Source organism: Hippoglossus hippoglossus, chromosome 21 (genome assembly GCF_009819705.1).
Source record: "Hippoglossus hippoglossus isolate fHipHip1 chromosome 21, fHipHip1.pri, whole genome shotgun sequence".
Taxonomy (NCBI): Eukaryota; Metazoa; Chordata; class Actinopteri; order Pleuronectiformes; family Pleuronectidae; genus Hippoglossus; species Hippoglossus hippoglossus.
In genome coordinates this window covers 13,336,530-13,408,618 of record NC_047171.1, presented here as the reverse complement: position 1 = coordinate 13,408,618, position 72,089 = coordinate 13,336,530, and the positions used below count along the sequence as shown (strand labels likewise).

General features: G+C 40.8%; 2 protein-coding genes across 7 annotated transcripts; both read left to right on the top strand.

Moving 5' to 3' along the window:
* Positions 1–44,786: 44,786 nt before the first annotated feature.
* atf2 (activating transcription factor 2) lies at positions 44,787–67,961 on the top strand. Of its 4 annotated transcripts, none has more exons than XM_034573558.1 (12): positions 44,787–44,802; positions 51,422–51,546; positions 52,411–52,507; positions 52,587–52,705; positions 52,801–52,929; positions 53,638–53,816; positions 54,551–54,665; positions 56,064–56,174; positions 59,215–59,457; positions 59,672–59,878; positions 62,824–62,929; positions 66,106–67,961. In XM_034573558.1, the coding sequence occupies exons 2-12, from the start codon at positions 51,499–51,501 to the stop codon at positions 66,309–66,311; spliced, it is 1,560 nt and encodes a 519-aa protein (XP_034429449.1). In that variant the 5' UTR covers positions 44,787–44,802; positions 51,422–51,498; the 3' UTR covers positions 66,312–67,961. The 4 variants fall into 4 exon arrangements, with proteins under 4 accessions (XP_034429449.1, XP_034429451.1, XP_034429450.1 ...); XM_034573560.1 differs by lacking the exon at positions 44,787–44,802 and adding an exon at positions 50,821–50,876 and having other exon boundaries at positions 51,474–51,546; positions 56,064–56,165; positions 59,218–59,457; XM_034573559.1 differs by lacking the exon at positions 44,787–44,802 and adding an exon at positions 50,821–50,876 and having other exon boundaries at positions 51,474–51,546; positions 56,064–56,165.
* atp5mc3a (ATP synthase membrane subunit c locus 3a) lies at positions 46,558–49,576 on the top strand. 3 transcript variants are annotated; one of them, XM_034573562.1, is made up of 5 exons: positions 46,558–46,690; positions 46,899–47,005; positions 47,793–47,867; positions 48,707–48,897; positions 49,015–49,576. In XM_034573562.1, exons 2-5 carry the CDS (start codon positions 46,967–46,969, stop codon positions 49,127–49,129), a joined length of 420 nt encoding a protein of 139 aa, XP_034429453.1. In that variant the 5' UTR covers positions 46,558–46,690; positions 46,899–46,966; the 3' UTR covers positions 49,130–49,576. The 3 variants fall into 3 exon arrangements, with proteins under 3 accessions (XP_034429453.1, XP_034429454.1, XP_034429455.1); XM_034573563.1 differs by having other exon boundaries at positions 46,647–46,780; XM_034573564.1 differs by lacking the exon at positions 46,558–46,690 and having other exon boundaries at positions 46,879–47,005.
* Positions 67,962–72,089: the final 4,128 nt, after the last annotated feature.

The following is a 72,089-nucleotide window of genomic DNA, read 5'->3' as shown; positions in this document are numbered from 1 at the left end:
ATTATTACTAGTTATCACAATTACCTTCTCTTTGACTTTAGCATGTATGTAATAAGAATGTTCCTGAGTGCCTCGGAGAAATGTGAAAGGTCAGATGTCAGTTTTAATATGACTAGAGCACCTCTAATGAAACCCTGTTGCAATATGTGTTGAATATGAATGCATTAATTTCTTAAATGTCTTTCATATTTGCAGGCGCTTCAGCCTTTTTAACTGGGATAATTTGACAGCAGCCCCCTGCCTTCCTCTGACAGCTCTGAGGAGCTGGGGCTCAGCACCTGCGTCCACCCAAGCATTAAACCTCAGATCCTGAACTCTCCTCACAAATGAACTGTCAGATCATTACTGCGTGTGATGCAATATAATCTGTCTCAGAATTAGCATTTGGCCAAGTCCACACAGGGTTTTTTCCCCCCCTCCCATCTCTCTCTTTCGTACATCTAGCCCCTTCAGAAGGCGCTGGTTTGAATATGCATCTCTTCACATTTCCATGAGGGACCCACAGGGAGTACAGGCAGAGAGCAGCTTTCAGCATTAGCATGTCAGGAGGGAAGGGTCCTTTTCGTTCAGGGTCCCTCTGCAGATGCTCTGCCTCACTTGTTCATTACAATTGCATTTCATCAGCTTGATGATGTCCACATGTCAATTGAGTGTGAGGATTTTGCACACAAAGGAGCCTCTGGGAAAAGGACTTCGCTGGCTAATCAGCTGATTATCATACCTCAAATGGGGCTGGAGTGCTCTGTTACAACGAACGAAGTGCAGGAGACAGACATAGGACGGGTGAGTCCAAGAAAGGAAGGCAGCAAGCAAAGCTGATTAAACAAGCTCTCTAATGGACGCACATAGAGGAATGCAAAATAAGCAAACAAGCACAAGGCAGAAGGGGGCATTAGAATATTTATGGTTATCATATTTTTTACTCTTATAGCTTTAAATTTGGTTGTGATTTTGTTGACCTCCCATTTATTTTTATGCTCTGAAGGTTAAGAGTTAGGCAGATGGTGCTAAACTTGTTATTTCTTTGTTTATTTTTATGTGCCCTATTTTCTTGGGTTAAGAGAAATGCCCTATTGACCTCCAGCAGAAAGGAGGTGCAAAAAGTGAACACAATGATGAGGTCTGTTGTCACAGGCACCTTGAGAGGACACCACATAGGGACACATATCTCATCCAGGAGACTTCAATGGAGGACTTGGAGGAACAGCCTGCCTGAGTTGAAATCTAGCGGCCAACAGTATCATCCATATGATGGCTGTGCGTTCATGTCCTAACCCCCCCTATTTCACAAAACGTATTTAACAATATGTTGAATCCTTGACTCGAATCTTGTTTTGTTATCTGGCTTCCATGCTAGTGATGGATTCTTCATAATAAACAACATGTTTGTGTCTACCGGGTGCCAGAGCAACTTAGACCAAACAATGATAATTGACTTCGTTGTTGTGGCATCTGATCTGTTGAAGAAAGGAGTAGAGCTGTCAACTTCTTATGGCTGGTGGAGAGTTGGATTAGCTGAAGAAGTAGGAAGGTACCAAACAGACACACTAAACCCAAACTGGTAGTGAGAGAGAACTGGCAACATCTGGCTCAGGCCCCTATCTGAGAAGTGTTCATCTCCCACCTGCGGAGGAATTTCTTTCTGCAACCTTTATAGGGTTTAGAATTATGAAATTTTAATAGCCCTCATTGAAAGCCTTTATTGCATAGGCAGCAGCTTTGAGTTGTGGACAGAAGTCATCGTCAGTGTCATATCATTGTGGCATCCTGAGAACCAACAGCTCTCGAGCCGCAGAAAACATCATGGGTGGTCTTGGTAAGCAAAAACAAAAACAAGCAGAAGCTGTAAAAAGCACAATCAAGGAAAGAGTGTCAGGGCTATTTCCAGGCTCAACAAGAAATGCGGACTAAAACTGGACATATTTTTGGACAATACATAAAACACTTGGAGGAAGCCTGCAATTCAAACCACTTCAGAGTCTCATGGTTTTCTTTTAGATAAAGAGTGGAGTGGTAGCTGGGCCTAAGTCTGCAAATAACACTGTTCAACTTTTTGCAGATGATGTTTTTGGGCTTCACAGCAATGCATTGCAGCTTCTCGCATGCAAACCTCTGCTGCTAAATCTGAATCCATTGTATTCTCTTTGGATTGCCCCCATTTGAGTTGTGAGTCATTTCCCAAAGTAAAAGTACCATGTGGTTCTTTTAAATAAGATGGAGTTTGAAATTGACAGGCAGTGCAGTGTTGCAGTGATACAGGCGTTGTAACTGACAATCGTGTTGAAAGGGGGGCTAAACTTAAAGGCATAGACAGAAACCTCCAGCCTCTGACCCACATACAGACAATTAGACCGTTTTTTAGGCCCAAAATAATAACAAGACAGAAATGATTTAATTCTATGATAATAGAAGTTTGAACATAGAGAATATAGGCTTATAGAAATACCCTTTTGTCTGTTTGCCTTTCAGGTCAGGGTCAGGGTGAATGAAACACACGTAGTTTATACCCATCATTGCTGACAACCATGGTAACTGTCAATCAAAGTAGATGCAGAAACTCATGCTTTTCAAGACAAATGGACAAACAATTGCTTTTTCTGTTCATTCTCTTTGCCACTGAATTTACATTACAGTTATGAAACCTGAATAGCAGGGTTTAAAGTTATCCTCCTTTACGTTGTCTCCAGGTTTACTGGGAAACTTTGGTAAGCTGGTACAGAGCCAGAACACAACAGAGATTACAAAATCACACCTGGTCTACAAATGCTGATTCTTTTGGAGTTGTTGAACGACCAAACTTAGGAGAAGGAATAATAGGCTGTTAGTGGATTCATAGGTGGACTCTGTGGTAAAATAGCACATTCATTATATCAGGCATTATTATCTCGGTGTCCACTTGGAGCATGAGCAGAGCAAAACTTCTCATTTCATATACAGTTATTTCTGGGGTCTTTACATACTGGGTTTATTTTTGCCCAACCAGCTTCCATTTCTGAAGCATGCATGTCCAAATGTGAATGTATTTAAATGCTGTTTATTGACACTTTGCATGAAATCAATGAATATATATTGATACATTTAATTTGTTTCTGACCTTTACTTTATGTACATCAATTATTTTTTTCTTGCGTTTGCTTGTTTGATTAAATAGAGTCACTGTGCTTCTTTAAGAGTAGTGATCATTTATATTTTTGTAATTGACAGTAAAGTGTAAATACATCCCTCAGTAGTTTTGGACCTGCTGAAGACAACCATTTCCAGAGGTGGTACTAACACATTGTTTTGCAAGCCTAGTGTAAGTCTTTCCACACATCTACTCAACTTCGAACCCTAGTCATAATGTGCTCAATGTGCTCGTCAGCAAATATTATGCCCTTTTTCATTAGTCCTAATACGTTTATAGTAATAGTCAAAGTCTTATCCTACGTATGTCTAATAATTAAACTTGTATTGGTGGTAGTAGTAGTGGTAGTTGTGGTTATTACATGTGAAATGTATTGTTTTTGTTGGCTTCCAACAATAAAGATAATTATTTAAATAAATTCTAAGTTCAGTTATGCTAATTTAAGTAAAATAGCACAGCTGTTATTATTTCTTAATCAACATTTTTACCATATTTTTCTTAGAAGAGTTAAATAGTCTTAAAGTATTGGTTGCTCACATTATTTTGTATAATCCATAAACATCCTCTTCATTCCTTCAGCTCAGCGGGAATGCCTTTTTGTTATGGGCTTCTTTTGTTTGAATGGAGAACGCCTGCCACACACAGTGGAAGTGAAGTCGCAAGTGACCTGAAAGCCCAATTATAAAGTCTGCAATCTGCATTGTTCTTGGAGCGAAAAAGAATCAATGTGCTGAAGGCATATCCCCATCAGAAGACCTAATGATGTCTTTCTGGACCACAGCCTTGCACACTGCATAGTAATCTTCTGCTAATTAGGTTTATAATGCCTAGGCAGGCCTCTGCATCAGCACAATTCCAGGGAGGACAGTGAAGTTATTTATTTATCTCACTGTTGTTCATTGTTATGGTGGTTATAATTAAAGCAATATTATTTAGATAGGAAAAGGGTTTATTGGAATTAGTGCATTGCAAGTGTGTAAGCTTCAACTGTGTTTTCAATCATGAGGTCCCATTAATTCAAATGGTTTGTTCTGTTGGCATAGGGAATGAAAACAAAGACATTATCTGCTTGAATCTTTGGAAAACATGGTGTGCCATCAAAAAGTCGTCTGCAATTGGAGTGATTTACACATGACATGTTGAAGGCTCAGTAACACTCGTCATATTCCACGTGTGAGATGGCCAAACATTTCAGTGCGTCAGGTATATGGCTGTTGTCAATGGAAAAATAATGAATTGTTCAAAGTATGTATGTTAACAATTTAGTTCCATCATCCTTCTTTCTACTTTCTACTTATTTCTTCATTTTAGATTTTGTCTTAAAGTTGCAAAAGAATATGAGTAATTACAACAAGATAACAAAGCTGAGAGTGAAATCAGGATTTTTATTGGCTGAGTAACAAGTAGAGTGAATAACTCAGTAGAGTGCTTATCTCCATCAAGGGCCAACAGTCCCTATAGATTCAATAAAGCCTCACCAAATAGCACACACTAAATATGTCAAACTTTTCAGATTGTTGTTCCCTTGGGAATTGGTGAAAACTTTCTATTTCACAAAGTTTAAGAAAATTTGTCCTGGATCTGCACTTTTCCACACCAAATTTGACTTTAGATTTTTGGCCCATGTCCCATCCAAGTTTCGTAGAAATTCATTCAGTAGGTTTTGCGTTACCCTGCCCACAAACAAACAAATGGACATGGGTGAAAACATAACGTCCTTGCTGAAGGTAATTTAATAACAACATGTCAACAACTTGACACATTTTAGAGCTTAAAATCAGCTAATATTTGATGTTTTAACTCCATAAATCTCTTTAAAAACCAATGGTTGTGATAGTAGGTAGGGATCCTCGATGGACAAGTCATTTCACTACAACAAAAGAAAGCTGGGGAGAGAGTTGAATTTACGTCATAGAAGAATTAGTGATCATACTTTACATGTGATGTCAGCTTTGTGTTCTCATGGGGATTCTTCAGATGGAAGTTATAGATGCTGCAGTACCTACCTGTATGCTACAAATAAAAAGTGCTGTTTAGCACCTTTAAGGGTTGTTGAGCTCGTCCCAGGAGAAGTTGTTCTCTGCAGGTGCAAAACAGGAGTTTTTTCAGAGTCAGCAAATGGTTTTCCTTTCAACTATATGGATATTATGGAGAGGAAATTACACTGTCAATATTAATATGGCTTAAACCAGCCAGATTTGTAATATTTTCTCATTTCAACTGTTAGCTGATGACCCAAAGGCTCAATGTTTCCCTATCTAGTACACTCTTATTGCACATCATGTGTTGAGGGATTTATGATGGATTAATTGAGTTAGAAAGAAGCTCGGGCCATAATATTGGTTATTGACTCAGATTTGCAACCATTTCCTTGAGTAGAAAACTTATTTAGTTAATTAATATTAAATGATAAATGTGATAGTCCTAACTTATTTTAGTTGCACAAATGATCTCTGCTCGTTCTAACATTATAAGAAACAAAGCTTGTTTAGACTGGCACATAGAGGTAATGATGCAGTAGCCCATGAAATATTTCCAATGTCCTTCCATTGTATTGTTATACTGAATTTGTGCCTTCAACTGCAAGTATGTAACAGTATATCTCATTTTAATCTATTGTAGTAAGAGATTGGTGTACAATTAATATCTCCGTTAAAATAAACCTTTGAGTGCCGTGTAAATGACAAATGTGTTGAGCACAGGTTCAGCAACTGAACAGCAGTACTGTGGTGGGTGGTACTTTCGGTACCTACCTTACTGCACAAAACCCATTTTCAGAATACAATTTTGATATTGGTTCTCATTGTGTGGCCTTTAACAGATGTTTGACTTCCTTCACAAGCCTTTGAAACATATTATGTGCTTTTAGTAAAACGTAGTAAAACAGTTGGTGAACTGCCTCTGTTTCGCTTTGTGCAAATCACAGTTACAATCTGAGTTTGTGTTTAAAGCTGGCCTGAACTGCACACTGGGTGTTGTTGCTCAGTGTGTTCATTAGTATTAAAAACACTTTCTCCATGTAGTCATTTATTCAGTATTATGACCATATGAAATTGACATACATTAATACATGTAATTGTTTAGTACGGCTACACTTCTGCTGTAGTTTGACTGAGTTCTACATAAAGAATATGACTTCATGTTGCTTAATTGACCACAATTTTGATTGTCATTATCAGATTTCCAAGCAGGTGGAAGAACTGACAAGTCCCCAGAAATGTTGTAGGACTGTTGGCAGTGCAGAAGCTGTATTGAGACAGCAAGACAGATGGAAAGCCGGGAGAGAAAAGTAAAGACAGCAGTAACTACAATAATACTAATTATATTTTCTAAGCCATCAGTTTGGATCACTTTGTGCATAATATTCTTATACATGTGAATACATGAGTTGTACATACAGGATATTATAGTGATGACTGCCTCCCGATCATACAACTAAACTTCACATGTAGCGTGATTAAATACATTCTAATTGTCATCAGTTACATTGATCTTATGTCTATTTAAAACCACAAAACATAAAACAGACTCATTCCACCACGTTGGAACGGCTCTGTTGTGTCTCACAGGCAGCAACTGATTATGCACCCAGCTCACGATTTCTATCCATAAAATACATTAAAACACATTATATTTCAAAGTGGTTGAAGTTCACGAGTGTAACAACACTGGTAATTCCACTCAGGAAACTCTGAACTTTCTTTTTATGACTTGAAACTTACAGTTGGTCTTTGTCTTTTTCTCCAAGAGGTTAGTAGCTGTCCACCTTTTTGTGGCAGAGCGTTAACTGACAAGCTTAGAGCATTTGGCAAAATGTTATCCAGCAGCAGGGCTTATCTACTGCTCTGACAGCCCACAGCACCTGCCAAAGGATCTCCTTACCTTCACTATCGGCCGTGAGTGAGCAATGCTCAACGCTGAGGGAGCTGTTTCAGTCTCCCTCATGCTGGAATTTTTCAGCTTGTTCCTGTGTTTCCTTTCCCTTTGATTGGACAGAAGAAGCCGAGGAGATACTTTCATGGATAATGAGACACTGGACAGAGGTTTTATTTGTTTCCCGGGCTAAGGTCTCCATTGGTCTGTTGGCAGATGGGCTGAGTCTGGGATGGCAAACACACTGACCTTATATTGCTTTTTAATCATTAAATGCAGAATGCTCAGTAGATAAAATCATTGTCTTTGTGTTGTGGAGAATAATCAGAACATAAAGACTTACCTCTGCATTACAAGGTGCTAGTTTTATCCTCGAGAGTACAAGTTTTGTTTGAGTGATGCAATCTGGACACAGCTGAGGAGGTGGATGAGAAGAATTTAATTTGCTCTCCTTTCTACTTCAGTGCCTGCAAACTTAAGGTCTTATGTCTAATGCAGTCGTGACCATGATAGATAAGCCTGCATAAGTCGACAAAGCCAGCTTCAATGCATCTGAGATTAGCACATCTTCTCTATCTGGAACTCCGGTGGCAGCGGGGACGACCCCGGCCTTGGCGACAGGACAGCTGGCCATAAAAGTCTTTGAGAACCCAGGCAGTTCCTCACAAGACTATGTGCCATAATTAGAGCCATAATGGCATCTGAATGCAGTGCAGGTTAATGAAACTCTGTCTCTGCGAGGGAACCAGGGGCTTTTGGGTAAAGAAAACAGCAGGTTTCTGCCAGGAGCACGATGATAGCAATTTGCAGAGTGAGTTATGTCCTACAACCCCGAAGCAGCGAGTACTTTGAACATGTTTTGTTCTTAAATGGGGTATAGTTTTCCATTTCCCATCCATTAATATGCATAGAACAGCTAATGAGGCTGAACCAACTAAGATAATAAGATTCTGGGGCTGCAGCACCACTGACTGCATTAATGGTGTATGACTTTGTGCTGAGGCATTTGTCTCCAGATGCCTTTGGACACAAGAATAAAATGGAAACTGGGAAAAAAAAAACTGTGTTAAATGGCACAAGAATACATGTGAGGTTGTGATCTGCAGTTATTGTCCTGTTGAAATGCTTCAGAACAGAAGACTTTATCCATTAAAGGAATTAATTCAGTGTCACATTTTAATTTGTGCTTTGCTCATGATCTGTACGATTATCAATTAAAGATGTGTCCCCATACACTGTAAACTCTTATTTACCCCTTTAATTCAAATATATGATTATAAAATTACGTAGGTCTCACGTCAAACATTTGTATTTCGCTAATTACCATTTTGAAAAAGCATCTTTGCTTTCATATAATCCGTAATAACCAATGTCAATAAACACTTACTGTAGAAAGTGGAAATAAATAATTGATTTCTATGTCAGTTTAACACCTTGTCGTTGAGCCCGCACTGAGAGCCTCTGTGGAGGTTGTCTGGAGGTGTATTGGCATATTGTTGGATGGTATTAAGCATAACTATAAATATAATATAAGTGTGACGTCCTCTAGCAGGGAAAACCTATGATTTTTGCCCTCTTCCTGTCAGCAGTTTTCTGCAGCAGTGCATTAGTGTTGTCTCCTCTCAGTAAATAATGTGTCCTCATTCAGTCACGGTGAAGAGAAAGAGCATTTGACTACAATGGGGCTATTATTGGCTATAATAGGGATGAAGCAGACTCTCAGGAGAGACTGGGAGACTTGTGAACTGGAAATGTCTGCTGTTCATCACAGCATTTTACAGCCAACGTTTTCTCTGCAAGAGCAGCATCAATGCCCCGGGATAACTTACACTGATGCCTCACTTCATTTACACAGTGCACTTTTGCTTCTTCCTGAGCAGAAACGGCTGTTAGGTGTTGGAAACTCCAGACAACTAGACCACTGTACCAAGCCCCCCCCCCCCCCCAGTATTGATCCATATATACCACTAAACAGAAATGCCTCTCCACCCCCCCAAATTTCAAACATCCATCTTTCCGAGTAAAGATCCTCATCACTCTCTCACACTGACGCACCTTCCTCCTCTCGCTCTTTTTGTACAACTTAACCCAGAGACGGTCTCCCTCATCTCTCATCTCTTAAAAACCACCCAGTAAGTTGGTGTCACTCACTTTATCAACCACGTTTCTCTCCTTGCATCCTCCTTTCATCACTGAGGCATCTCGACATTGTCTTAACAGACTCTTTCTCACTTAGAGCTAACATAATACTCCCCACCGTCGTGCCCTCTTTAGCCGTCTCTCATCCCTCCCTGCATTTGAAGCCCCCCCCCCCCGCCTCCTTCCTTTCCACCCTCTCCTTTCTCTCCTCTCCCTCCCCCCATACTGATCCCCCCCCCCCCCCCCTGGCTGGACCCCTCTCTCTGGTGCGGGGCCTGGCTGTCAGGCCCTCTCCTGTGAATGCGGCTGCTGTGATTTCCTCTGGGCCATCAGGTGGGCTGCTGCTAACTAGCCAAGCCTGAGACAGGGTGACCTCAAGCCTCAACATGATGGGTCTGAATCAACAATGTGTTCGCCTAAACAGGGAGGGAGAGACCAAACAACTTAGAGGGCTGCCTGCCAGCAACTAAACCAACAACGCTGCATCTCAAAGTTATCTACCTGTGGAAATCTTATAGTGCAAGTAAGCATTTAATTCCTTTCCCTAAAAGTGCCTATTGGGTCTAATTTATGGCTTTTTAATCTATACTAAGCTGTTAGAGCTCGAGTGTGTTTGCTGCAGTGTTTGTCGCAGTGGTGCCTCACAGTAGGTGTATTGTAAATCAACTGGGTGCTGCGTGAACTGTCATTACAGTGATCATTAACACTCGTGATATCATCAGCGCATGGCAGATACTTAATTATCGGATCCCTTCTTCTGTTTCAGAGGCCCTGATGTATTTTTCTTTTTCAGAACAATTTCTGATGTCTGCTAAAATCCATATAAGCCTGTCTGATTAGAACAAGCTCAGTTTAATGAGTTTTTCCTGTGCCACCGTTTCAGATGGATCTCATTAAGGGTAATCATACTGTAGTCTGAGTTGTAAGGATGACTTTATACACAAGACAAGGCTATGTAAATTGATTTTCCCTCTCAGTATTGAGTATTTAAGAGGTGAGATTATGTTGGTCAGAAGAAAAATGTCATTCTACTAATCAGATATAAATAGTGATCAAGTAAATGTTTCTGGCAAACTCCACTGTGCTGTGACTGAGGCGAGCATTTGCCAGCATTTAGGTAATAATCAAATTTAATGATGGTATTACTGAGTAGCTGAGGCTTGCCGCAAACACCACTGTTTTCTCTCCCGGGTCTTCACTGCTCCTCAAAATGTTTCAAACTTTTTCTCTTCCACAATTCCCTTGAGCTAGCCTCCCATCATATCTGAAATGTGCTTACAGCAGTGGCCGTCTTTTGCTTGAGAGCTCTTTGCCTTATGCTTCCATCAGAGGAGACTGAGTCTCACAGATGCACTGCTTAACAATGCCATCCCCTGCTCCCATCAGAGGGGGGAAGGTTGCAGAGCTGCGCCCCGCAGAATAAGGGGGGCAGGTCCCCTGTGATTGGCGAGAGCTGAACATCGATGCCAGCTTCCATCTGTCATGATAGCCTATCTCTGAACCTTCAATCTGTCAAAAGCTTGCTGCCTAGCTGAAGGCTCCAGGAGATTTGGCGTGCTAAACAGATTTGACAACAGGCATTATCACTGTGAGGGGCCCAGCGAAAATCGCCATCAACGTGTTAATTGTGGCTGGAGATGTAAACTGTCACTTCTCATCTCATTTAACACTTGCTTTGCCAATTTTGTCTCACCTCGTTTTCCTCGCTGTAGAAAACATATGGAAATGTTTAGGCTGACACTCTAATCCTTGAATAGCAATATCTGCTTCATGACTTTCACTTGTAGTTCATTCTGAGAGATGATGAGGCCTCAGAGAAGAGACGTTCTAGTTGAAAAGTCAAGTAAAGAGACATGCAGTCTGAAAACAACTGTGATGAGTAATTGAAGTGAATTGTGAGAAAGGTTTCCTCAGTATTGCTACTTGTGTCGTAGTTGAGCTAAAGTTGTAACTAAAATTTTTTAGTTAGATTGAATTATCAAAGAAAGTGTTGTTCATAACATTGTGTGGAAACACTTTCAAATATTTACATTTTTATGATTTATTATACGTCTTTGTCACAATCTATGTTAATTTCAAAATGTTATATTTTCATTGTTTTCATGGTGTCCCTCTAAAATAAGTTTTAATCTGTTAATCAAAGTCTAAATCCCCATTTCCCTCAAGTTCTTTGTTGTTGCCTTTGCTATTTTCCCCCCTTTCAGAATGTCAAGCCTCATCCTATTATCACTAATTGATTATCCTCTATCAAAGCACCTTATTATTTGTGAGTTGTAGCAATCAGCCCTATTATTTGTGGGCTTTCCCCTGACAGGTCTTTAATGGTGATGGTTGGTTTAACCCCCAGGCCTCTGCTAATAGGATTTAGCAGCAGGTGACTGGTAACACAGACACACACACCACTCTAACCCCTTCACCCCCAGGAATTGTAGACCCTCCCACTGCCTGTTCGCGGAAAAAAGGCACACAAACACGGCACTAATTCAACCTCCTCATTCCCTCTGAGCGGAATGTATGTGGATGTACTCTGGTGAGGCGGGACTGTGGTGTCACTCCTTCCTCTCTCCAGTCTCCCCCCCCCCCCTTTGTTTTGATTCTGTGGAGTAAGGATGAATGCAACATCGCAGACATATGCAAAAGCCAATGCAAATAGAGCCCAGGCAGAGACGGTGCCATCTTGAAGATGACAGACGATGACCAGACGAAAAGGCCACGGCCCCCATAGTCTGGTGTCTCATGTCAGCGGTGTCATTACAAGACACAAGGTTTGCAATGTTTTATGGTGTAGATTTTAATGTTGATTTAACATAATTTCGGGGAACTGGAGGTAATTTTTAAAGAGAATATTGGATAAAATAATTGATAACTATTCAATATATTTGACCAGTGTCATTAGCTGTGTAACATGAGTGGTATAGGGTTCGTCTAAAGTCTCTCCCCTGTGGCTAACAGGGCTGTCAGAACCGCTAGTTTATCCAGGTGAGGCCTCTGTGTCATTATAGTGCCCCTGTCCATCAAGATCAGAGCTGCTAACCGAGGCAGGGCCATTCTCTCGGCTTTTATCACTTTATTTGGTGTCCATCCGTCCACTGTCTGCAGACACCAACAGAGGCAATCCATTTCTACCCCGACACTGATGGGGAGGAGGAGCGCAGGAAGCATGGGTGGCGGCGGCGATGTTGGCTGAGGGGGGGGGAAGAGTAACCGTGAGGAGAACAGGACCGCGAGGAGAAGGGAGGGGAAGGGTTTGTTATCCTGGTAATTAAGGACAGAGTGGCTTCCATGCCGGCTGTGCGGACAGGATGTGGCAAATTACTGGAGTCTTTGTGAGGAAAAGCTGCTCCCTCTCTGCTCTGTCCGTTCTCAGGGGACCTCATCATCTTCTCTAACAGTCAGGATGGGATTTTGTACCCTCTATTCCCTCACCTTCTCCTTCCCTCTTTCTGTCTCTCTGTTCATTTCCTTTCACTTCCCTCTGTCACCTTCCTCCTGAAATGCATCTCAAAGTCTCAAGCACATTGCAGCTTTAGAATTGTAGATGAGTATGCTTGCTGTGGACTTTGTTTTTGCCTGGAATAGAAAACTTTCAGCGGCTATTTGTGTTGGTCTCTCCATGCAAGCATGATTAAATATGCTTTTATGTTTACATAGTGAGAAAGATTTCAATTAGCCAATTTTTCGAACATCATTAGACTGATTTTGATAATTAACTGTGTGTGCGTTTCACAAGGTAATTCCCCTGACGTGCAGAGAAGGATAGAGAAACAGACAGACCATAAATGGTAATCTATGCGCACATTTCACTTCTATGAGATGTTTCAAGCGACAGCCCACCAAACACCACAGAGACCAGAGGAAAAAGTGTGTTGCATCGCTGCATAATTTCTGGAAAAGAGGACATCACGACTTGTTTTCTGTTGCTCGGACATTTTTCCCCGGGATCCTTAAGCCGTGGTACTCAGGTGGGGCTAGAGGAAACGTCGGCCCTCACAACGACAAGCGGTAGCAGTAGCAGCAGCAGCAGCAGCAGCGGCGGCGGAATGGCAAGACAGCGAGAGAACACTCTGGGGTTTAAAAGTACCCAAAGCATCCTGGGTAATTAGCCATTACGGCGCTGTCACAGAGGGTTCTGCAGTCAATACAGAGATAATTTGGGCAATGGTGAATGACAGTGCTGTCCAGGCTTTTGGGATGATCAAGGACAGATCCAGCTGCACCAGGCATCTGTCAGGCCCATGAATCACTCCTCCAGCCAGCAGCTGGGTGACTGGAGCAGAGAGAATCGCTGGAGAGGCATGTGCAGACACACAAATAAACATGTTCCCCCTCTCTCCCCTTGCCACACCGGGAAATGGCTATTAAAGGTCTGCCGTTACAGAGCACCGAGTGGAAAAGGCTTGTTACCTTCAGTGGCAAATGAATGACATTGGGAATAAGGTGAGGAATAAAAGTCAGACCAAGGGGACATTTCTCACAGTTATTTCAGCTGCGTAGCTTAAACAGAAGAACGCGCCTGGCGTGCAAAATTGCATTATCCCTTTTTTAAAGCAAAGTATTATGAGTTTTACAAAACATATCAACAGACCTTTCTCCCTTGATGCAAAATCTGCTCCTCACTTTGACTACACTGACATGAAAACAGTTGTTATATTTAGATTCTAGTAGATTTTAAGATTTTGGCAGACATGTCCAGCAAGTAACACATGTCAGATTATATAAAAAAGGGAGCTACAAAGCAAGGGGGAGAAAACGTCACAGACATTAAACCCTCCCCTTTGAGTTACATAAAGTGGTCTCATCCAATATGAGGCCTGATGCAATAATGTTTAGACACAACATGTCAAAGTGTAAGAGGATCATAATTGAAATTTAGATTTTTGTACCTGGAAGTGTGGTATTGTCTCTTAAAGCATCTGTGGTGATGCTACAAACTCTGTTTTTGCAAATATACATCAAATTTATTTAAACCCTAGACAAACCTCGACTGATGTTTCACTGCACAAAATGATTTGTAGATTTTTCAGACCACCGTGACATTTTTTATCAAATTTTTATTTTTGTGGGATTAAAATATAAATATAATATTGTTCGGCACATGAGGGCCTAATCAATTGGAAATGGGAAAAATACAATTAGACTGTATCAGATGATTAAACCACTTGTATGGGATCACCATGACAACTAACTTTCCCTTAACAGCTGTTCCTGTTAATATTGTGTTAAAATTTTGATTTTTTTACAACAATAAACTTTTGCCTCCACTAATATTTAGATAATAAACTCAGTTTTATTATCCATAAATTAAAAAATTATCCATAAATTGCTATAATATATTACTGGTTCATTTTACGTCTCATAATTTGGGTGTTATTTCCAGAATAAAAACAAAGTAATATTCACTGTTACTAGAACTTATTGCTTATAATTGTCTCATTATATCAATCTCATTATATTCTTTATTTTATTTTATATGTACTATATTCTTAGATATACTTCTTGTCTGTTGTGAGATTCCTTTCAGGTTTTGTTTTGCATCATCTTGCACCTTTGACATGTTTTGGCCACATGATAAAAAAACCATGACAGTAGCAGTGATGTGATCAGAAACCTGATTACGTTTCAAATATATGGGACAAAAAAGTTCAGTTCTACGTTCAGTTCTATCTTTAATAACTGTGATTATGTTTTTATAGCTCTTGCACTCTTTGATTCTATATTAGTGGCAAAGACAATTGGTGTATATAGATGCACCCGGTTTGCTTCTCACTGAGATATAGGTCCTAACTTGGTGCAGTGTATTTAATCATCGCTGTAGAGGCTCTGCTCTGGGACTGGAGCTTCTTCTTATCATACTTTAATCAATATCTCTCTCACTATGTTAACACAAAGCAGTCCTCTCAACACTGTGGAGGCGTAGCGTCCTGTGCTATGGTTGATGAGCTCTGGAAATACTTGTGGAAGCTAAATATGGTTTTGTGACCCGTGCTAATGCTGTATTATTTCATTCTATGTATATATTTTTATCAGATTTAGATGAGCTAGTTTTCAGCTCAAACCTTTTTTATATTCATCTTGTTGATGCACACAAGATCTTTAACCTCACCTCTGATGATTCCCTCACTATAAAGTGTGATTGCATTAAAAAGGCAGCATCCTATTACAGGAAAAAGGAGGCAGATTTCGAGTAAGTCACCTTCCTTTCTACATAATCACCACCATTCATCTAAGAATGGAATTAACTTCATGATAGACAGTGAAAAGTACCTATTCATCTCTGATACAGTGAATTCAAAGATGCTCTGACAGTCAATTAAAAATGAAAGATAATCTGCTCCTTGCTTTTAGTGGAATCCTCATATTCAGTTTCCACATATGCACCATATAAATACCTGCCATGATTTTACATCAGTTTTGCAATTTATCTGTCTTGTTTTATTATTTTCTAAAGTGGAACCATAACATCTGAATATTTACCTGCGTTTAGCAGGGCTGCTAGCTTCTTGGTGACTGTTGTATGACCACGTTTTAGTATTCCTCTGGGATCCATTCCCGTATATGTGTCTATAAAGGGAATTTGCTGAGAGCAAAGTGAACATGTTATGTCGGTCATTTGCTGTGCAAGGATATTTTCTCCAAACTGCATTTTAAATGCTGTGTTTCTTCCCCATTACTCTGCACTGAGAAACATTTAAATGCCCTTTAATTAGTGTGTCCTTCCTCTCTATCGATAGGCCACTGGTAATCACTCAGAGGACTAATGACTCCTAATTGAATTGCTTTAAAGTGAAACACAATAGGTCCTATCATCAGTACCCAAACAGCAGCGTTTGGGAGCGAGTCCAAAACGCAGGTCATTTTGTTCAGTATTTCACTAATCGAAGTTGCATATTTTCACTGTAGCAGAGAGAAGCCTGATGTTACTGCGGTGATGTCAGATCATGCTCTCTCAATAGAGCCTGGGGAAGGGTAACTGGATGGGGGTGGCTTGTGGATCATCAAAATCTCAGTAGATATTGATTTGATCTTTTCATATTGTCAAGGAGAAATCTAATCATAATAGAGCAACATAGCATGATATCTCCCTCAAATGCCTTTTAATAGCTATTGCAGCTCATTATCCAGTTTGCCTGCACCAGACCCTCTGGTACAGTGTGAAATACTCCTGAGTCCTACAGATCTGTCAGGCTGTCCTTTTCACTCACATCTTGTCCTAACAATTAAAAATAAAACAACACAACTTTGATCTGAGCTACCTGCATTAGACACAACAAAACTGTGTGATTTGCAGATAAAATCAAAGTGGGCTGTAGTGAGTAATTATGCTAAATATATTAACAGGTAGTTAGAGAGTTAAAACCCCCTTTTTTTTAAAGATATCCTGCTATATTGCCGTTTAGAAGCTTGTTTACGCCATCTTTAAAGATTGACAACGCATCTCCACTTCTTCCCTCTATGAAGCCAATTTATCCTGGATATGAAGGCGGCCACCTTGCGCCAATGATGTCATTTGGAGCCAAAGTCTGGGCATTAGCGATTGAGGGATGAAGCTGTGGAATCGAGGTACCGCAGAAACACATGTTCGACCAATGGGGAGTCAGCCTCAGCTGCCAATCATGATGTTTCACCCCAAAAATGAATGCACTTGAACATACATCTGTGTGATAATAACTACCTGAAATGACTGACACTAATTATTTGGCGAGTATTTTGACATTTTAGTTAGGTCCATGTCCCATTCGCTAACACGGAGGAGGCGGGGTCTATGAGCTATACTGTGGAATAAAACTGTTGCCACAGATACCTTAAGCAGGCTGTAAAACGGGCTACATTTAAAGTGGCTAGTTTCTGTCACGTCTCAAAACAGAAGTAAGGGCTGCACCTTAAATTTAACAGAGCTCAAATGTACTGAAATGAAAAGTTGTAATGAAAAGGATGAGCAATGTTATATAGATACACTGTACATAGAGAGATTTTATATAGAACTTAATGATCCTATTTCCTGTAGAGTGTCATTGGCATCGCAGAAACTTTCTGTCCTAATTATCCATTTCAGCCTGTCTGTTTCACATCTCTGCAGTCCCTCATTATCCCCACAGCCACCTCACAGTCTGCTCAGTGTTACATTAGTAAAATAGAGCCTTTGATTTGTCCTCAACAGCACAGACGTTTGAAAAACAGAGGAGGGAATGAGAGAGAAAAAGTGAAACAAAGAAAGGGAAGAGAGGGAGAAAAATCTTGTATATTAGCCTGGACGTAGCCTCGTGTGTTGAATATATCGACTGTGTCACCCTGCAGTTTTTGGGGGAGAAACTAAATTCAAGGCCACACCAGGGATTTGATGCATCACAGACATAATAGGGGATATTTTGGTTTGCTCTCTGAAGTATGAGAAACATTTTTTTCTCCCCCCTGATGTAGGGAGTGTGAGCTGCCGGAGGGCATTTGTAAAACAAAATACTTGACTGTGGAAACAATGAGTGCCCACACCCCCTGTGGTTGTAATGATGCAGTGAAAAAACCCCAATTGAACTGATCTTAAAACAAAACTGGCCTCATCCAAAGAGCCTCACTCTCGCCTTATTGGAAACAATTCGCTACAAGTTAACCGCTGCTCCTGAAACCAAGACACGCTGCACAATAACATATCTGGGCTGCATCTACACTGCATTAGCAGCCTCGCACTCACTTGCTGTGACATTACGTCGGTCTTATTAAAACCCTGCCTGTTCCTTATCGGCCATATTTCAGAACAGAAGTGACAGCAATAAGAACCTGATCATGTTGGGTCACTCTGTTTGAAAGCAGCTCCTGCCTCAGCTTTCCTTAATTAAACCCACGCAGCACTCTTTCATCTTTGCATATTCCACGGTTGGGACATTGATACTCATTATTTCTTAAGTCTAAACACCAAGACTGTGTCAAGAATGCATCCATCACGGGCGGGCGGCTCAGAGTCAGCAGAATTTTTTTTCCCTCTCTGTCAGCAAATTTGGCAATTTGCAATTTTCTTACCGGGGCTCTGACACGTATTTATCGCAGAAGATGACTTTCAAATGCAGAGATCATGAGGACGGCGGCTTGTTAGTCTTCTCTCCCAGCCCCTACTCTAATGACAGTAATTAACAGGGCCACATTAGAGAGCCACCTCAGGAAGCGTCTGACTGTTCATTTGCATGGCGTTAATACAGGAGGATGCCGTGCTGTGAAAGGCTTGGCACGAGCGCAGCAGTGCAGCTCCTCCTGTTTGCCTGTCCTGTTCTTAACAGCACCGTAGCCTATTCTCCCATTCATTATGTGCCTAAAGCTTGAGTTATCCTCTCCTTGGTGCGGGGATGAATGTTATTAAAGGCATAGCTGTCTGACACAGCTCTAATGAAAAATAGGATGTTTCTGAAGGTTACGTTGCCAGCCAGCTCAGAAATGCCTGCTTCATTTTTCCCACCCTTGCACAGGGCAACGTAATTCCCACCTCTTGATAGATCTTTTTTTTTCTTAAGTTTTTTGTGCCTCTGTGTGCAGGAGCCTCATCATAAAGAGACCTTTATTATCCTTGTTTCTTCCTCTGTAGATGCTCAACAAAGGGCGAGACTGGACTTTTTGGCAGATCATACAATTGTGAAAAACTACATCCATGTGTTGTGAAGTGGTGGCTGCTGCTGTGTGGGTTTAATTGAGAGGCATCGCTGTGTTTCTCATGCAGACGGGGGAAGGGTTTCTCTCATTTTAGAATTATATTTATGCCGAAAATTTCTCCTCTTTGCATCTTTTGGTCAACTTTAATCACATATGAACTCATAGATATTTATGAGAATATAATGTAGAGATTGCACAAATATAAATTACACTACAGTAAGTGGTCTCTATTCAGACGACACAGGCTTGTGACAGTGAGGGACGACTGTTTCGGCATTAGGGTCAGACTGCTCTTCTCAGAGCTCCATCAGAGGTGGCAGGTCACGCTGAAGACGACCTGACCCACCCACACTGACGGATCCCAGCTCTGGCCTTAAGAGTAAATCCTCCCCTCCCCCTCCATCGCTGCCCCGGTTTGGCCTCGCCAGTCCCTAACAGCCCCATCAGAGCCACATGGGAAGCCTGCGACGGACATACGAGATACCAGGTTACTCCAATTTAGCCCTTCATTTAAATAAAAGATTTCTCTCTACAAAGTCCACATGTCAGCGACTTTTGTAAGTCCATGACTGTTGCCATTGTCATGAGCAAACATAACATGAAAGGTGTTGCAAAACTTAAAATGCACCCAAAGACATGTGTTGTCCTGCTGATAATTGATTCCTTATTAAAAGCCAATATAGAGGATCAATCAGTACAACATATGCTCATGTTATTTTTTAATAGACTAGAAATCTAAAGCATAAATAACACTCATCTTTATTAAAAAGAAGAATTACCTTAAAGTAGATATCATGTACATTTGTTTTTCATATGATCTTGTTCTGGTTTGAACATTAACAAATTTCACCACCAAGTTAAAACCATGAAAAACAATAAATACAAAGCTGCTTTGCAGGTTAATAAGTATATTCAAACATCAAATCAATCAGTTAAATCAGTTTGAAAAGAGTTAGGTTTACACTCATTAATCATTTGTTTTATTAACGTATTGGTTGACTTATCTTTTTCTTCTGGCAAAAAAAGAAAATCAAACTTTGTCATAGAAATAATGAAATAATATAAAAGATGAAATATAATATTTTAGACATCAAAATAAAGGAATATGTTTTGGAAATTTAAGTGCTAAATGGGGAAATTGTAAAATCGTTAAATTATTTAAGTTAAATCTAGAGAATTATTTCATGATAAAATTTGGCTTCTAAAATTAAATTCTGTATTAACGTCAGTTTTCCCCAACTCCGATATTGCTGCCTGATCAATTTACATCAGTATTAGAAATAATGTTAATGTGACAGAAGTTCACCTTCAGGGATAAAATTTATCCGGGATTATTAGAATTAGAAAATATATTTTAGCTGAAGACAACATAGAATCAGCACGACACAACAAACACTAGAATGTAATTCCCTTTTTTTACTTTTATAATAAAAACTGTTATATAATAGAGCCTTAGAAATCTGTGCGTGCTTTCCTAAACATTACAGTAAAAATCCAATTTATTGTAGCTGTCATTCAGTATTTTCCCGGCTGCTCTAATGCTCGGGTTGTATCTTCCTCTTAGCTGCCTTGTCTGCTGTGTAATCAGCAACAGACCCTAAACACAGATGTTTCGGGGTCAGCCAGCAAGACCTCTGACAATTGGTCACCACCTCTTACTGCGTGTAAATCACAGCCAACGTCAGCAGCTCCAAAAAACCATGGGTATGTGGGTGTTCCCCTTGCCAAAAAAAACATGAGCTGCAAGCTGAAAATGGTGCCATGTCACTTTAATGCTTAATCTTTGGAACCTGAAATTTCGGGGTTGTGACCCATGCCAGCTTTTTATTTTTTTATTTTTTTGGGAAATACTACATCCACTGAAGTGTGAGGTGAAAGCTGGCGGTCATGAAATAAACAGTATTTGCTGTAATCCTGTTCACTTGTCTGAAAGATAAACAACAGGACTGAATTCTCTGTGTATACCTGGTTAATTTCAAATGTTGACTCTGCAGCCGTTTGATATCAAAGCTCCATCACCTGTGGAGCGTTAAAAACATGCAACTATTGTCGTTGTTGTCGGTGCATCGTGGTTTGTTAGGGATGTTTTTGAAGCGGCGACTCGCCGTGTCAGATTATGCCACACATCCATTTGACTTTCATAAGCTGTTTACGCTTCAGAAATTGTGGCAATGGCTTCTCTCTTGTGCAAAGGCTTTTACATATGTTGTGTCTCGGAAATTCTGCCCCAGTTATAGCTATCATCCTTAAAAAAACAAAAACACCACCATTACAAGGTAACATGAGGCTTGTCCTTTTCAGTTTTCTGTTATTTGCATCTTGTTTGGTCTTTGAATAAAGCATGCAGGGATAATTTCATTGATAAAACAAGACAAAGATAAAAATAACCCCGAATTCTTGCATCTATCGAGCCATAAAACAATCTAATTGCACCGGCACCTTTGATTTATTTTAACTTTATCACCATTAACCTAATAGCAGCTCCCTTATTTCTCCATTCGTATGGGAAAATCATGGTCCTCCAATTTGGTGAACGTATTTATGGCTTATGTGTTACACAAAGCCTGGTAATAATGTGTTTAATGTGGACAATATTGCTTACACATGGGCTCTTATTAGTGAGTGGTAGTCTGGTCTCAGGATCAGTGGCAGTATCCTTCAGGGATGGCCTTTCTTAGGGAGGGATGAAGCAAGTACATGTGAAAAAAACCCAGCGTGAGTCCTGTTCAAAGGCACAGACGAGTTCTGACTGGATTAACATTTATTGACCGTTCAAGCTTCCCCTCTTTTTTGTTTTTTTTTCCTTTTTTGTATTTTCCTTTTTTTGCTCCAGGACAAAGATTCACACTTAATTGCAGTGGCTGTTCCACCAACTGATCACCAATGTGCCAACAAAAGCCTCCCTAATAGGTGCTTCATTAAGGATTAGAAACTCTCTATTACAAAACAAATTAAGCATGCTCTGATCTTAACCTATAGGTCGAACGGCATTACAGCAAAGTTTAAGCTGTTAGATGGCTGAAAAACTTATTACGGGTTAGCGCTGAGATAGCAGTTTGGTATTGATTTTACGATAGCTAGGTATGATGATTTATGGAGTGCTTGTGTCAGTATAACAAGCTGAAGGACACACAATATCATCTCCAACATCATTAAAATTCAGAGGTCTCCAGAGCTAGCTCATCAAGTACTGTTCACCACCTTGGAATCTCACACACACACACACACACACACACACACACACATACACTCACAACCCGCACACACACGCACAAATACATATAGTCAGAAATATCAGGATCGGGAAAAGGTGTGTGTTCACTCAGGCTTTTCAGCTTTTTACTTTGAGTTGGTGCGGTGCTACATTGTGAGTACGTTTCTGTTTTATTTCAACTGTCTTTTACCCTGTTTTGCATTTAATTAGCTCCTTTACTCTATGCTCACAGTCTGATTTGCGTATAAGCTTGGTTAATGTTTATATCAATTGCACAGCACAGCAGTTCAAAAGGTCTACCCTCACCACAATCAGCACCCTGGTCTCCTAAGCAGCGGCTAACACACAGTCAGGGTGCTAAAATCTGTGGTACACTAGAGCCCCCTGTGGGCACTGGAGAGTAATGCTGGCTGCTGGTAATGAGCCCCTCTGTAGTTATTTATAATTGGATGAGGGTTTGCTGTTGAGAATTTGTCCCAATGATGATGATGAACATTATCTGATTTCTGTTTTTTTTCTCTTATTGTTTCTAAGTAGTTGTCAAGAATAATTTGCTGCGGTTCAGCATCACCCTGAATTTGAACACAGGAGTAATTGCCACATTTAAAGGATGGATATAAATGTAATCTTGTTTTCTTTTTTGTGCTGAAAGTCTCTTATTCTGGCAATGTTGAAAATACACTTACTCTAAACAGATGTCAAGCACAGGGTGGTTCTTCTGCAATCAGACTGTCAGTGGGTTTTTTTTCTCCTTAAGGTCCAAATCATTGGCTGGTTAACTAAAGACTTAACATTAATGACTCTTGTAAAGTCAGTTGTACAGTCACATGTAAGTTATTCAGTGGTATTTTTTTAACAGTGATGAATTGAAATTTCCTTGTCAACATGAAAATCAAGCTACTGTGCTAAGAAAGATGCCTGTGTAAAAGTAAACAAACAATACAAAATCATTTAGCTGTCTTTTCTCAGAAACACCCCCTCCTGCTGCCTCTCCCCCAAAGAACCCCAACAAGGAGACTTCAGACTACCATATCAGGTCGGGGCTGTCCGAGGATCGGCCTGTGGGACGGAGGTAAGCTTCTGGGCTTCTGTCTGTCTCTCTCTGTCTCTCAGATTCCTCTGGATCCACCCCCCTCCTGGATCCCAGATTCTCTCCATCATCTCCTCCAACCGTGAGGTCTAACCGGCAGGGCAGGGGCGTGTGGGCGGACATGCTGGGCGCTGGCAGCGTGCTCCGTCTGCTAGTGAGTAATGCGAGTACAGAGGCGACCCCCTCCGCCCCCACCACCCAAACACACACACACTCACACGCACACACATCTCACACTCCTAGAAAGAGATGGGCTGTAGATGGAGAGGCAGGCACTCCTGCTGTGACTTGGCGCACCCCACTGGACAGCTGGAGACTTAGGGAAAGGAGACGCTGCCAAACATGTCTGACAGAGCAGGGGAGCGCTGGAGGTGCAGGGCAGGGTGAGGCCTGAGGTGGCTCCCATACCTGCAGCTGATCACCGGCCCATCATCTGTAATTATCTACACTTATATACCAGTGAGATAAACGCTGGGATGGTGGACGCGCACGCGCACGCACGCACGCACGCACGCACGCACGCACGCGCACACACACACACACACACACACACACACACACACACACACACACACACACAGATTTAGACGAGTGATCAACAACTAAAAAACCTTTTCCAGGGGGTTAAGAATGAATACGTCTACTCATGTTACCCTGATGAGGAAGTGGTATCTGCTATTATTACTTTGATTGGTTACCTTGTTAGCAGTAAGAGCACTAATGAGCCAATGCTAATTATATTTTATAACAACAACAATTAGCTCAAACTCAGTTATTTCTGAACCAGTAATAAAATCTATTACTGTCTCATGTGAGTCATTTTAAAGAATTGTTGTTTTATGGCTCCAACCAATGATTATTTTCATTATCAGTTAATCTGACAATGATTTGCTTGATTTTTTTTTTTTATTGTAGATTTGTCTAAAGAAATGATAGAAAAAACTGAAAACATTGTCATGTTATGCAGAGCCTAATGTGACATTTTCAAATCGCTTGTTTTTATGACAAACAGACTAAAATAGAAAACTAAATATAAATAATTTTACCCTCAGATATCAGACAGAAATTCCTCGCACTGGAGAAGCTGAATGAAGATAATTTTCAGAAGCATGACCTGCAGTTTCCGATAATTAAAAGCTCCTAAGATTTCTTACAGCAAATAACTGAAGAGGAGCTGCAATATGTTCCACTAAACCAGCAATTCACAAACTCTCCCTCTCCAGGTCAAACAGCTGCGGCGTATGCACATTAGAGAAAAGTGTTGTAATCTACAGCGAGTCTCTTCATCATCGTGCTGTCGTGCTGGACCTGTTTTACAACCACAGCTTCTAATGCAGCTCCCTGTAAAGGAATAATACCACTTTACTGTCATGAATATCGAGCTAAGCCCCCTGCAATGTGGCTGTGGCCCATTTTCTGCTCCTTCATTCTCAATCTATCTGCTTAATCTTGATTCATCAGTTACTGCGGCTTATTATGGAGAGCTGACAGCATGCTGGGGTTCTTGATAGATGACACTGCTCAGGCCAGATTCGAAACGTGAGGCTCAAGTGCCAATTATCTATGCAGACCTGGTTAATAAGGGGATCTCTTGTTAACTATCTGATCTCAGCATGAGCATCATTTGTCATGAAGGCCCCTTGTTTACCTCAGAGACAGGAGTTCCCAAGACCTCCCTGCCTAACATATGTAAAACCTGGATCTTTGTTCCTTTAATAACCTTTTATTAACAGCCTGACATCATGATTAAGTTTGGCCCAAACACGCGCACAATGAAGTACACAATTACCCTCACCCCCCTCGCAGAACCGCGTCAGATCAGAGTCAGAGGCAATAATGAATATTGAGCTGGCGTTTGATCCATTCCACATCGAAAGCCCAATTTGCTTGAGCACCTGGAGCTGTGCCGCTGCGTGCAGTTTTTTGAGGTGATGATAGATACTCATGGGAGCTTATTTCCATGAGCACATCTTCTCCTGATTTGTAAAGATGATAAGTGCTTTGACCTTAACTCATCATTACAGCTCATTAAAGCTTTTGTTTGTTCCACCTTGGAAGAAGAAGCTGCCTTTTAAATCGGCTCATTGCAAACTATTATGGCTCGTGACTGTTAAGAAGTTGGAGAGGCTCTGTATGCCTGTGTTTTCATTTAGCAACTTCTCAGAGGTCTCAAGGTCTCAGATTAATAAACACTCGCTGTGGTCAGGAGTGTGGCGCAGCCGAGGGAGGTGAGATGCCCCCTATCTTCTCTGAAACCCCAACATCGCCATCCTGTCATCTTGATGTCTGGCTCACGGGCTCGCTGCTCGGTCTTGGCGTGTTTTGTCTTCCTGGGAAAGTAGCAAATAAAATATTTTGCAGGTCTGCCGTAGCCAGGGGACTTTGTGTTCCATCAAGAAACACCTCTAGCTCGTAAGTGTAGAAGTTGTAAAATACTTCCAGACAGCACTTGGAACATTCCTTTTAACCTTACTTGTCCAGCATGGGATATAGAAAAAAAAAATGATATTCTTTGAAATAAATAATTAATCAGTGTGTTTTCTATTATTGCTTGGATATGGAGTCGGTAGGAAGCCAGGTGGAGCGATCAGATCTTCGCAGCATCCCCACTTCCTGTCCCCCACAGAACGCTACACTGTCTAGGCAGCATCTGCTGAGGAAAATAAAGCCCCTTTTCCTTCTCATGTAGAGAGGATCATTTGCATAATATCCCCCTCTGTAAGGTGAAAACAGAATAATAATTGGTTTGCCCTTTTCTCTCTGTGTGTTGTAAAACAGTTAGGAATTAATTTGAGGATAACTGTGCAATTAATTCTAAATGCTAAAGATGGTGTGTGTGTGTGTGTGTGTGTGTGTGGGGGGGGGGATTCAAAGGAGGGGAAAGGATATACAGACTGAGGTCATGGAACAAAGACTTTGTGTTTCTACTGCTGATAAAACTTAGCCTGCTGCATTTAGATGGTTTTGGGGTATTTTGCTGACAAACAGGGGCGTCGTGTTGTCTCGTTTAACCCTCTACATTTATTATTTCTCCATCAGTTATGTCTCAGGTAACTGCACATACTCAGCTGTGCTGTTTGAATATTCTTGTCTTAATGATGAATAATAGTGCTGCAGGAAAAAGGGCTGCACGAATACTCGAATCATGAGCCTGTTTTTAACCTTGTTACACATCACAGTAAATTCCACATGCATCCCCATTAAAGCTAATGAGCAGTACTGTAATCAATGTCTGACTGTGTGTTTTTGTTTGCTTTCTGCATAACAGAGCTCAACAACGTGGTTCCAGAAGCAAAAATTCCCATAGAGATTTTTTATTTTCAGCCATAATATTGTAACCATCCATGGTAGACATCACACAAGCTACGAGATTATAAAACGTTTTTTTATGCTCCCGTAGAAGCCACAAATCTGTATTATTTCTACTGTGTTTTAAGAAAAACGTTTTTTATTCGCTTCCCACATTCCTCAGGTGTAATGACAATGTTTCTGATTGGTGGAGCTTGCTGTTTATTGTTTTCCACAACTGTGAAAATTATGTCTGCTGCTACCAGATCGTTCAACGTTACATCGCGTTTACCACGTAAAAAACAACTCTTTCTTTTTCTAACATCCTGGAGGAAAAATCACTACAAGAGGAAGCACGCTGGAAGTCATTGGAAATGGCTTATAGGATACGTAGTTCATTTCCTCTTAAAATAATTATCTACACAGTTTTGTACTTTGCCTTTTGTTTTATTTCCAATAATTTTCCTTGTCCCAGATCAAATGTTTTAGGGTCACGATTCATAGCTGGTCGGCCTGGTTCCAGGCTTACAACTCTTTTGATAAGGATTCACACAAACGTCAGTTGAGAAAATGAATGGGAAATTTACTCCAGAAACCAGAGCTGTTCTAATGGTTGGCGGCCACTCTAATCTGTTCAAAATAAAGAATCATGCTTTCATCCAGCTTTCTTAGACAGAGGAAATAGTTGGTCAGACACTTAGGTTCAGGAGATTTGACACATGCACATACAGTATCTGTTGAGCTTCCATTTAGGCCAGCAGTGTGATATTAGGACATAGATGACTGCTGTAGCAGTGGCCTGGACATGTCTCCCTTCTGTCGCTTGTCCTATTACAAGTACAGCAGCTTCATTCCCTGATACCTCCACAGCGGAAGAAGAACACGCCTCGCCATGAGTCCCAATTACACCTAATGATGGCGAAAGGATGGAGCACATGCAGATTGTGCCGCAGTTCCTTTGTCACGCCACGGCACGATCATTTATCACACCAGTCATATCCTGCACTCCTCCCCGAGCACAGACAATGAATCCCAGCATATCATCCATGCTGTTATTTGTGTTTAACTGCCAGGAAAAGGAAAATAAAAGGCCAGTTACAAGGCGTTGCAAGAACACGGCTGTATCCTGTGAGCTAACGTGAGAGTCTTCACCTTCAGGGAGGAAATGTTGCCGTCATCCAGTCCTTAGAATAGATCAGACAAAGTCCACTCCACACACACGAACACACACACTCACCCGCCTGCTGCCTTTACCCCTTGTGTTTAGATGACTTAGTTAGCAATCAATTTTGTCTTTGAAACCCAAATGAGATTACTGTAAGGTCTGTGTGTTACATGTGGAGAGGTGGGGGAGAGCTTAATGTGAGATTTGGGAGGTGCTGTGTGAATGCGCGTGCTGCTGCAGCAGAGAGGCGGCTCTGTGCTTGTCAGTGGCTTTCTCCTAATCCAGGCCTGATCTTTGTGTTTGATCCGCAGCATGGTCCTGAGACAGCATGAGCAGCAGCTATTGCTGTAATTTGAAGTCAATATTGTACTCATGATCCCTCTCCGCGGGCTAACAGAAACCGCCTCTCACCGCGATGGACAAAGTCATCTCTGCTGCTTAGAGGGAATCCTCAGCTTGAGTAGTTCTCCTCTCTCTCTCTCTGACTGAACAGAAACCTGACCGGTGGCTTGTGTTTGCCCCTGCAAAAGGAAAGAGTTGGGATTATATTTGCTATTTTCCTCTTCCCTGACTGCTGACATGCCATCTAAACCTTGTGCCTCAAACATACTGATCTGACCCTTAAATACAGATGTTCTGATACCGGTACCAGTATCAGAAATGCCTCTGATGCCGCAGAAAATGTCAAGAACTTAAATCTATCTACTGATCCAATACCACGTCTTTAAATATACAGGTTTCAGCCACATAAAATGGCAATTTTCCTTTTCCCGGAAATCGCTTCTTCTTTGCCGCTCAGAAACAATAGTTGTGCTATACTGCCCCTGGCAAGTACAGTTTTTAGAGCAGCAAAAGAATAAGTTATTTCCAGTAGGGTAGCTTTAGCTAGTGCTCCCTGAAATGTCAGTAATTTAGCAATATTTCACACTGGAAAGTTCCACAGGTAAAACAGCGACGTGTACCGTATGCATGATTTCAGTTTCGAGCTATTTAAAGCAAGTAATTGTTGCATTTTCCCGAGATTTATTTTTTTCTGTTATGATCTTAAAGAAGTTTCATGGCATTAATTAGGCATTAACCTGAGCCAGGTCATACAACAAGGATAACAATCATCACTTCCACAGAGGGTTAGTATCATACAGCTGCTAAAATACGTTGTAGAAGTTATTTTCTTAAATGCACTGGCTCGGTACTCAGATACGCAAAGTCAAGGTATCAGAACATCTTCACCCTTAAACAGTTCACATCTCACAGTGTTACTATCCCACATAACTTAAAACATCAGATCTTTCTTAATCTCTGAGAAGTCAAATGTAAATACGAATGGCATATTCTCACTTTATATATATATTTTTCAATTGATACATGTTCATAAAACCTTAGTGTTTGTGACCCTTCCTACAAACCCCATCAGAAATTGTTATTGACTCCAGGATCCGGCTAACAAGCCCACAGTGACATCAATAGCTTTGATGATTCATTCAGAAGCACTTTAATAGATCTAAGATTAGAATTGGAGGCCTCATCCACAAATCTCCTCCCGTGTTATTACACCAAGAACTAAGATATTTATCCTGCGTGAACGACGGGAGATATATACGAGTGGCTCAAGGGCCCATTAAATCCATACATGTCATGATCTGCGGTGTGTTCCACTAAAACTTTCTGCCAAACGTGTTGCTGACAAACACTTTGATTGAGGCCGTACAGAGCTGTAAATTTAAGAGCCAGGGTCACTGAAGTCTATAGATGGAGGTGAAATGTCAAAAATTGATTCCTGTTGTGGCCACAATTTGCTTTGATATAGTGTGAACCTTTTATTTATTTTTTTACAATCCCACCATTAACTGTCGTGGTTCTGCAGCAGGTTTTGGTGTCAGCCGAACAGCTGCTGACTTCACTGACCAGAGAAAAGGAAGACACCAATCATTTTCAGATCTTTGTGGCGTTGCACGCTCGTTTTAGAAAGGTTAAAGGGCCTCGTCCTGTAGGAATACACAGACTCATTGGGAGATTGGTTGATTGATGAGACATTCCATGAATTCTTACTTTCGGTCTTGATGACGAGCGTTACTTAAAAAAATATTTTAAAATTATTCTGTACATAAAAAATCTTTCAAATTTAAAACATGGTTCCAGAAATTCATAAAACAAGTTTATTAAATAATTTTGCTCCATTGGCAGATTAAGATGGTGCTTTCTTTATATACTGTAGAGCAAACAGTGAATTAAATGACCTGTAAATTAACCACAAGCAGCTCAGTTTATCCTGTTTAATTTGATGAAGTGTTTGTAGTTTTTGAGCACATATGACTTTTATTTTGTAATTACATACAGAAGCATTTCGATTAAATATAGTTGACGCCATACAATACACCTAACCCTACAATATATCCACATATCTGCTCCTTACAGTTATCGCTATAAAGGTAAAGCACGGGGCAAGATTTTTGGGCTAGAAGCCTTTTGGTTTCTGTTTCTAGTTTGGCCAATCATGTTTGAGCAGGCTTTGGTCGCCCGTGGATAAACTGTTCACGCGGAGAGTAATAGAGACCGAACACGTTAACCGATATGCATCGGCTATCTGCTTTAATCTGCATTCAAATGCAGACGGTTGTTGAAAGGTATTTGGCAATGTATAGTCTAAAACACCTATAAAAAGTATTAATGTTTGTGAAAGAAACAAGTATGGGTGTAAACGCTGTACGCTGAGCGGGAAGAGAAGTCTTGGCCCGGATATCTGTCTACACCGGAAGCCCCAAAATACAGACCTTTGTCCCCAGGGGCTAATTCAACATCAGACTATAGCCAATGGCCTCAGATATTGCTCCTTACAGATGTTTATGCATTGAGAAACATTTATATTTTAACATGTGCTGTCCACACATCTTCACATGCAGAGCAATCAATTTAGTTAGTGTTCATTTGTCTTGTGTTTTTAAGGTTGTAGCTTTGTGGTGTTAAATAAACACATCTCAGTGCTGTGACCTGGACTTTAAAAATACAATATATCATGATTTCTGACATCTCTTATGTGTTATGCAGTTTCAGTTATGTGGTCCAACTTCTGCATTGGGGTAACCTTTAACTCTTCCTCAGTGGTGATTTAACTTAATCCCCCAGTGAGCATCATCTTTCCATCTAAAACTAAATTACCTAAATCAACACTAGGCTAAATCTAGCACCCGTTCCTGCAGCACAGAGCTTAATCCGTAGCTGTGGACGCAGACATACGCCAGTGGCCCACTTATAACTTAAATGACTACTTTAGTTAACCTTCCTGTTTAAGTCTAACATATTGTTATGACAGCAATAGTGCACTGCATAATTTCCCTGGCATTAGCATCAGTCATCGGCCGGCCTGCTATAAATACACCTGACAGCAGAACTGTTTCAGAAGTGTTCTTTGCAGGATAGTGCCCAGGACTCCAGAGGTGAGGTACTTTGATAGTACAGCTCATGAAATATTTTCTGACTTCTATCACCTATGGGACTACTGTTCTGATGGAGCCAATGATATGTGCCCCTATTAGTCTCTAAGGAGTTTTCCTAGCCCACTTTCACCCGATCCGTGCCAATTAAGTAGCAGAATTATGTATATTAGTTGGAGTCACTTGTACTTCCACACAAAGGAATGCATACAGGGAAGGATGACAGAGGGATACTGTTGAATAATTAGAGTGAATTTTCAGAGCCCTGGAAACTCAATCATATGCTGCCATGTGCTAACTATTTTTAACCAGTTCTTTCCTCCTCTTCTCCTCTTTTCTGCTCCTTCCTTCATACATTCAGCTGCAGAAATGAAGAACAGATTCTCTATCCTCCCTGCTCCTATACTTCGCCCAAAGTAATTGTTAAAACCCTGCCTAGCTGCTCTCGGATCATGCTCCGAAGTCTGGACATTTTCTTTTAAATTTTTCCAAAGGGTGTGGGCTGTTGCATAATCAAAATGTTCCAACAAAGCATCTGCGTCCTGCTCAAGCAAAAAAGAAAAGCATGCACAAGCATTTAAAAAGTCTCCTGCTGCATCATTCATATGGTTAAAGAAAATGTCTGGACCCAATGTTCTTGGTAGGAGGTTGGTAGGATGACAACGGTCACTTTAACAAAGTCCCCATTAATATTTTAGAGAACCATGGCACACATTTCCTCTAAATGAGCTTGTTTTGATGGTTTGTGAGTATAAACAACTTTCGTTCTCATGTCTAATTCTCATTTTCCCTCCATCAATGATAAACAAGTAAACGATTCCCGAAAGCCACGCATGAAAAAACATTAATTGAGCTCCTCAGACTTTCTGTAAACTCATTACATCACGCTTGGCTTGTCATCCATACAATGCTCGCAGCAACTGCTCTTTAGTCTTCTTTATGGAGCCGGGCGGTTTGAGGAAATACGGAGTGTCACGAGCAGACCTCTCATCCTCGCAGACACTTCCCACAGTCATCAGTATTCTAATGACTCACGGGTGTTTATTTTTAGAGATCCAGAGATTGATGAGATGCTCGTATCATCCTTAACCACCAACTAATTAACTAATTAGGACATTCAAATGAAGACTTGCTCTGGATAATGCGGCGTGGCTTTGGCATGAGCAAACAGCTCTTGATTCTAACTGCTTGACTCAGCTGAGAGGGGTTCAGCATCATGGTCTCTTCTCGTTTGCCTCATTGGTGCCATGTTGTTCTGTTGCACTATTGACGAGGGCAGGTATTGATCAGACAAAATAATGCCGCATTGGGTGATAAGAGCAGCACCTGTGACCCTGACTATGTTTACATGACAGTGGTATTCAGATATTAACCCAATTAGGACACTGAATGAGACACTGCAATTTAAACAGCATTTTCTAAATATCTTAACCTGGAAAAGGTCATACTCGGACTAACTGAATTAACACCCTGTCCACACTAATGCAGATATTTTGCTCTCGTCCACATGATGTTGATGACGATATTTTATTGTCGGGATTTAATCTGAAATGGCTCTTGCGTCGTATAGCAGCTCCATTTACAGGCAACAAAAATCAAGAGCAAAAATACATACATTTAAAATTATTTCAGACTCGACGCATTAGACAGACATTTGAACAACATTAGACAAAACAAAAACTGAGACGCGGAGCCGAGCAGTGCACCTGCACCTGATCGGGCGTCTGAATGCTGTGCGACAAACGCCAAAACTCTGGTTTCTGTGTATCCATGTGTACATGTAAAAAGGAATGTTCGGAAAATGATGATGTCACTGCTGACTTTGCACATGCCCACTGTTGCTTTGTGTAGTTAGCTTGCTCCAGAAAAAACACAAGCACAGGTGGCTATGTGCCCGTTTCTCTACACTTTATCACCACCTACTGGCCCGTTGTGCTTGTTTGAGTGTTTGTAGTATTTCTGTGTTCTCGTTGAAGGTTGTGTGAACAGTTTTTTGGCGAAAATATTGATTTAGACAATGATCCGCCGTAGCGCAGACAAGGCCTAAGATGTGGAGAGTTCTGATATTAGTCGCATAGTGTTGACATGTACACGTCTTAATCCCATTGTAATGACCTATTGGAGTTAATGCGGCATTTTCATGACATCGACATTTATGGCAGTTACCAGCTGCTGGACATCAAAGCCAGACTATGCTCTGCACAGGAGTTTGAATGGAATATTCTATTTGCACCTCAAGTAAACATCATCATGGAAATAATGGCTTATTCAGAAGAAAGTCAATGTTTGGAATATTGCTGTCCATGTAAAGATGGTCACTGATGATATCATTTTGACATGTTTTCATATACTAATCAGCATATTTTCACTTTTACTGTTCCTCAGCCCAAAACCTTATGTAGATCCAATGAGGTGATATCAATCCTCCATTGCATCAGCCTCCTTTGTTGTCCGAAATATGCTCTTAATTTTTCAATCAGGTATTGTCAATCACACTCCACTTACTTTGACTTTGAACTCACCTGCTCTAGAGGCCTTGAAGTCCTGCGATGCCAAAGATCTCCCCGTCTGTGTTATAATTAGTTTTTCTCTACCATTGACTTGTTCACCCATTCACCTTGTTCTCACCATGTTTAGATTGGCTCTGGTCAGATCTGTATCATTATCCATCTCTTTGCACTGATTGTTATCGCACCAGGTATAATGTGTCAGCATTCTGTGGACTTTAATTGGAGGGAGATATGGATGATGGCTTATTACTGCTGTAAGTCAGCTCTTTAGAAAAGCTAACATGTAACTCAGCTACGAGCAGGACTGGGTCAGATTACTTGTAGTCAGTTACAGAATACAAATAACAACGCAATTCTTTGTAGTTAGTGAAGTAATCCATTCGATTACAAAAGTATAATCTAATCAGAATACTTTTGGATTAGCCTACTTCAAAAATGAAGTTGAAACAGAAAGTATTTCACCTTATACTGTAGAAAAAAATTAAAGCCTCCAAATTTAGAGGTTCAAAATGTTTCTCTTTCAGTGCAAATAAAATGTAATATTCATATTAACAATCCAACATCCATAAATGTTAACATTGGTATGGATCACCCTGATCCCTGATCCACAAAATAACTTTTCAAGATGTGGATTACCAGTGCTTCACATGGAACTGCATGTCACAATGTAGGCTCCCAGCTATGAAGAACAACAGGTGAAGAGACAGAAAACAGCAGAACAAAACAATAGAAACATTTCCCTCTGTTTCAGTCAGTCAGACCCCTCATCTGACCTTTAACTGCAGCGAACACACTTAAACACTGCTCACTTTACATGCTTTGACTACTTGTGAGTGGAACCACACAGAGCGTTACCTGTATTGTCCTGCATAACATCGATATTGATATTGACAACTGATATTGATATTGACAACTGCGGTGAGAATAATTTTATGGGAGTTTACCTGGAATGAAAGTCTTAATGGGTAAAATCGACTTTATCGCTGTTGAACAAATCAAGTGTGAAATAAGTAAAGGTATTAATACTACATGAAAATATAACAAACGTGTTGTTTGACCACACATTCGTCTGCTGGGATCATGATAATCAAGCATTGGATTAAAGGTACTAGACATGTTGAACGAGACATACTAAAGATTTGTTCGAAGTCATAGCCAAGATGTGATGTCATCTTTATTTTTCTTTTCAATAACCTGTTTATCCAATTCTGATCAAATTACCTCTGGACAACTGAGTCCTGATTACGTAATCCCAATTACATGTAATCTGTTACAATCCCTAACCCTGGCAATGAGCCATTCCACATTCTATGACTGAAATGTCTCTGCTTATTTTGGAAAAAAAAATGCTGTTGACTGTAACATTCAAGAGCCTAATCCCACATGGCTCAATTTTAAAGGTTAATAATCCCTTTAATTAAAGGATAAGCCTGCTATTGAGCAGAATAGATGGATGTAGACCCACTAATTAGTTCAATAATTAAGGTTTTAGTGCTGGACAGAGATGAGAGCGCTCTGGTGATGTGTCATAAAATTCATAGAGTTGTTAGGACGCCATGAGTACGTCGGTTGCAGCTTTACAGCAGTACGCCTGCATATGCACTCAGGGTGGTGGTGAAACATGGCGTCCCAGTGGACGGTGCCGCAACAGCTGTTCTTGCCTGAGCCTGACGTTCCGCACAATATGATCGCTCCATCAGCAAGCACGCTCTCCAAACAGCCGCATCTGCATTCATCAAACACACTTATCAATAAACAGCAAACAATAAATGATCTCCGAGAGTAAACAAAACAGCGAGCCTGGAAAAAAATGTCACCCCGTACAGTTTAATCACCGATGTTGTTAATCAATAAAGCGGCTTCATATCTTTTAATTAAAGTTTTATTTGCAGCAAACGTTTGCCGTATCCGTCTGCATGTGTTTGGTCTTTTTCCCCTTTAATGGAACCTGTTGGGGCTGGGGAATGGAGGTGGCAGCTGCTGATGACCAGTCACGATGGGGCGCTTGTGTTTGTAATTGCATTTTGTCACCTACAGAGGGTGTTAAGAATCCTGGTTAAAAGCTGGGGGAAATCTCACAGTAACAATTATTGTAGAGCAAATTACCAGGTAGCCAATATCTAAGCTGTCAAGAAAGGTTAGGAGAAATGAGGAGAAGAAGATGGACTATTCAGACATTCATCATGGCCATAGTTGCCACTTCCAAATTGAAAATTGGACGGAATGCATCCTTCATTTTCTCAAAATTTGAATGAGTTACTGATTAATGCTGTGATTGACAGAAAGGCCTGGATAAATAAATAGGATGGTAATTCGTTTCTGTGCTTTCGCCTTAGATCCATTCCCACATAGAACTTCTGGCTATTTTGGCGTTAACAATAAATGATGAACGAGATGTGGCCTCGTGTGTATCGGGATCCGCCTGCTCATGTGAACATGTATGTGAACAGGCATGCAATAGTTGCACATGAAGGCGTATTAATGGATCTAATCTGGCTTCGGATGGTGTTGGGAGGATTTCTTGTTTGGCAGCGGCTGCAGTGGTAACATTACACAGTGTTGCCACAGGAGACTTTCCCTCCACCATCTGTCTCTTTTTCAACTCTGTATATTACATTTACACCACGTGCTTGGAGATGTAGCTTCCTCGTTTTAATGGGAATGTGAGGCAACCGTAAAATAAATATTCTCTCTTTCCTCTGGCAACCGGGGCGTTGCTGGAGCCAAACCCATCGCCTGTGTTCATTTGCAGCAGCATTGTCCTTTGAATTCCATTTATGGCGAGCTATAAATTGAATTATTGAAAAGCTATTGTTTGTTGCATGAAATCAGTGAAGCAGTAAAGGGGTTAAAGTCAAAGAGTCATAAAAACAATAAGCAAGGGTGAGAAAAAAATCTACTCCAATCAGGATTGGGTCAATATTTAGTCCCTCACCATATCACAGGATTTAATAGGACATGCTCCATGTGTATTTATAGATTGCAGGCATCTGCTGAAAATGGGTTCCGGTTTAGGTGATATTGATTCTGGATTCTTAGTTTCACTCAGTAGCACATAGGTAACTTTAAGTTTTGGGGGGAAAGTATTTTGGGACATGATCTAGTTTGGCAGAAAAAGTAGGCCTGAGTCTGAAAGTTATAAAAACTAACAACTCCTGCTTGTCCTATGGGTGCAGTGGACAGGCCACGTCTAGCTCCTGTATGTCAGTTTGAAGTGTAGGAAATGATCAAACCCAAAGCATATTATATATAACATTATAGAGCTGAAACTATTTGTCGATTAATCAGTTAGTTGAGTGACAGAACAGATTGATAACCAACATTAGCATTAAAGCTAGGGTTGTAATCATGGAAAGGCTAGCAAGAGCACGCTACAATATGCAACTGTTACATCCCACCCCCTTCCGCCAGCCCTCTCGTCAAAGTTGTGCCCCTGAAACACATGAACCTGAACTGCCTGACTGACAGATGTTCAGAGGTGTATGTCTCTACGGCTAAAGACTCCAGCGCAGGCATGCAGGATGGTTAGTGACAGACAGGTACACCAGCGTATCATTTCATTCACACCGAATGAAATGATACTTCGTGTCTCTTACGGTCCTGCATTCAACACTATCTGCATGTTTTCCTTGTCTTCACGTTCCATCCATCCATTATCTATGCTGATTATCATTTTTTCTGCATTTCAACTCGGATGCCGGATGTTCCGACTTGAAATTTCGGAGTTCAGACTTCCCAGCGTTCCAATACACACTGATGGCACGACGTCAAACGTGGCTGACGTGAAGCTGATGTTTATTTGGCTCGTGATGAGACAATTCAACTGTGACCAGTGCAGCCTCCTTTCATAGATAAACAAAGCAGAGGAGGGAAAACAACGCATGAGGCAACAGACATCATGTTGTGTGACGTCAAACAACTGCTTCTCTATGAAGTCAGGGAAGATGAATTTTCTCCAAGTTCACAAGTTGAGTGGCGTTTTGTTAAGTAGGAGGTCGGAAAATTACGACATCCGAGTTGTCTGGAATGCAGCATTAGCTGGGCAGCACAGATGCAATAATTGTGTGTAGACCAAAATGATGTAGAATATGTCGGCTCACTGAAAAAAGAGATGATGGGGAATAAATGCTCAGGTTCTGCCATTGTTGTTTGCTTGTGACCTGAAGATTTGGACCCAGATATGGATACATCATCACGGGCGACGTCACACTTTAAAAGCTGACAGCGATAAATCCATCTAAAGCAATTTAAAGTCTCTAAACACCCGATCTGTATGTCATTGGACAAGGAGAACGTGCTAACTCTACTCGGCCAAGAACCTTGTTCTGTGAGGTGACATTGCTAACCACTGCTCCACCGTGCCGCCCCGTCTTCAATGATCCCAAAGTGAATATTTTGTGGGTTTTATGCTTTAATTTTATGGACCAAATTATTACTCGATTGAATGAGAGAATAATCAACAAAGTAATAATGAAAATCTGAGTCGCAGACCCACTGCAGTATATCCATGTAACCGCTAAGAATCACAGGCTCCACTGTCTCTGCTCCGATCAGTGTCTCTGTTTAGTCATTCGCAAGCTGTGACCATTGTTGATTCAAGGTGAGACCTGATATTATTGCCGTATAGGCTTGTGTTTTTATTGTTGTTATTTTCAAGAATGGGCCCATTTTGTCATTTAATTGAGGCTCATGGGCTTGGCTGTGAAACGGCACACGGGGGAATAAGACGTCAAGCGGCTGAATTTCCACAGCCATTAACTGTTCCACACTCAATTAGAATGCATAGGATCCTGACATTTCATAACTTATGGGTCTCCAGGCTGATATAACCCCCCACTATAAAAGAAGCCGCGTTCTGAAGACAGAGCCAGATACTTACTTCCTCTCAGAGATTTAAGTGATTGCCTTGTGAGTTTTTGCAGTGCAGAATCAAGGCTGGATAAAAAGGCACGCATGATGTGATTAAAACCTTCCAGGGGCTCGGGCGTTATCGCTGCAGCTTCCGCGTTAGTGCGGCATAAACATCGTTGCTGCTCTGTGCGGAGGATGCCACAGATTACTCTTTAGACGTCCTCTCTAACTATCAATTTAATTCAGCCTCATGGCAGAATTCTCATATTTCCATGTCGAATAAATCAAGCTGCATTCCACGTATAGAAAGACTGTGGAACACATGTATGACGCTGTTGTACCGCAACATAAATATGAAATATGAACAGCAGCAAATTGTGCCACTTAATAAATAGCAGGATTTGTTGTGCTGTTATGAGCCGTCTTGGGAAAGGTGATCCTGACAATCAGAATTATGATGATAGAAATACACTTTGATTGCTGTTTAATTTTCTTTGGTGATCTCTCGCCACTGCTATAACTCAGTTTCAAAACAGACAGGTCCTATTTGCCAGGTAATTAATAACAGGCCGCTGAGGCAAGATTTAGCTATTATTTCTAATATGCTGTGTGATTGTAAAAAGCACCTTTTCCAACAGTACGATTGAATTCATTTATATCTTGTTATTTTGTAAATGCTTTTCCAGAGCTTTAATTTATACAAAGTGAAGGTGAATCTTCAGCACAGCCATCAGTAATCTAATTTAAAGAGAGACTGCTGCTATCTGAAGGGCTCCCAATTAATTCAGATTGATTCCATGTATAATTGAGTATATTACAAAGAGCAGTATTAAGCTTTCATTATGCTGCGCATGACTGTTCGCTCCTTTGAGTTTTCCAGCTTGTTTTTCACCGAAACACTTTGAAATCAGAAACCCCGTCTGATGCTTAATCACTCCAATCATGGATACGAGAATGTAATGTGGAGGTAATGAGTTTTAAGAAAGTCACTCCTAATCATTCAGTACCTAACCTGGATTAGGACCAGAGCAGAGAAATTGAAGTCAGAGGTTGGCCAATAGATCACACTTTCCTTGAATTCTCTGTTGGTGGCAAACCAATAAACTTAATAGGTGAGGCCCTCTGCCATGAACAACAAAGCCCCATCAGCCGTGCCTCCAAGGTGGAGCCACCTATGGGTCACCGCTGCTGTGACTCCCGACAATATGACAGATTAACGACAACAGGTTGAGCCCTGCACTTTCGGCCGCCCACAATCTCAATTATGTCTGTCTTAATGTACACTGAACAGCCACAATCACAGGGCCATGGACAGGGTAAACACACTTGCAGGAAGCAGACTAGTGACAGGATAATAAAGTGCCATGATTGATTCCGCTTGCTGTGTGCCAGATCGGTTTATTGTGTGGGAGGAGTGGTACCAGATTGTGTAGGATTCTGTGGTGAGCTATCTGTTGTCTTGGTTCAAGAGCGGAGCTGAGACTGGAGGAATGATTCTGTGTACGTGTTAGGATTTACACAGACATATGGCTTCCGATAACTGCTGTGTCGTGTCATGTGTGAGGTTTTGAGACCAGATACTCATTTCAGTGGTACTCCTTTAAGTACTTTCTCTAAAAAAGTGATATTAATACTACCACATGGTAAACAAATCAGTTAAAAGTAAAAATCTTGCTTTGAAAAAAGCATTGTCAACATGTTTGCAACAAATACTTTAAGAATCAAAAGTTCAAGACAATGTAAATGTTTAAAGTGTGTATCAAATATCACATTAGATTATTATTGACTATGGATTATTGATTGCCCTAAAGTATAAGTAGCATTTTACCATTGTAGTTGCCTTAGGTGGAGCTAATTTTATCAATTTTATTTACTGTTATGTTGTTTAGTCTGTGGCAGTGTCTTTATATTTTGTATGATCATCATGTTTTGTTTGTATAGAGATACTCAAGTAAAGTTGAGTCAATGTACTTAGTTAAAGTCCACCACTGATTTTTGACATTACTGTTTTTCTATTTCAGTTCTTCTCCTTTTAATTTCTTTAGAAGTGTTTTTTTTATGACACCAACCTCTTCCTGTTCTACAAAGGTTTAAAAAGAGAAACGGTATCACCTGGCTGATGTCGGCGGCAGCAACTGTTTGTCTGTGTTCGAACATTGGAAAGGGAGTTAATGCATATTAATGGGGCCTATAAAAGCAACTAATTGAGCATTCCGGATCTTGCTGAGTTGGGCATCTGTGAGTGACATTGTGCAGCTCCAGGACCTCCACCAGACTGCCTTTATTAGCTCTCTGAACTGAGATGTAGGTCAGGCCATTAAAAGCAGGAAGGGCTCTCTCACTAAACATTGTTGTGACAGCCTCATGTTTGACATGCCCGTCTGCGAGCGGTGCTGAGGAGACGTTTGCGGCAGTGAGCAGCTCTTAAGTAAGGAAACATGATATAACTGTTCGCCACTTAAAAAAAAGTTAATCTCACTTTAAAGCGGTTTAATTGAGCACAATAAAATGCAGCCATATGTGTCCCATAAAAATCCAGAGCGTTCCATGTGAGTGCTAAGTAAACATGCTTATGTGTAACAAGTCTCATATCCAGTGTTTGTAATGTGATTTGGTTAATGATTGAAATAAAGCCGGCACACCCATTTTTTTGCATGTAAGGTGATTTTTGGAGATAAAAGCTGACATGTGGAGGATTGACGAGCTTAGTCTGTGAAGATCAGTATACATTTATTCAGTTTAACAAAAAACAAAGCTTGGACACTTTCCATATTCAGTCATACACATGTTTTGCAGTTAAATAGTCTTTAAATCAAAACTCAGCTATTACATTTCAGAGTGACGACAGAAATAAACTAAACTAGACAGAACACCACACTAAATCACCATCTAAAACAGTAAGTAGTTGGGCAATAATATTTCAATAGGGGGCAGCACACTGCCATTACAGATTGGCCTTTAAATCATATTTAATTGCTCTTTTGTGTAGTAGACTGTAACTGCAGTTTGACTGGAGCTCGAAACACACCGTGCTCCTGATCTACTATTCTGTGTGCTACATAGACTGTCTGTCTATCAAACACTTCCTCCATATGCCATCCTTAACAACCTTCTGTCTGCAAAAATTAACGTGCATATCTTTGTTAGGTGTCGTAATAAAAAAAGACAACAGTACATCCCCGTAATGGACCACAGCGTGAGGTCAAGCGGGTTCCTCTAAAGTGGCCCGACTCGTTTTCTTCCCCTGTCATCAGCCGTGGGTGGCTTTTTACTAAAGTGTCATAAGCCATTTGATTGTAAATCTCAGTGACCTTGAAGTCACTGGAGAAAGCACAGATCCGTAAACCAATCATCGCACGGCTGCCCCTGTCAGCCACGCTCCTGTTCACACAGCCACCGCCTGAATTTCCTGATGTTAAACAGCAGAAGGAATAAAGCTCAGTTCACACCAGTGTTTGTTAGAACACAGTGTCGGTTTTACACTGGATTTAAAAATGCAGCAAATATTTACATTAAATCCTAGTGTTTCTGTTAAGGAATGGTTTAATATTAAAGCTCTTGTTCAGTAGATATAGAGGTGGTACAGACTTGGCTAAAAACTCTGGATAAAGACTAATGATATTGCGAGCCTCAGCATTTCTTACACTACTTCCAGCTGCACAAAGATCAGTGTTATTATGGATTTGCTGAGAAATCCATTTTTGCGAATGCTAATGTCCTTTACATCTTTCAGGGGTGTAAGAGCGCTCGTTGCATTTCTCTGGGATGATTTTCAGAGATCTGCCCGTGTTTCTTACTGTGGATTATTGGACCAGCTGCTTGAAGGCTGCACTCTCAGTGAAAAGGGTTCTCAGGTTCTCTGTGTGACCTGCACATGTTAAAGAGTCTTGTTTTTCTCTGGTAAAAATCACAAGCTTAGATGTTGGAAAAGCCATGGTTGTTGTGCAGGTCTTTAAAACATGTGACTTGTGTTCAGCCTCCAACCGATTTTACACATGTTCACTATTTGAACTGGGGAAGTGAAGTCAGATACACTCATTTCCCTGATGGATTTTTAACTCTTCAATTCTCTTTATCTATCTTAAATAATGTTTGTGGATATTGAATCAGTCTGTGACTGAACTGCCTGGTCGGGATGGTACAAATCTGTTGTTGCTTTTCTTTTTGTGACTCAAAAGTCAACTTTTCATGCACAAAGTAAGACGACTGTCTTAGATCATTATAATATATTTTTCAGATATCACATTTTTTAATGGCTTCTTCTTCTCACTTAGAACTTCCTGTAAAAAAACTGAAATTAACAGATCAGATAGAAAATGTTTTGGTGAAATACTAATATGGACAACAATGATGTCACAAGGTATTTTTTATATTTATACTACATGAAACATCTTGTACCTTTTAAATAATTCTTCTCTTTGTCCTTACAAACTGATTTAACAAAGGTTGAATAGCCCTTTGCCTTTAATACTGACAATTTGCTGAGAAATCCAGATGTTTCCATACATCTGCTATCTGCTTTAATCTGTTACTGGATTTAGTTCATTGAGAATAAACTGCCTGTGTTGATGTATGGCAGCGTAAGATGAACTGCAGCCCTGCAGCCTGTGTATCCTTGGACTTGACAAAGGAAGGAGCCTCAGTAGTTTCGTGCGGCATCCAGAGATGGAGATTAGCATGGAGCCATCAGCAGCGCTGCAGTCCCTCCCTACCCTGCTTCTGCTGTCAGACCGCCTCCTCCCTGCTTGTCAGGAGCTCCGTCGAGGAGCTGTAAAAACCTTTTCCCCTCTCCTTAACAACTGCAAAACAACACGCACACACCCCGACTGAGGTGCCGGCTTTTCTGAGGCCTCTGACAGGACGTGCTGCAGGCACAAATTGTAATTCATAAAGGTTAAGGGGGTCAATGCCTTTTATTACCAGTCTGAGTGCATCCAGCTTGATGGGGCGGGCATGCAAATGGAATGTCTCAGATTGTTCTATGCAAGAACTCAGACAGCGAGTGCGTGCGTGCCTGTGAATGGGAGGAAGTAAAAGGTGGGTAAAGGGTGGTGGGGAGGTTGCGTGAGATCGCTGCTCTCTCCACCTTCCACAGTCCATGTAGGACCACACAGCCGCTGCCCGGTTAATTAGACAGTATGACATTGACCTCAGGTGGTTAACGGCCACTTTGATATGTGCTGTCGTGCAATTAATATATTGTAAATCTTCATGTTTTATCATACGGTTAGCTCTGACCTATAAGTGGCTCCATTACACTCGGGCCCACAATATATTCATACATTTTACATTCACATCAACAGAAATACATTATCAACAGTGTCAAATTAAAGATCAGTCATATAATAACTATACCTCTCTCTCTGTACTTTCATAATAACAAGGGCAACTAAAAGATTTAGACAGAATCTGGTACTGATTTACTCAACAAAAATAAGATAAAATATTTTGTCGATGAGATATTTATTTTGGGGTAATATCAAAACTAATTAATCCATCATTAATTTTACAACACAAAGTCTGTTTCTCTTCTCTTTTGTGTAGTTGCCATGACCTCGACAACCAAGGCTATGATCACATTAGACCCTATTGCACCCTCTGCTGGACCTTTAGAAGAATAACGTGGTTCTTGAATTGTACAGGTCACATTCAAGCTCCACAGACTAAGGCCTGACATGACATGTGATGGTGCAATGACCAGATCATATTTTGATTGTATTTAGATCATTTTTAAATGAATATAGAAATACTGTGATATTTTGTATAGAATAAAAGAGAATAGAAAGGAACAGAACAGAGTAGAATAGAACAGAACACCTATATTTTATATTCCGTTGCAAAGCAGATTATAACTCGAATAAAATACAATAATAACAGAAAATAAACTAGAATGGAATATGAGGAGGGAACAAGTGAGGAGAGAGAAAGAGGAATAGATACTAGCAGAACAGAAAAGTGTGGAATAGAGTATTTAAGACAGAACAGTAAAGTAAACAGAACAGCCAAGAGCGGAATCTGTAAAAAATGAAGAGAGGAATAGAATAAAGCAGAACTGAATAAAGAACAGACTGAAACAGAGTAAAGTAGAATAAGTTAGAATAGACTAAATAAAAACCGAATAGTACAGATCAGAAAATACATAAATAGAACAGAATAAAATAAAACAGACTGGAGGTGAATAGAGCAGAGAGGAACAGAAAACATCAGCACAGAATAGTGTTGAGTAGAACAGAATGCAACAGAGTGGAGTAAAATAGATAAGTTTAGACTAGGATAAATTACAATAGAGATAAAATAAAGTAAAACCAGAATAGGACAGAACAGACGTAAATAGAACAGAATAGAGTGCAGTATTCAGCCAGCTGTTCTGGGCTCTTGTTAATGCATAAGATCCTTCAATGTCTCTCTCAGTATTTCGGGTACATGTATGATCTACTGACTGTTTCTACTCAGTGCTCATGAGGTCAGGAATCTGTGGCTTCATGTGCGCTGTAAAACTGAAAAGATCATACCTGAGGAGCCACTGGGACGTTCCTCCCTCAAAGCCAGCAGAGGCGGACTCCCCCGTGCTCATTACCTTTCCATCACAGACCAGCTGCCATGGAGTCATTCATCACGATTACAAATCCGCCCGGCGTCGGTAGCCTACAGCTCCACCATCAGCCTGCGAGATGCACAGGCAGGGCCCTGAGTCATCGGTCCCTCTGGGCGGCGCCTTAAATTAACACCACAACAGGTGATAGTAGTGGACACGTCAGGTAGCTAAAACTAAAGGTAAAATACTAGAACTGAATTCTACCTCTTCTGTATTGCAACCACAGGATAAAAAGAAAATAATATGGTCCGGTGTGGTCCACATGTTGAAAAGTAGTGCTATCACATCACTCATGTCAGACTGCAATTCAGAATATACTTAAAAGAGGAACCTATACCCTTCTTCTGGGTGAAATCTTTGATACAGGTTTTGATGGATTTCAGTGAAAACTGTGCTGCTGACTGTCTGTGTACAGTCAAACATGCAGGAAAGGGAAACACGTGGTCTTCAGAATCAGGGTGAGGATCACACTAATTTCATCTAAATTGTCATTTCCTGGTTTCATCTGACCCACAGTGAAAAATGTCACCATAATTTACAACTTATGTTTTGTGAAAGGAGAGTAAATGGATTTATGTTGAGTTGACTGATCTAGTTGATGTCACATGAGTTGAAATCATTAATTCCAAAAGATTTAAAATATGAAGAATGACATATTCTTACTTTGAACTCAGTGTTTGGTTGTATTTACTTGTTATGCTGAATGCAGCTTTAGAGAAACCAAATGATCCCTTAAAATTCCCCTTAAATTGGAGAAATAATCGTATTCCACACTGTGAGAGAATCAGGATGTGTCAACTCTATATAGCAGCAACATGTTGATGTTTACCTGAACACCAGTATACAGTTTTTATAGATGCTCTGTTCCATCAAATGGAAATATTATGGATATTTTGTGAACATTTTATAGACTTTCCTCCAACATTTACACCAACATATCTGGTCCACTAGAACTTGGAATAAAACACAAAACAAATACAACATTCCCATTTTAGATAACAAATAAATCTGCAGGGATCTAGTTTGAAACTTCTATGGATCTAGCTGAGGCTGGATCTCATGGCTCTCAAGTTAACGCTGAACAACAGCAGCTGCCGGAAGACTAGAGAAAAGAATCAATACTAATCCTGCCCTCAAACTGGAGTTTTCCATACTTCTTGGAGATTTTAAAACCTTATGTTTTTTTATAAGATGTGTTTTTTAGTCTTGTATTTATTCTCCCTAGATTTGTCTCAGTTGTGTCTGTAATTGTGTTTATGAGATTTTGGAAATGTGAACTGATACTAACTATACATACACATATGCAATAACTATTCACACACACTCCATACAGATTTCAAGCACCTCTGAATGTATATAGTCTTAGTTTTGTATTGGACTTTTTTTTATAGTAAGTGCTTTTTACCTTACTTTTAATTGAATTTTTATTTAACTATTGCACTTCTGAGCTTTCTTTTTGTCCAACACCTTTCTTTGTACTGTTGACCCTGAGTTAACTGCATATGACAAATACAACTTGAAACTTGATTTATCTGAATGGTAAATGATCTGTATTTACATCACAGATCAACACTCACACATTCTGTCAATAACTTCATCCCTCATCAGAATACTTAGTTTTATCCACACAAGTCCGGCTGGGTTTTGTGAATGAGCATTGTTACAGTGCTCTTGTTCAATAAAGTTTTCGACCTCTCCTGCTGTCACACATCCGGGGCCTCTGCACACATCACACCGCGCACGCGCACTCTTCCGCTGTGGTACGACCTCTGCATCGGTAAGTGTGTGATCTGAGATTGAATGAGACTTTACTTCTCTAACAAATCCGTCTTCATCCTCCCAGCAGAGCGACCATCGCAGCGCACATGTGAGCGGGCGGCGCGGGGCGGACGTGGATGTGCATGTTGTTGTGTGTATTTCCCCCGTGGAGCCTTTATTCGCCTGTTTGACCTTACAGTTCCTCTCCGGTTCTTCCCTCCGCACAGAGACCCGGGATTCACGACAGCATTTGACCCGAACCGGATCCAACGACCAACCCCCCCACACATAGAAAATGTACGCCTGTGCAAAGTTCGTCTCCACGCCGGCGCTGGTGAGTTGTCTCCCCGGTGTGTTTCCGTGGTGTCGCCGCTCAGAGCCGCCGGGCCTCCGCTTGAACTTGACTGCAGCTCAGTGGCAAGGGTATCTGCAGAGGAGGCCGGCATGCTAACCAGCTAATGCTAACGCACTGGAAGACACTGATATTTAACACTGTGACATGGTAGCTTTGATATTCACAAAGACAATGCACGTTTATTATCTTTACTAGACTGCCTCCGTGTCTCTGCTGTAGCTCCCAGCGGCCATATTCAATGATAGCCGTCAGCTAAGGTCATTATTAGCCTGTGTTAGCTAAGAAAAGATCTGAATCCACCTGGAAACCAACAGACACCTCTGAGCTACTGATGCACAAACCATCAGCTCCTCTATTCTGCATTTTACAATCTGCAAAGTGACGCTGCCTGGTGTTTCTCCAAGGTCACTTTTCAGTTTCTGGTAGCTCCACCCGGCTAACCACTGACAACCACAATATGTCTGCTTGGGAATAAGTTTGCTCTGTTGCAGTCTTCCTGCACCTTACACCAGCATGTCACTAAACTAACCACAAGAGGCTGTCAGGACAAACTGTACCAACAAACCTCCAAATGCCACAGGTCACACTGTCACTGAGAGGAATGACACTGTGACTGACAAAGTGACTTTCAAGGTGTCTCCCACCTGCCGTCTGTTTGAGAATAGTACCAACAATGTGTTTCATGTCACAGAGAGTTTGTGCACATGCTGTGTAACTGGACCTGTACTGTTTTAGTTTTTTTTAAATGCTTGTGTCCTTGCTGCAGGTCCGTGCTGGTTCCCGGGCTCTTTACAGACCCCTCTCTGCCTCTGTGCTGTCCAGGCCTGAGATCCAATCAGAGGTAAGAGGACATGCAAGGGGCTTTCTGCAGAGATTGATTGTGCAAACATTGAGTCAGATGCTTGGTTATTTATAACTGTTTTTTTTTTTATTGAATTGTCTTATACTTGATAACAAAATCAAATGTAATGCCAAATGCTTAGACCTGCAATATGACATTTGAAATGTAGAGCAGCTCATGCTGCAATTTTCTGTCCAAGACCAGGCACAGTTGTTTGTGTCTGAACCAGACCTGAGCATGATTTATTAATCTTTTCCCAGATTACAGGCTCTTGCCGTGTAGAAAGTAAAGTAAATGGCCCAGCCAGCGTCACTGGCCCCGGCCTGAACCCATGTATAATTACACATCTTTAGTTATTACAGCCACACTTATTTTGAAATAAAGAAGCAACTTATGTCGGTTTTGGTGCTCAGCAAATTTACTTAAAGGTCCAGTGTGTAAGATTTAAGTGAGAGGGATCTACTGTCAGAAACTGAATATTAAAATAATCATGGAGGGGTTTTCACTAGTGTGTTCCATCTAAATTGTATGAATTGTTGTTTTCTTTACTCTAGAATGGCCTCTTTATATTTAAATACTTTATATTTACATCGGGAGTGGTTCCTCTCTACGGAGGCCGCCATGTTTTTTACAGTAGCCCAAACTGGAAGAACTAAACACCTTTTGAGTTTCTATGACAACTGAAGGCTGCCACAGGTTCTTTCATGTTTGGAAATATTCAGCTGCAACATGCAACTTCGCCACTAGATGTCACTAAATTCTACACACTAAACCTTTAACATGAGCGCAACTAATCACTAAGACTGACAGTTTACATGTTTTGTCTTCTCTTGCTCCAGAGCAATGTCGCTCTGATGCAACAGAGCCCCCTCACCCAGGTCATACTGAGGGGCTTCCAGACCAGCGCTGTCAGCAGGGACATTGACACCGCTGCCAAGTTCATCGGAGCTGGAGCTGCCACAGTGGGAGTAGCCGGATCCGGTGCTGGTATTGGGACAGTGTTCGGCAGTCTCATCATCGGCTACGCTAGGTTTGTTTTGCGCTTTTGTCACATTACCTGAAAATATCCTTGAAATATTCACTTGTATCAATAAGAATACAAATTTTTCCTAGATGCACTGACAGTTTTGTTCTTGTTCTCTCTCAGGAACCCATCTCTGAAGCAGCAGCTGTTCTCATATGCCATCCTGGGATTTGCCCTGTCTGAAGCTATGGGACTGTTCTGTTTGATGGTCGCTTTCCTTATCCTGTTTGCAATGTAAAAAGAATCTCCTGTCATGTGACACGCTCATTACAGATGTGACTACATATTTTATTGTGGCTACCAAAATTGTCCCGTGTTGGTGTCATGGAAATGTACATTTTCAAGTCTTTCAGACACTATCGAAATAAGCAAAACGTGTATTGTACGAATGTAAGAAATTACGTCATTAAAATACATGTATTTGACTATTTAAAGAATCGCAGTAACTTTTGTGTGGAATCTCAGAGCAGAGAGCGGTCGGCTTTCCTGAATGTCATCTTTTCTGTGAAGCAGCTCTTTGACTTCAGCTTTGTTTTTCTCACAGCATCACATGCAAGCTTTTTAGGGTCCAGCTTAATGACTTCTTGGTTCAGCTGCAGTTAAATAGTAATGTAATTAGGCAGCAAGTGAGTGCTTGCTTTTGTAAATGGCATTGAATAAATCGAGACAATTTAATTAAGTTAAACAATGGGTTTTGACTTTTTTGAATGTAACTAATGAAAGTCCTTGGTAGGTGGTTCCAAAAACTGAAAATCGTAAGTTAGGCTGATAGGACTGAACTAATTTAGGCTGAAACTGTTGAGTCAATTGATTTTAAATGTCAGTTTTAGTAATAGATTACTTGTTCAGGTCATTAATCAATCAAAAAAAGCACAACATTGCTGGTTCCAACTTCTCTAAGGTTTTCTTACACAATGTTGAAGATCTATAGATGCCACAGACTTTTTGGGGAATTAATGAACTTTCAGGATATTTATAGAGTAAATGAATAAAAAAACAGGCAAACATGTACACAACTATATTTTAATAGCTCTGTATGGTAACCTGTAACCAACCGGTAACCTGTAAAAACCTGTAATCTTCGATTACAGGTTTTTGCTAATAAATCACCCTCAACCTAGGAAGCTGATATAAGTTGGCAAAGGTTTCTGCAATGCATTTATATGCTAAATATACAAGCAAAATTTATTAATGTGCAAACAAACATACAAACCTTTCATAGATATGAACAAAAAAGCTAATACACAATTATTGGAGTCAGCAATAACTAATGCATAAAGTTATGTATCTATGCCCCGCTTCTGGATAGTGATGAGATCAAGGTTATTTGTGGAAAGATTTGCTTTATACATGTAAGAATGTATACTTTATAATTGTAATATTTACTGTTATGACAAAGTCCATGTTTTGTTCAAATGTAGCCGTGACATTATCTCCTATTGCAACAGAATAAGTAGTTTTACTCTGCATAAATTTAAGTATGAAGTAAAAGAAATGAAAAAGTTGCTGAGGATGAACTTAGATGGCTTTTTAAAACTTTGTTCATTGAAAAATCTTATAAAAGGAATCGGGAATAACACTGACAGCATAGTTAAACTGTAGTAAATTATGTATGATTGAAAAATACAAAACAGAAATAAACATGTATAAAAATATGCATAAAAACAACTGAAATATAGTACAGTGAATATGGCTTATATTAACAGCCTAATTTAAGAACTGCAGATACGTGCTCAACACAGAAAATAGTGGCAGCAGTGCAGTTAAATATATAGTCGTGTAGATAATTATTAATTAGAAGGAAAAACATAAACACATTTTATATAACGTTCATATAAAGGAGAGAAAAGAAAAAGGGGTGAAACAGTCAAACTAGAAACACAGTCTATGCTAATAACCCATTCGTGTGACGTTCACGGAAGTGCCCGAGCTGTTCTCGCGATACTTTGGCTCGGTCGTGGGATTTGGAAGGGTAGTGGCTGAGGGTAAGTGACCACACAAACATTGCGTCTTGTCGGAAACATGCTGTTAAACACTGTGTCGGTGTCACTGTTCGAGACCCGAGCTCCGGTACAACACGACGGCCCTGGAAAACCCGCTGACATGTCCCGTGTTTGCAGAGAGATTCAGCTCCAAACATGGCGACGGTTGTATGTTAACGCGGGGGCTCGGGCTATATCATGGAAGCGGCTGGAACAGACGCCCCCCCCCCCCCCCCCACACACACACACACCTCTGCTTTACACACCTTACAGGGCTGATGTGTGCGGGGTTTTCTCGTCATGTTTACAACATATACACAACACGTGTGGTTCAGCGTGTTGTTATTTAGTCGCGTGTTTGTAGCGGAATGAATGGAGGGGGAGCTCAGCGTCTTGTTCTGGTGTGAACAACCGGAGCAGCCGCCCTTCATCGACACGCTTTGTCCAGAGCCTCCGACCTGTCACCTCCACGCTGCTGCTCCGCTTCTCTCACACTGTCTGATCCCAGATCTGCATCTGCTGAATGTCATTTTAACAACAAGCCGCAGCGCACATCTGTAGGTTTGATGTTTATCTCCAGTTTGTCCTGTTTGATTCCAGGGTGACACAACAGGAATCCCTTAATATGAGTGATGATAAACCTTTCCAGTGCACTGCTCCTGGCTGTGGACAGGTAAGTTATCACCATTAACACAAACTCTGCCACTATTTCACATTACTCTCTGTGTGTGCAGACAGACCTGATTCACATGTGTGGGGTCAAAGGTCTTGTTGACTCCCAAGATTCCTGCACATGACACACATGGCAGCTTCGTGGTGTTGTGTACAGAGAGGCTGACACCAATCAGGTCTCATATTAGAGCACTTACAAACACAATGTTTATCTTTGAGTTTATGGTAATAGATGATTGAATGAAACACATTTAATTTAAGATCATGCACAACGTGGGATGTCCTGTGGCCTAATTGCTAAGTTCATACCACAGAGCCACATACCTTTTGTTGCATGGCATACTCTTCTCTATCTGACTTTGTTCCTTGTTGCTTGGTCAACTGTCGAACTGTAAATATCTTAGGATCAGTTTGAAATTTCATTTTGCATCTTCATTGACTTTGTCCTTAATTTAAAGACCTGTTGAAGCTTCACATTTCACAGTTGTCCTTTCCCACTCTGTGTCCCAGGCTCAGCAGCACTAACATAATGTAGCTTTGTGTAATAAGATTAATTGAAGCAGACTTTCCTTAATAAATAATTGTGTTTTACACTGTTACTTTTGAAAGAGGGAACTAGTAACTGATTTCTAATCCTCAATAACTTGCCCAACACAGTTAAAATCAACAGATAGACATTTAAATGTGTTATGTAGATGTAATAACCTGGTTTTCTTCTCTGTTCTTGTTGCTTGTTCTCACCATGTATTGTCAATAGTCCACAATGTTTACTTTTTCAAACTTTAACAGAAACTGTTTTGTTCTCCAGACCTTATTCATGTACATCATAATCATCCCATCTGTTTTCTTCTCTGACCTCACGCAGAGATTTACAAATGAAGACCACTTGGCTGTCCACAAACACAAACATGAGATGACCCTGAAGTTTGGTCCAGCGAGGAACGACAATGTCATCATTGCTGGTAAATGTTCTTGAAGTCGATATATTTTGGTATAACTGATACTTTTGACCAGTGCACTGAAGGTTGTCCTCCGCCGCAGATCAAACCCCTACACCTACCCGCTTTCTGAAGAACTGCGAGGAGGTCGGGCTCTTCAATGAACTCGCAAGTCCGTTTGACCACGACTTCAAAAAAGCGGCTGAAGATGACATTAAAAAGGTTCTTCTCATTAAACCTGGTGGCAGATGACCTGACACCTGTTTGTTCTATAATTCCATCCATTACTGACGTCTTCTTCTTCTTCTTTTCTTTAGTTACCACTGGATTTGTCACCTCTTGCGACGCCCATCATACGCAACAAAACTGAGCCACCCACACCTATGGAGGAGGCGCATCGAGACAGCCCTCTGCCTCACCCTGAATCCACAACAAGTGAGGACAAGGTAAAGTTTTAAATAAACTAGTACACGGGTAAGTTACCAAGACTGTTCATGAAGGATATTCTCCTGCTTCTGTGATTTAGTTATTTACTCTGGAATCAGCAGATCTCCTGTATGAATATTCTTCTGATAGGTGTTTTGGTCATTTTAATTGGACTTTGACTGAAATAATGTTATGACTCACACTGTTGTGTAAGCTAGAGATGTTCAGATACCGATACCAGCATCGGAAATGCCCCAGATTCTGCTGGAAATGCATCATTGGGCATCAACAAGTACGCAAATCCATGTTCTGATTTGATACCACTTCTTTAGAGTGTATTCGTTTTACCCAGATAAAACTGCAGATTTTCCCCCAAACACTTTTTCTCCAGAGCTAGAATGTCAACAATTTGACAATATTTCATGCTAGAAGGTCGCATAAGTAAAATGGACATGTAAGACATATGTATGTATTTTTTTCCCCCAAAAGGTTTAACCTGGTTATCGGAATCGGTTATGTGAGGGGAAAAATGGTATCGGAACATCTCTAGTGTAAACACTGAAGAAATACTAACAATGCTGCACAAAAGATTATTTATAATTGGAGATATAAGGTTGATTTGATTTTATATTTGATTTTATTTGTTGAGGAAAAAGTAAAATATCAGCATCATCATCTGGTTTTGGTGAAACACTTCCTGCAGCTAAGGTGTTGTATGATGTTTTCAGGACTTATCTTTGCGGCCAACCTCACTGCCAACATCCACTATAGTCCATCCTGCCTCCCTCCAAGTCCCCAATGTACTTCTAGCAACCTCAGAGGCTAGTGTTGTAATACAGCAAGCTCTCCCATCGCCAACATCTAGCTCTGTTATTACCCAAGTCCCATCCACTAATAGACCCATAGTGTAAGTAACTTGCAATGTCAATTTTTTTTTTAAAGAATCTTAGTTTTTAGTGAATTCATCCTTTTCCTTTTCGTTTTTTAAATGATTTTTGTGCAGTTTTGTCTTGGTGAGCTCATATTTCATGAAGCATGTGCTTGTTTTTTTATTTGCAGACTTCATTAGTCAGATTTTCAAAAACATCAGTGTTGCTCAAATGTGGACATTTTCCCCTGATAATCATCACGATAAGACTTATTATACATTGTTGTTACTTTTGCTCTTGATTGATCCCTAATATTCCTGATAATTGTTATGCTATGTTATGACAAAAGAGATTTTCCTTTTGTCTACTATTCTGGTGGTAAAATCACAGATTGAATTTGAAAACTGTTATCAGAGTTTAAAGATTCATTGCGATCTAAAAGAAGGTTTATGCAGATATGATTTGCTGAAAATCTCAGTTTTCTGCAAAGTCCATATGTGAGCAGAACTGATGTTATTTATTGGATCTATTGTGGCAGTAAAACATGTTGTTTTAATGAATTTATGCAACAAGTGTCTTTACTTTAAGTCTGTTTTGATTTGGGTTTTGGGTTCATTTTACTCCCATCAGTTGTTGCTTGAATATGATTTTATGTAAGTTTGTAAATCAGTAGCGACGCTCGTCTTAAAGATTCTGTTTTGTGTGTTTTTTTTATCACAAAGTTGTCTGTTTTCCTTACTTTGTTTCCCCCCCCCCCTCTTCTCTCCTTCAGCCCAGTGTCGGGCACCTTCCCTGTGCTCTTACAGCTGCCTAATGGCCAGACCATGCCAGTTGCTATACCTGCGACTATTACAACCTCAAGTGTACATATTCCAACTACAATCCCTGTGAGTTTTCTGCTGGTCATACTGTGTTAATGCTGTGTTTTCCTATGTGTTTAAAAACTGGATTTTAGTCAGCTGTGAAATTTTGAAAAAGTCTCACCTCAACATCCATTTAGTAGCGTTCTTGACCTTTTGAACATATCGCAACATAGTTACTAAATGCATCTTGTGGGGAGTGTTTCGTTTTCTAGGCACTAAAAGGAACAAACTTAGATATTTGTTTTGTATCTTACTGCTGTAGTCCATTGTGTAGACTAACAAACTCACTGGACTGTGTCAAATAACAAGCTGTGCTGGTTTGCTTATTTGTGCATCCTGGAGATTTAACATAAAAATACAAATCCCTTCCATGGGAATAACAGCTTTTGACTCACGTTTTGAATTTGATGTGCACAGAAAAGTATAAACATCAGCAATTTTGCAGTCCTCCACATGTGTCATTCAAAATAAACTTAAGCTGCAGGCGTAATATTAAAAATCTCTTTTGCACTTCTTGGACAAAGGGACTCTTTACAACGTTGGCACCTCAGATTTGGCAGTCACTGGAAGCAATAGAGGTTGAGTGAAATAATGGACTTTGGAGTACAACTGTGTCACTGTGACAAGAGACACAGGAATTGGCTGAGGCACAGCAGGCTCCAGTCCAGGATACTTCACTACTATTTGTCCTTGTACAATTAGAATTAGCTCTCTTAATTTCTGGCAGAGCAGATAGATGATGCTACTAATGTGTTTAGCAAACCAATCATAACTGCAGCCATGACAGCGTCTCATATCGGAAACATATTGTAAATGAAAGTCCTGCTGGTGTTTTTTTGAACTCCCTCATGTGGAAGCGTGTCTTGTTGTACACTGTAGTCCTGATTATCTGTGTGGAACACTGAGCAACACATGATTATCTCCTGATAGCGGCACAGCGGGGAAAGAACCTATATCTTCTCAGTCTGTGGGGATTGAGAAAGCTGTTGACAAGCAAAGCAGTGCAAAAGTAAATGGCGAACATGAGCCACCAGTGGGCCTCCCTTTCCCCTCGATCATCTCCTCCCCCCTTCTTCGTTCTCTCCCTCTCCAGCGCTCCCCACCTCCCTCTCTCTTATTGTCTTACTGTGAGGGGAGCCTGGCTCTGCCCTTCCGACTCGTGTCTCTCCATCCTCTCTTCAGTTTCCCCGTCCATATGCTCTCTCGCAGACAGGCGGAGGTTCATTAGCGTGCACACTGCATCTCCAAGTGGCGCTGCCTCCACAAAATAACAGGCCATCCGACCTAATGAGGCTGAGATATGAGGAAACTATGAGAGCCTGCCGCGGCTGTGTGTGTGTGTTTGTGTTGTGCCGCCTGCCTTTTTTACTGCCGTAGACTAATTTTCTCTGTGCTGATCTGTGTCTGTGTCTCTGCCGTCAGCTTGTCAGACCTGTCACCATAGTGCCTAACGTCCCCGGGATCCCAGGACCTCCCTCGCCACAGGCACAACCACAGCCACAGCCTCAGCCTGCCCAATCAGAAGCAAAGCTGGTATTTATTATCTCTTCCTTTACATCAAATATTATTTCTGTGTTGGAGTCTGTTATTTCCCTTCTGAGAGCGATAATAACAACCAAAGTAATGAGAGAGCTCGACTACAAAGACATAGTTGCCGTCTTTGACCTGATGAGGGCGCTAGAGGAAGCTTGGGTAAGCAGTGTGTAAGCAGTATGTTAGATATTTAGTTACCACCCCCCTTTCATAACAGTAAAGATTTCAATAATCAAATCTTTGTTTTGGTTTATTTAGCATAAAAGCCAGACATCTTGTGGTCACAGCTTCACAAATAATAATAATAATTGTAATTTAGAAAATAATGGCCTATACATACATTTTTTTCACAATTTAAATGAGAAGATTCAGGTTAAAGTGCTTCTCCAAACAAGAATAAAAACAGTGTTAGGCCAAAAATTTACAATAATTGAAATATTAAAAACAACATCAGTAAAACCAAGTGTGAGAGTTACCTCTCATCTTTGTCGTGCATGATAATAAACTGAATATCTTCAGGCATATGTGACCCAACAACACATGTGAATGCGTTGCGCGACTCTGAGGCATTTCTTGATGACACAATTATTAAATGATTAAGAAAATAATTACGTATAAATTATAAACGAAAGTATTGATTTAGAATACGTCAGCTGTTAAAAACCGAAATACAAGAACTATTTCTGTTTGGGGAGAAGACGTCACAGCAGTCCTGTAAGCTCTTGAAGTCCTCCTACATAAAACATGGTAGTTGAAGGGCGGGGATATGAAGTGTTGTGAGGTAGATCAGTGGCAATGTGATGAAACACGGATCACAGAACCTGTAAGTGTTCCCAGCATGGTCTGTCTGTGGAAATTAACAGATAAACCATGGAGATGAGATGAGGTGTGTGTGTGTGTGTGTGTGTGTGTGTGTGTGTGTGTGTGTGTGTGTGTGTGTGTGTGTGTGTGTGTGTGTGTGTGTGTGTGTGTGTGTGTGTGTGTGTGTGTGTGTGTGTGTTGGGAGGGAAGGATTGATTCTGACTGGCAAGAAGGAGGGAAGGGAGTGGGAGGTGGGGGTTGTCGAGGATCATGGGGTAACGGAGAAGACAAACGTGGAGACAGCGTTGTGCTCAGCACGCCGTCATCGGGGCCAACTGGAGGGGGGCTACCAGCGAACGCCAGCTGGGGGCATCCTGGCACACGCTCAGCGAGGCACATTAAGTCGGCCTCACCCTGCATGGAACCTTTTGTTCAGCAGAATCCTGCCTGACCTGCACCCCCCCCCCCCCCCCCCCCCCCCCCCCTCTTACTCCCAGCACCTCCCACCGCACTGAGCTCATCAGCAAACACCTAATGAGCCCGCGTCAAGAAAACAGGCCCCCGCTCAACCTGCCCGCTCCCCCGCCCCCACCTGGCTCTCAGGGGGCGTGGAGACGGCACTTTACAAGGACTGATGATGCTGCAAAGACCACAATAATGATAATTAACTTGCTGAATTTAGAAGATTATGCTGTTAATTAGTTGCAAAATAAAGATAAGTAATATAGTAGCAGATGGTTGAATAACACCCATGAGATGGAGGGTTATTACACTGATGAGGTTTCCATGGCAGAGATGAAATATGAATCTGACTGGCTTTTCTCTCGTTCTATGGGCCATTCCAAGAGAATAATATCTTGTTTCTGCCAGAAGAGCTTCTGGAAGGGTATTACACTATAAACTAATTTGGTAGATAGATTGCTCTGGCAAAGGTAGTTGTTAGAATAATGTGCTCCTCTGTTTTCTCATGTAAATGTATTCCCTCTCACTTTGTTATTGCTTCGAAAGGCTCATTCACTTTCACCTTGTTTGCTCAGTGCTTGATGCTGGAGGAATTGGCCTGTGAATCATGGAGACCAATCTGCAGAGAAACAGTTTCTGTGTATGTGTGTGTCACATTCACTCAATGTTGAGAAAAAGAAAAGGTTTTTGATAGTTTGGCTCATGTTATGTATCATGGACACCCCTCACCTTTTGAGTGTGACACATGTTTGCATTAGACACCTTGTTGATTTTTTAACTTTCTACTTCCTCTTGGATTACTTTCTTTCTCGACTTATTTCATTTAGTTTTTTTATTGTGGAATCTTATTTTATAACCTTAATTTTGAGGGGAATCCCAACGTAGTTGTAGAAGGAGGATATTTTATATATTCTTAAAACCGTCCTTGTTAATATAGTCAACAGTGATAGATCTCTCTTCTTTTTCACTACTTTGAGCTCAGTAGTTTCATTGAAGTTGGTTCACAAAGTGCTAAAGACTCGGTCTGGTGGTGTTATTCGTCTTTTGGAACTTCGTCCCTTAACATCTTCGAGCGCATTTATTTTAAGCATTTGAGAAATGTTTTTAAATTTCATGCGTTTCATTTCATGCTCTTCACAGCACCTGTAAAAAGACACTAAGCACTTCTTTTACTTCATGTTTTTTCCTCAGATTAATCCCACACTTTTTTATCATTCAGTGGCTCAGGTCTGAATTCTCAAATGTACACTTTAGTTTTCCGTTGGTCTCGCTTGACAGTTGAATATCTTGCAGAGGACCGCTCAGGAGATCTGTGCTATAATCGCATCCTGTGGATTTATTTCTCTGAGGGAAATGGAAATGGAAACGCGATTAAAACATGACAGGACTTGGGCAAATAAGATCAGGGAATAAAATAATACTAAAATCATTAAAAGCTTTAAAACAATAGCAATGTAATAATAAAATAGACGGGTAATATAATTGTCTTCTAGGATTAACAAAGTTTTTTTTTTTATATGTTACAAGAAATTATTTATAAACTGTCACGGTTTCTGCAAGACTACAGTGCCTTGAAAATACCATTTGATATTCAACTTCAAAAGTCTTACCTTGTATAGTCTAATGTTTAAAAAATATATTGAACGATAAAACAACAAAAATGGTCCTCATATTTACTCTACTCACATAGTTGACTGAAGTGTTTTTCTTGTATGAACTATTTCTTTGCAGGAACAGTTTAACGTTTGTTTCCCCTGTGCTTGAATTCTCTTCCAAGAAGCTGAACGCCACATTGAGCCAGCATCTTCCTCAGGTAACCAATGGAGATGGTGGTGAAGTCCAGAGCAGCGCTGTGACCCACACTGCTGCTCCCCCTTCTCCTGCACCGACTCCAGCTCCGACTCCAGCTCCAGCCCCAACCACAGCCGTGGTCCTAACTCCCGTTCCCCACCAGCCCACTATCGAGGAACCCTCCCCTCCTTCTCTTCAGCAGCCGGCCACCTCCACCACAGAGACACCTGTAAGTGTTCACAACACTACAGTACACATGGATTAGTCTCTTCTTATGACAGTGTTGCATCAGTGTCCCAGAGAAGAGAGGACTTTATTTGTGGATTAGTGTACATGCAGAATAACATAATACTGACTGCATTAGAGCCTACAACAGATATGGTGTTTGTTTTATTTTGTTTTGATCGTAGCTCTTCTGTGTGAATATTCCTGTTTTTGTGCAGGCTTCCCCTGTTCCCCCTGCGCAAAACCCTCCGATCACAGGGGGGCGGCGGCGCAGAGCCACAAGCGAAAACCCTGACGAGAAGCGGCGCAAGTTCCTGGAGCGTAACAGGGCTGCGGCTTCTCGCTGTAGGCAGAAGAGGAAGGTGTGGGTCCAGTCTCTGGAGAGGAAAGCAGATGACATGAACTCCGTGAACGGACAACTACAGGTGCTTTTTACTTCTGACCCTCACTCGCTGCATGTAAACACAGCTGCTCAGAAAGTGTCACTTTCTCTATGTACGCACACCCACGTCTGTTTATCATCATCTGCTGCCGGCACAAGCATGTGTACACAGACTTTTCCCTTCTGTGGTGATGAAGTCATTAAAGCCGATTAAGAAGAGCTGTCATGTGACAGCAGCAGTATGTGAGCCCTTTACATCGATATGTCCCTGTCAATAAAGATGTATCCTCCAGATGTCAGCTGCACACAAGCGTGTCTTCGCTTCTGTCTCAGCAGTTTACCGAATGGCCTCAAAAATCTCCTAGGGAAAGGTGTCTTTTTGAACCTTCATTTCGCTGGAAGCAATTAGGATCTGATGCTGACAAGTTCGAAACAGTTCATGTATCTGCTGTCTCTGTTGATAAGTGTGAGCCGGGGGTGCAGCACATCGGTGTTCCAGACAATTAAATGAGATGCGGTGTTTATTTGCTCACTGTCTCATTTTTCTATGAAAGCAGAGTAAGATGTGGAAGGTGGAGGAGGGGACAGACGGCACAGGGAAAAAATGCCGTTTGTGTCAATATCTGGTTCACAAAACAAGTTATCACCACTTGTCATGGGTGCACCAGCTGAGGATTTACATAAATATAGGTAGAAGAAAGAGGAAGGATGGGTGAGTGAATGGGGCTTTAAACAGTAAGATCATCGCTGTTAACTACAAAGAAGAGAACAACATGTGGCGGAGAATAAAAGGGCTGCTTTATATGAAGGCATTAATCAGCAGTGCCGTTTTTGTAAAAAAGGAACACGCTGACACGGCCCAGCTGATCAGTGAAACTGCCTCTAATGATGCACAATTATTTTAACATCATCCTTAACTGGCTTTTTAATGAGGTGTCAGACCAGGCAGCTCACAGGGCTCCCAGCGTTACCCGAGGCCCATTTGCTCAATTTTGATTAATTCAGAAAGTTAGAAACAAGTGAAACTCTCAAAAGTCCAACATAGCCAGGATTTACATTCTCTGTCAACGTCAGTTTGATGTGACTGTAGCTGGAGCGTTGACGGCAATGTTATTGTCACGGTTTTTGACTTCATCTTTCGGTTAGATGATATTGTTGATGCTTTTGTAAGTCAACCAAACACTATTTTCACGGCTAAGCTGTAAAGCAGAATGTCCTCTTTTTTTCACGTTCAACCACTGAAACAAGATTTTGTGTACGAGTCTATTGTGTGGGCTTCTCTCGGGTTAGTTGCACAGGGAGTTGGAAGGAACGCCTGTGTTTATATTGGCTGTAAATGGCAGCAGTCATGGCAAAAGCACTGTGAATATGGCGTTGGCTTCATGTGGTCCATACGCTTCTTCCAGCTGTGTTTTAAATCTGCCTTACAATAACTCAGCGCTGCCAACACCAGCAAGACTAAGCAGATGGAATCAAATGAATTGGCTGCTTTTAGACTAATAGGTTAAGCTGCCCATAGTCCTTTAAAGGAGGAGCGAAGGAGCTTAAATCTGCCATTGGGTGTTCCGCGGGCCCCTGGCCGCTCTAAATCCAGTTAAAGTCACCTTCAGCGTAATGTGGCTCCGTTTTTACGACATGCAGAAATCCTCTGTTCCCCAGGGAGCCGTAACGACACGACTGTGTAAATCTCTGCAGCATCTACAAAGTTGCAGTGACAATCCGAACAGCTCAGCTCTGACAAATGTGCTCGGTCGGTCGGCAGTGAAGGCCCATAATTATTGTGTAGGAAAAACATAAATGAAGAAGTACATCATACTTTATTCTGAATTCATTCACTGTGCTGTTGCCTCCCTGTGTTTTCTCTTCCTTGTGGGACTAAATACAAGTTTAATGTGCAGTAATGAAGTGGTCATGTGTTCTAACTGTACAAAGGTCTCAAGTATTTCACCCTGTGATCCCATTAATAACTTGCATTAGTTAAAACATACAGCGATTCATCTATGGACGACACAGAGCTACATTCACGCTGTGATTTGCTATTTACTGTACTAAGCATTTACAGTATACACACTATGAAGGGTTTAAAAATGAATTATGCCTCCACACTGGCTACAGCCAGAGCCGGAGGCATTATGTTTTCAAGTTGTCTGTATGTCCTATTTTGTGAATGAGACATCTTGGGAATGGTGAGCGGGAATTTCTTAAATTCTTTTGCCGGCTGAACTAATTAAATTTTGGTGTTCAAAGTTCAAGGTCAATGTGATTTCACAAAACATGAAAATTCACTCATTATCTACTCACCACTATACCGATGGAGGTGGTGGGTGAAGTGTTTGAGTCCACAAAACAGTTTTGGAGTTTCAGGGGTAAACAGCGTTGCAGCCAAATCCAATACAATTGAAGTAAATGGCGACCACGTTTTCGAACAAAGAAAAACATAAAATGCCTCCATACACACTCACAATCGTGCCATGTTTTTAGCATAAATGTCCACTACCGTAAGCACCCTGCACACCCCGCACGTACCCTTGGGCGAGAGCATGTGTGCGGTGTGTGCGGTGTGTGCGAACTTAAAATACTGACTTTGTAGCATAGTTTGTCCACCAGAGGGCACTGACACATTGTTTGTTAAATATTCCACTCCGTAAAAACTTTGTCTTTGTCACAGTTTTGGTCAACACGTTTACTAACCAGTTTGTGTACTGTATATAATTAGTAGATGTATCAACTGATATATTGGGATTGGATATTGGTAACTGCCAAAGATCAATATCAAGTACAGGTCCAACTCTACCTCAAACAAAAGGTTAAAACCTTGTTATTACAGGACAAAAGGTTAAAAGTCATATTTTGATTCCCACAAAAAGGAGCTGAAATCTGACTGTTTGAACTATGAGCTCACATCATCTGTTTGTCTTCACGTCTTCATCCGACATGCTGTAGTGACCGTTTTATTTAGAGCCGCTGTGCGTCTCCTCTCTCCCACAGAATGAAGTCACCCTGCTGAGAAACGAAGTGGCTCAGCTGAAGCAGCTTCTCCTGGCTCATAAAGATTGCCCTGTAACCGCCATGCAGAAGAAATCTGGCTATCACAGTGAGTAATGCTCCATTATTCTCAGCCCGAGGCTTCCAGTGAAATGCTCCTGAAATGAGCTCCAGCTAACCACTAGAAGGACACGTCTTACTTATAGCCCAGTGGAAAGAGCTATTGTCGTATTAAATCCCCCTTTTTTTTTTTTTTAAGAAAAAAGTTTGAAAAAGTTCAGATATTTATAGGCTGTGTTGTTTTAGACAAATTCTGACTGGAGGCAGCGACAGAGATATTTCACGAGGCCACAGGTGGTAACTGCAAGAAAGTAATTGTTTGTTCATTTGACACCAAAATAACCATTTGTCAGATCAAGCTAAATATCCACTGTGGATGAAAATGAATGTCTTTATTTAATATGGTATTAAAAATATAATGTTAAACGTGTTCAGCTCACACACCACCATCGTCTTTATGAATACTTGAATATACGAGAGGTTTCTGCCCATTACTGCCTCTTTATTTAAATTCCTATTGTCAGCCTGTACTGTACGTGCCCTCATTTAGAATTATATCACCTATATTTCTTCGTTTCGCGACACCGTGGTTCTGTCAACCCGATCCTCTGCTCATAACTCACCTTCCCTCACAGATGAGCCCGTACACGGCGAGAGCCAGCGTGCCTAGAGCCACTTTCCCCGCTCGTGCTCTAAACACCTCCGCTGACTTGTATTGACAATGATTGCCTCTGAAATAAGTCCATTAAAGCAGCGAGCTCGACAGGACTGCGGAGCGTCCTCGGGAGGACGTCCACCAAGCTAGGCTGTTCATTATGCATCCCTTATTGCTAACCATTGCACTGACACACGTCACGCGCATTATGGGACTGATGGTTTCCAGGCTGGAGTGGTCCGTCGGAGCCAGGGTCCCATTACGTGTCGTCGGGATTGTTTTTTAGCAGGAAGTGCAGATGAATTGGGTCATCGTTCGCACGTGTTTCTGCGGAGGACGCGTTTCTAGACCTTTTGTGAAGGATGCTATTTGGAGCACTTTTTTATGCAGTTCGGAAAAAATTTAAGAACCTCGTCGAAAATCGGCCAGTTCATCAGTCTGGTTCACGATGACAGGTGGGAAAGACGGGCAAAGAAGGAAAGCCGACTGTTATCTCTGAGGTCAACCACAGTCAAATCAAATGAGATCAAATACCCCCTGATCGACATCCATTATGTCTCAAATGTGCTGCATGTTATTTAACACTATTCATTATGCAAAAATAGATTTTACAGTATTCACGTTACAATTTAACTGTCGATGTTTAAGTCAGTTTGATCAGCTTTGCAATCCCAACACGTTATGAAGTGTTACGACTGATTCATTACCTCCACCAAGGACATTATATTTATATTATATTTTTGGTGGATTTCTCATGGCTCTTGATGAGAAAATCAGGTATGTGTAGGTGACTGGTATGTGCAATGTGGTGCAAAACCAAATATAAATCAGTCTCTAGCGAATTCAAATGTGTTTTCATAAGGGGCCTTGGCGGTGTTGAGCATTCTACCGAGAGCCATTCTTGTCAAACTCTATTGATTATGCAAAACTAGACATTATAGTAGTGGTCAGTTTGATCAGCTTTGAAATGGCAACACTTTGTGTATCAAACTCCACGAGAAGCCACGCAGCTATTTGCCTCCTCACTGTGAATGGGAGGCAAAGGTTCACCACTGTTACTACACTGATTTTGCTTGTATCATTTTTTTTCTACTTTAATTTTAAATTTAATTTAAATTTTAATTAAACTTTGCCTTTAATTACAGAAGAACATTAGTACATATGGGGACCTGGTCGGAACAGAGCCCACCGCTGCTGCAGGAGGACTCAAGCCTCCTTATGAGTTCTGCCCCAGATATATTTGATAGTAGATCAAATAATGACTGGAACTACTCCACACTCTTTCCCCCTGTCAACTGTATAAGTGCCCTCCTGGGCCACAAGCGCCCCCTGGCTGGGAATCCCTGAAATAATCGGTCTCTCTGATTAGTCAAACACATTATTTAACTGTGACTGATCCATGGCTCTCACTCATATAAAGGCCTCATCAAGCTCTCACTTTTCCTGAGATTTACACATCCCATAAGGCCACACTGGCCTCCAGACCCGGTAATACCCTTCATCGTCCTGACCAGGCGTAGCCCTGGCAGGTGGGAGGAAATTACCCAGACTGCCCCGCAAACAAGCCAGGACATGCTTTGAGTTGGCACGCCGAGCCGTCCATCTGCTTTTCCGCGGTGCCCACTTCAGGAATCAGGGGAGCAGAGAGACGCTCCGTCTGCCCGGGGAACCAGGGTCTCTGAGTGTTATCACCGGCCAGCCCTTAATGTCGTTAGGAGTGATAATGCTCACTTGAACATGGAACAAAACCACCGAGCTGATTTATTCTGAGGTTGACCTTCTGCGTTGTAAAGCAGCGTGGTAGTTTAAAGCGCTTTGACATTCACTTGCACTAAATCACACGGTCAAAGTGCAGTGGGGAGTGCACGTGAAGCTTCTAATGTAAAGACGTGCGTACCGTTCTTTAATTGCTTCTTCTTGTTACCGAATCGGTATTTTACAAACTCAAATACGAGTCCCAGTCATTAATTACAAAGTGCCACACCAAGTGACTTCCTATCATTAGCAATATTAATTATCATAGTGCTCCTTATTCCTTTATGAAACAGAGCATGAGAGGAGAATCTCTCGTTTTTCTTTTTCCTTTTTTTTCTTTTCTTTTTTCCATCCGGATCCAATTAATTCAATGCAACTGCCGAACAGCTGGTGGCATTTCAACTCCAAGTCTTCCCGACTCTCCAGTGTGAGCATCATTAAAATCAGGTGCTGTAATCATCTGTCGCTGCAGTAGTTGGCAAGGTAACAAAAAACAAATGAGAGCGCAGTTAGGGATGGGAAACACTGCCACATGCCCCCGAATGTAACGCACCCTTATGATGTGGGTTTAAATTGACATTGGAGCTTTAATTAAAGGAAGGGGTGCACAAGTAGCATTATGGGGATTAATGGAACGCTTTGTGTACACCACACGCAAATAGCTCTTTTACATGTGATTAGGCCGACATGACGGCACTTTCCAGAGCCGTTCTGGATCATATCAGGTAAACACCGTTAATTAAAAACAGCGGGGAAAGAAAATCCAGACACTGTCGTGATTTAGTTGCTGAATTTCAGTTTTTTTATTTTAACAGTTTCTGACAAAGACGAGAGCTGCGAGGAGATGTCGGTCCCCGGCAGCCCCCAGAATGAGGCCATCCAGCACAGCTCCGTCAGCACCTCCAACGGGGTCAGCTCCTCCTCCACGACCCCGGCCATCTCCGCCCCGTCCAGCGCCGGCACCATCACGTCGAACCAGAGCACAGAGGAGACCACCCAGTCTCAGCCATCAGGGAGCTGATTGTCCAAAAACTGCATCCGAGCGTCGTCACCGGAGCGCCGCCGCCTCTTCTGTCTCCGGCTGACAGAGCAAAACGATTCTCTCTCCGCTTCACTTCTGTTTTCTAATTTATTCTCGATCGGTTTGTTTCATGTTTGGTCCGTTTTGTCCTCCATAGGCGATGCTTCTTGAAAATGCAATGTTTTCTCTGGTTGATGAAGATGAAAGTTCAGGCACTTTAGGTGTAAGATGTAAAACACATGGATCAGAAATGTTTTTGTATTTGTGCGAGTTATTCATTAATTATTAATCCTATATTTATTTTTTATTTGATTGTCCTGAAGCAGTCGATCATTTGATGGTTAGAGTCTTTACCAAAGTGTGTGGTGGCTCATTTATAATAAGTTTGCTTGTTTGTTTTCATGTCTTTTATAAGCACTATCTTTATGATATCGTAGACAACAGTCACTTTTTTTATAATTAGCTTTTTCCATTTTGCACATTTAGAGAGAATTAAGGGTTTACGTTGTTTTAGGTACAGGCAGCTTTTTAAAGGTAGATTTAAACGCTGCCTCGTTACACAGATGTAAATGGACGAATCCGATCTTGTTGTTTTCGTGAGATCATCTGTTGTGGCGTTGTACAGTTTGAATGTTGGAGCTCACCTCTGTTTGTAAAAGAGTCTCCGGGTGAGCTGCTAATGTTTGTTCTTTCATTGACATTCCACCTGTAGTCTGATTGTTCCTGAAGCAGTGATTGTAGGATTGCAGTACTTTTCCATTGCTCAATCATGGTGATGTTGAGTTCATTCAGTGCCATTAATGTTTTTGTAACGACTTCTGTACCTTTTTTTTAATGCAGTTCCACTCGGGTGCCGTCCTCTCAGATCAAAGGTCTCATATAGATAATCGCAGAGTAGAGGAGATGTCCTGCTTTTATATAATGTCTTTGCTGTTTTCATGATCGCAACAACGTTTTTAGAAAACATTGTAAATAACATCACTGACACATTGTACATGATCTTTCAAGGTGTTGTGTACTTTTGTCTTTTTTAAATAGGGTAGATTCAGTAGTTCTGTTTTAGCACAATAACTCTGTTAGCGGTTAAAAGGTACTGAACTTTAGGATAGACCTCCTGACTTATTAAATTATTATTATAAATGAAAGCGTTCAGATGTGAACTGGAGTCACATCATTTATATTAGAGTAAAACTACTACTGCTTTGTAAGAATCGTGAACGTTTCATCATTGAAATAATCGTACGAAGCAAATTACACCGTGAAGTCAATTTGCCTTTTCTCTTAGTCTGTACGGACTTACTACTGTGTAGTTTCACAACAAGCTAACACCTTGTTTTCATAAAGCCTGTTTTTTCATTTAAATCTACTGTCGTGTGATATCTGCATGAGATAACAATTCTCTACGAGAATTTAACTGTTTGTTCGATAATGTCTCCGTCAGATAAAATATCTTTAAACAAGTTGTTTCAACTTGAGCTGCAGCTCAAAGTTTATGAAAGCTTTAGGTTTTTGTTTTTTATTTATTGACCTTGGCTTAACTTCTAAAACGGGGTGTGATACTGTGTTGAAAGTGTTCTTGTAACTTGTGAATGTTCTGTAAAAAATTTGAATTGATAAGTTGTTGTAATAAACCTTTTAATATCTCTTTAAAATCCAGTTTGTCTGCATTTAATTCTCCAGGTGGATTTTATATCTCTTAACTATAGATTTAATGAAATATGTAAATTTTTTAAGTAAAAAAACAGTTTTTTGATATAACATTTGTTTAAATAGATGTTAATGTCAGTAATGGATAAGTCTACACCACATGTTTTCACTGTAGTTCTGAAACTCGCATGAATCCAATGTGGACTGAGATAACTGAGGCCAAACATGTTGCTGGTGAACACAAATATTTTCTTGTGGTGTATTCTGCCACCTTGTGGAAGATTCGATGAAAGTATCAGTGAGTACAGTCACACAACTGGAGCTAATGACTCTTATTGTACTTGTACATTTCTAAAAATAAAACTTTCCTGCACATTTTACAACCACTTCATTTAACTCATGTAAATGATCCCAGGGGTTACACACATTATTCTCTTGGTTTTGGCTTTATTACAATACTCAGATCTTTGACTTTGAAAATACTCTTAACTTCTTTATCTACTACTGAATATTTTATATTTATTGATCAAATATTTTGTTAATTAAAGTTTTATTTGGAAACAACATAAATATAACTGGTAAAATAAATACATGCAGTGAATTTGTACAATATTGCCTCAGAAATACAGTGGAGTGGAAGTACATAGTAACTCATACTTGTTTAATACTTGAGTAAATGTACGTAGTTACTTTCCAACACTGGTAGTAAGGAGATCTATGTACATTTACTCAGGTGCTGCACCTTAACTGTGACGAACAAGTGTTTTACTTGACAATTTTCATGTAAATCTACCTTATACTGAATTACTTTATTGATATGATGAATTATGTAAGAAATATGATTTACTGTTATAGATACAGATACAGCCAAGTACTGAGCCACTACTATGATACTAAAGTCTGCTCTATAAATAAAGATGATTAATTACATTTCAGTTCTTTTATAACAAGACTTAATTTGCCAATGTCTTGTTAAAATTAAATTTGTAATTATGTATTCACGTCCTACACTGGTTTTTTAATGGTAACATCGATTTATATTATTCGTTTTCTTCTGTTTTATGAAATTGTCGCTCATTTGATCTTGAATCTAATTCTCTTTAAACTCTTTAAATAAATATTTTTTGTCTTTATATTGCTTTGTGTATCTTTTCAATCTTGGGTTTTTTCCTTTTATGTCTCATATCAAACACGGAATTCACTTGTTGTTGTTGTTGTTGTTGTTGTTGTTGTTGTTGTTGTTGTTGTTGTTGCTGCTGCTGCTGCTGCTGTTGTTGTTGCAAACAGACTCACAATACATTGTCTACAGGGACTCCGCAAACACAACACAGAGCATTTCTCCACATGATCGAGTAGCACCAGTATTGAATTTCCAGCAGGTGGCGATACATCCCAACCTACAGTTCACCTGGAAGCTCCCTGACTTAATGCATCTGTTATTTATGGCAACACAGCATCAATTACCAGAGAATTTTAATTAAACACGTGGAATCATCAAATCAGGTCAATGAAAGAAAACAAGAGGAAAACACATTTTCTAAATTTGAGATTTACTTCCAAACACCAACCCAGAGTGGAAACATCTTCACCGGTTCAACTTGTACGACGTCAAACTCAAGAAAAAATGCAAGTAAAACATTATTATGTAGAGTCAACAATGAACTGGGAGGAATGAGTTTCCTCTGATTCCTTTATGTGTTTTTCATCTAACAGAGACAAATATTTGCCTGCCAACACGCAGACGCTCCCTAACGGAGCCAAACTGGGGCATCCTTGATTAGCTGCTGATCACAGAGGGGAGAACTGTAAATGTTAATATGTAGGTCACAGTGTTGGTGAACATCAACAACACGTTTTGGCTCGATGCTGGAACCGGATGATGCGGCTCAGCATCTTTGAAGTCAAATCAAAAGAGGGAGAAATAATAAATAAAGAAAAGGCACCACCAGTGATCATTTTTTATTCTTTTTCACCTCCATGTGCAGCCTTTTCATTTTAATTGTTGGATTAATTGAATTCCCTCTGGCAAACAGCTCTGTGTTATTCATTATTCATCCCATAATGATTTTAATGTTAATTTCATGAGTCTCGTGTTTTCTGGCTAATGCAGCCTGAAAGAAAAGCTTTCAAGCCGAGGAGAACGTGAAATTCCACACACTGTGTTTATAAAATGAAAAAAGCACATCTAGATTCCATATTTCACAAAATCATGAACCATTCACATGGAGCCATCAGCCGTAATTGGGGAAGAATGGCGACAGGAGTAAAGATGGCCAACGAGCCACAGTGGTTGATTGTCCGTGTTTTAGCCTCTGGATAAATGATAATGATGTGGAGCTGATCCGCTGACAGACAGGCTGCTCCAGCTGTTCCCATAATTCGACAGGTATTACACGTTGGCCCTTCGTAGGCCTGCCTCAACAGACTGGCACTTAATTAGTCGAGGATTAAGGCCAAACAGCCTCATTTGCACAAACTGTATCATGAATACAAACTGGCCGCCCTCTCTCCTTCAGGGCGCATCGGGGATAAATGATAAAAACGCAGAGGTTTGCTGTAGAAAGGAGAAGATGCTCCGGGCCCCTTCTCTCCAGATTTCTCAACAATGAAGAGCCTGGTCCCCCTGCTGAGGGGCGCTGTGATTCTGAGCACACGCTTTAACCCCTCAAATCCAGGGAGACGCAGATGAAACAGCTTGATTTACATTTAATTCAGATTATGTAAATACACTGGTCGTGTCCCAAACCAAACATGGGGCACAAAGCTGCCTGCAGCCCCCTGCAAGATGGCCTCCATTGTCATTCAAATTTAAGATATCAAATATTTCTTTTACACGTGGTCGGGGCGTTTAATTGAACTCTTGATGAGATCTAATGTGTTCTCTCTACAAACACTGATAAGGGCTTATTATTTTCAGTTGGCAACCTCCACACACTCTGACACTGAGTCTGTTTGCTTTTCCTCTTGATTGGAGGGCGACTGTTCCCGGCATCTGCCTCTGCCACCAGGGATGTGCATCTATTTAATAGCATTATCAAGGAATATCAACTCTGCTCGCCAAGTGTAAGGGTGGAGGCAAATCCCCAGTGGGCACGTGCACGTGCACGTGCACATCGAGCAAGCACGACATCCTTGCTCTGGGCGCCGGGCCTCCTTGGTGCGTCTGGAGGCTCCAGGACGTCTCCTGCTGACATTAGTATGCATCAAGGTCTGTGGTTTATCCATGACTGTGCGTGGGGGTCGTGTTACTCGATCCCGCTTCCCATGAGGATTTGCTTATTTTGCTATCAATATTTTATGGCTGGTCCTTCTCACACTGTGCTGATGATCCTGCACACGCTGGTTAAACCAGGCAGGACTGCACAGATTTACTGTTTGAGTATATCAGTCATGTACTCAGTTGTTGTTGAAGTCAAAGTCCTTTGGAGACATTCGTGTTTCATTGTGTGTATGAAATAACGAGCTCGTCACATAAATTCATTCTGCAAGTATCTGCAAAATAAGTGGGGGCTCTTTCTTCTCTAATTGTCTGGGAGGAGAAGAAAACAAAGGGCCAGACAAAAATTTGAAAAACCAGATTTTTTTTTTCATTCAGAATAAGGTCAAAATCTTGAGAATAAAGTTCAAGATTATTATAGATCTTTAAAAATACATCAAACTATCAGTGTTAGCCCATTGGAAACAAGGAAAATCTTTTCGCGCCTGAACACAGTGTGGTGATCGGTATTAGGATTGTGATGAAATCTGCATCAGTAGGAATGGAGCGACCACAGCAGCTTGGAAAGGTTGAGTCAGCTCACACAGATGTCAGTCGCTCCTCTAACTTTATTCTCAACACATTCATTTAATTCTCCAAATGCAAAAAGCCCATATTGGTCCGATTTAGTTTAATTTGACATTTTTCCCTTTATTCTAAGGGCGGGGGGATCTTTCTTGTCATTTCTTTCTTGTCTGGCCCCTAATTACTCATCCATATATCATTGAATAAAACACATAAAAAAAGCTGTGAATTTGCATTTCTAAAAACATCTTGCACATTTTAAAATAGTGCAACAAATCTAGTGAAGCATCTGTTGGAGGCAGTTATTCCATCTCCGATCTGAAGAAAACCATCCCACCCTCGTTTCTTTT

Bases quoted from the DNA above. Each gene is read 5' to 3' on its own strand.
- atp5mc3a (XM_034573562.1), top strand. From the start codon at position 46,967: ATGTACGCCTGTGCAAAGTTCGTCTCCACGCCGGCGCTG. The intron at 47,868-48,706 runs GTAAGAGGACAT...CTCTTGCTCCAG, and splicing joins GGCCTGAGATCCAATCAGAG to AGCAATGTCGCTCTGATGCA. The intron at 48,898-49,014 runs GTTTGTTTTGCG...GTTCTCTCTCAG, and splicing joins CTCATCATCGGCTACGCTAG to GAACCCATCTCTGAAGCAGC.
- atf2 (XM_034573558.1), top strand. From the start codon at position 51,499: ATGAGTGATGATAAACCTTTCCAGTGCACTGCTCCTGGCTGTGGACAG. The intron at 52,706-52,800 runs GTTCTTCTCATT...TCTTTTCTTTAG, and splicing joins CTGAAGATGACATTAAAAAG to TTACCACTGGATTTGTCACC. The intron at 53,817-54,550 runs GTAAGTAACTTG...TCTCTCCTTCAG, and splicing joins TCCACTAATAGACCCATAGT to CCCAGTGTCGGGCACCTTCC.